General features: G+C 38.2%; 2 protein-coding genes and 2 pseudogenes across 4 annotated transcripts; 3 read left to right on the top strand and 1 right to left on the bottom strand.

Annotated features, from left to right (window-relative positions):
- Positions 1-3,454: 3,454 nt before the first annotated feature.
- LOC139450368 (uncharacterized) lies at positions 3,455-5,365 on the top strand (annotated as a pseudogene).
- Positions 5,366-18,749: 13,384 nt separating this feature from the next.
- LOC139449663 (uncharacterized) lies at positions 18,750-24,493 on the top strand (annotated as a pseudogene).
- Positions 24,494-34,685: 10,192 nt separating this feature from the next.
- Positions 34,686-44,328, bottom strand: LOC139449870 (ubiquitin-conjugating enzyme E2 K-like). The gene is made up of 6 exons (XM_071231437.1): positions 44,183-44,328; positions 40,928-41,080; positions 39,584-39,666; positions 38,533-38,696; positions 37,878-37,942; positions 34,686-36,569 (listed from the first exon to the last, which is right to left on the bottom strand). Exons 1-6 carry the CDS (start codon positions 44,249-44,251, stop codon positions 36,489-36,491), a joined length of 615 nt encoding a protein of 204 aa, XP_071087538.1. The 5' UTR covers positions 44,252-44,328; the 3' UTR covers positions 34,686-36,488.
- Positions 44,329-48,797: 4,469 nt separating this feature from the next.
- LOC139450764 (ribose-phosphate pyrophosphokinase 1) lies at positions 48,798-71,817 on the top strand. Of its 3 annotated transcripts, XM_071232592.1 has the most exons (8): positions 48,798-48,980; positions 54,759-54,942; positions 56,283-56,381; positions 58,002-58,126; positions 58,939-59,112; positions 60,281-60,440; positions 66,615-66,739; positions 69,931-70,018. In XM_071232592.1, exons 1-7 carry the CDS (start codon positions 48,808-48,810, stop codon positions 66,705-66,707), a joined length of 1,008 nt encoding a protein of 335 aa, XP_071088693.1. In that variant the 5' UTR covers positions 48,798-48,807; the 3' UTR covers positions 66,708-66,739; positions 69,931-70,018. The 3 variants fall into 3 exon arrangements, with proteins under 3 accessions (XP_071088693.1, XP_071088694.1, XP_071088692.1); XM_071232593.1 differs by lacking the exon at positions 66,615-66,739 and having other exon boundaries at positions 69,931-71,817; XM_071232591.1 differs by having other exon boundaries at positions 66,615-70,013.
- The last annotated feature ends 272 nt before the right edge of the window (positions 71,818-72,089 follow it).

Genomic DNA, 72,089 nt, shown 5'->3' with positions numbered 1-72,089 from the left:
GAATTTTGATATTTAACGCTGAGTGCGCAAAGTCAAAACTATAACCATCATCACCCCAATCATCTTAGCTTTAACATCGTGTAACTCATACTTTATACAATGCTACGTATTGCGAAATATGGCGAGATTAGTAAAGTGGCTACCGCTCTTCTCGGCCTTTTTCTGCCATGTTTGAACACCAAGCGAATGACAGCGAATTTTGATTATGCACCCATGTCACATACACGTAAATATTTTTAGACAAAATCCTTGTTCATAAGAGAAAATATGACCTGAGTGGTCAGAAAGACATATTTTTTCCAAACTGTATACTTATTCAAGTAAATACAATTCTGTTCACTCCTTTATGAACAAGTTTATTTACACGTTTTGTATATTTTTATCGACTATCGGTAATGGCGGAATGGTCGGTACACATGAGAAAACGACAGTGTATATTTCCATTACATTTATGACGTACATTGAATGAATTTATAACCATCATCACCCTAATCATCTCAACGTTAATATCGTGTAACTCATATTTTATGCAGTGCTACGGATTGCGAAAATATGGCGAGATTAGTAATGTGGTTACCGCGCTTCTCGATCTTTTTCTGCCTTGTTGAACTTCATGCGAATGAAGGCAATTTTTTATTATGCACCCATGTCACATACACGTAACTATTATTATATCAGACAGCCAATTTGAAAAAGAAATCTGATCGCACTGGTCAGAAAGATTTACTAGTCCCCACTGTTCAGTTATTGGCGTAAGAGTACTAACGTTTAGTCGGCCACAGAAGTTTTTTGTTCAATTATTGCATATGTTTATGGACTGTGTGTCATGGCGATTTAGCACGGCGCTACATACCAACCGACAGTGCAGATTGTCTTTTTGTTTATGATGCTGATTTACAGAAAATATTCAAATCAAAGATATGGAAAGATAGCTATAATCGTTAATATTAAGTTGGTATAGTGTATATTTATGGGCAGGAGGTTCATGATCAAAACCTAAACATTGAATGGCCAAGCCAGAAGTGATCTACAGGGCACGTTCGCATCATATCTGCGCCGCGATTTCTTGTTTACCGGTTGTCCTACATACTCGCCCGTTCAGACAAATAACTGCTACTTTTTTCTTATGAAATGACTAAGAGTCATGTGTGATTGCTCAAACTAGCTGACCGTGTGAGTGACTTGCCCTAACTGTTTCACATTTTGTCGCAAATGGAGATTTTTAAAAGTGTGGCCACGACATCTAACGTGAGTCGACGCCATATTGTAAACAAATTGTGTCAAGGTCGGTTCCACATGTGGTAGCTCGGGCCCCGTTTCTGTCGATGGTACACGCGATACAAACATAATGCAACTACTGAAAACATCAACATAACTTCTACAATGATGCCAGCAATACCTTTTTGTATTTGGATTAACCGCTTATGGATACGCTGTGCTGTTAAGTTCGATTTGGATTTGTTTTTCCTTTCATTGAAACTGTGATAATGGCGCTGTGATTGGTTTGCTGAAATAGTATTTTTCATGAGTCTAATGTACATGGTACATGCTGTGATTGTAGAAGATAATTGATAACCAATTGCGTATGCATATATATCATCAAATACACATTACTAATGTCTTCAGAAAATAGAATATATTATAGCTTGTTTTCAAACATTCTGCCATGGATATTAGATTTACAAATTATTTATGTACACTGACTCTCGATTAACGTATGATAATCTATTGCAAGTCTTCAACTCTTATTTGATATGTCATCGGAAATGTCAGCAATGAGTAAAATTAATTTTATATCGTTACAATCTGCAATTTTATTCAAATAGGCTAATAGACGGTCGGTGATTTCCCGCCGCTGTGAATTTGTCGTCTGGACGGGTGCGCGTGATTTGACCTCGCGTGTTGTGACGTGGATGACGTCACATGAAACAGCTGATCTAATGTTGTGGTAGTATAACGGATACACGTGGTTTCATTTTCCAAATAACAATATTCTCTTTGACTGAACTAGAAAGCATATCTAGTACATCACGATTGGAAAATGTCTACGGCGACCGACGAGTGAATGAGACCGCTTATCATTTGACTAACAGTGTTAGAATATTTGGCGCAGTTTTCTAATTTTGGTATGTTGACATGTGCTTTTCATATCTGTTTGAAGGCTTGATATTCCAAAAATATAATGTGCATTTATTTGAGTACAGTGAGTAGGCTGTCAAAATGGATCCAATATTAAACAACCTAGATTTTTAATATTTTAGCTTCATCTATTGGAATCTCGAATGGTTCAATTTATAACATAAACAGTAAAAGTAATTAGATCTACTCACAATATATAGATAATCAATTTATGAAAGACAAACAGTTTTTTCAGTATAAATGTGATTTCGTTTTAATGTTTTATATAGTAATATTTATGTCTTTTTTCACTTTGCATTATCTGAATTACAAAATACTTCGACCAGTGACATAGTAGTAATCAGATTCTACTTTGTTTTGTATCCTAAGTATGAAATAGATTTTTATAAAATAAATATTTGTCTAAGAGCAAAATCAATGCATTCTTGTGGGTTTTTTTTCACCATTTTAATTTGTATATCTTCCCTCCAAGCTGTAGTTTAGCTAGGCCAAATTAAATTAAGAAAAAAAAGGAAAGACATAATAAACCATTTTTATTAAAGATTTTGCTGGTTAAATTTTCGAAGTTCAATACCAAGAATATATTTTTCCTTTTATGACAAATAATTCCATAACTTTCATAGACCTACGATCATTATCTATTTCAAACTTTTCCTTTAGTAGAATGGGATGGAATGTGAAACTAGTGGAAATAAACTATCACGTATGTCCTTAAATAGACATGTAAATACACTTCTAAAGTCGTATTTATAAATCAAATGAATAAATGAAACTTAGTGGTATTTCATGGACTAGCCATACAAGTATATTTTGAGCAAAGGTCTAAGTTAGGCAGCCAAGTGCGAAATACGAGCTGATAAGAGGATGTATGTTTTCTAGTGGTCATAGTGAAACAATGACATGTTTCAGGTATCGTCTGCTAAGTTAACCATGTTTGTAAACAATATATATGACGTGACTGACGTCATCAGATGCCGCGGAGTTAAAAAAAATATGGAAACGTTTTCGAGACATCTCTTATACTATTTTACCATTCGTTCCAATGGTTCTAAGATACTTCTTTATGTTCTTTCAGACCAGTACGACCATTCGTGGTCATTATAGATCCAATTACAGCATTGATGACCTGGATAATGCCTATTGTTACCGAAGAAAATGTATCTGCACAGAGGGCTGCTGCTATAGATGGGGTGTTCCAGTTTCAACACTTAAAGACCGTCTTCTCGGAAATGTCAGCCTCGACAAAGTCAAGTCGGGACCGATGCCGTTATTTACAGCAACACAGGAATCATTCTTGGCCAGTCACATTCGGGTTATGGCGGAGATTGGCTATGGTTACACTCGTCAGGAGACAATCAACCTTGCGAGTGACTATGCTGTCCACTTGGGATATCGGGATCGTTCTCATCCATTGAGTTAACGGTGGTTGTACAACTTCATTGATAGATGGCCAGAACGTAAAGTCCAGAAACCACGCAAACTGGAGGCTGCAAGGGCGAGATCGGCGACCAAGGAGAACATTGCGAGGTATTTTGAAGAGCTATCACAGGTCATAAAAGAACACAGCTTGGACAATCATCCTCATGCTACCTTCAACATCGACGAGAAAGGCCTCTCTACCGACGTTACTCCCCCGGACATTGTTGCCGGTGTTGCAAGGCACAGACCGTGACATCGGGGAAGTCTAGAACACTCGCGATGATTGCAGCTGTCAGTGCAGTTGGCGGGAATGTTCCACCTTATTTTGTATTTTCTGGTCAACGGATGAGAGAAGAACTGCTATCTGAAGCAACAACTGGAGCTTCTGGCACTGTGTCTGAGGCAGGATGGTCGAATACGGATGTATTCAGTACCTACATGAAGGGTCACTTGGCGAAATACCTCCCAGCTCGTGACGCAGATTCACCCGTTCATATATTATATGACGGCCACAAGAGTCACGTGTTTAATTCCACTTTGACGCCTATTAACATTGTATCTTCCTTCAGAAAATCTGGAATCCACCCGTTCAACTCAGAGGTTGTTGATGACTTAACGGTTGTTACCAATACTGATTGTGCAGCACGAGATTTTCTGGAATGTCGGGGTGGCGTAACAAGGTTTGATCAAACTTATAGACATCGTTGTATTTTTACCAACTCCCACATCCATAATATTAGTGTGTGGAGTGTATAGTTTACTTCCCAGTTGTAGCTGATATATCAAGTGCACTACATCAGTTCCACTATGGAAACAATAGACAGACAAAAACATCAATAATGCAATAAGCTTTAGTGAAAAATAACAATACAAATATCAATAGATGGATAGTAATAATCACAATGTGTAACAAAAGTACTACGTTGTAGATCACATGCATCATATTGTAAAGAAGACATGCACACATTATTTATGAATTATGAGGTGGAAATATTTAGCTAAACAGCATTACAAATATATACATGTACATTAATAGCTTATGTGGGAAGCTCTTTTTTTTAAACTATCAATATATTGCCTTATAAATATAAATCAATAATAAACATGCATAAGAATAGAATATAGATCACACGTATGATATTTTTAAAAACATAACATATTTTTACAATAAGATGTTTAGTATTGATGAGGTAAAGCTGTTTTAAAAAAACTGCATATACATATCTTATCACATATTTTGTAGGAAGCTTTTTTTAAAAAGTATCAATATATTAATCAACAACTGCATAATAAACATGCATAACAATAGTACTATTTATAGATCACATGTATGATATTTTCAAGAACATATGAATATCTATTTTATAATAAGATTTCTGGTATAATTCATGAGGTAAAATTGTTCTGATAAATTGCATATACATATACAAATATACATTTACATGTTACGTAGGAAGTTCTTATTGAAAGATATAAAAATATATAAATTTATAGTAATATAATTTATATAAATTTATAGTAATAATAACAATGTGTAACAATAACACTACATATAGCTCACATAATGCTATTTCTGTTCAACAGCAAATACATATAATCCTATATTCATATGTATTTACAGTTAATGAGGAATGTATTGGAAACAAGTGGTATCTATACCTGGTAAACTCAATCATAATGTATAGATATTTATATAAAGTATGTAAAACTGACTAATGATAATGGCATATCATTTTTTAATAGTAATGTTCCAAATCATCTTTCTATTAATAACTTCAGTTACTCCACCACCACCCCCATCAAATGACCAGACACAACTCTCAATAACATGTATACATTCTTTGAAGCACAAGTCCATCATTTCCCTCAAAGATGATCTATAGAGATACAATCGTATACCTATGAAGATCATCTATGCACTCAAGGCAGGGTCAAGGTCGGTCCTTTACACAGGCAAGGTCCATCTGTGCCGACCCGCCTTGCGCTTGAGTTATGAAGGTGAACTTCAGTGCCCTGTCTTCAGGATGTGGCTCAGATTCATGGTACCAAACGTGCCGCTCAAATTCTTCTAACTTTGAGGCTGAAGAGAGGAAATACCATCAGGTGTGTACCTGAAGAAATTACAACTTGAGGTGTTAGAAATGTTAACTAAACTAAAGTGATATGTTAACACAGTGTTTTGAATAGTTGAATATGTCTTTAAGATGATTATAAACATTTGGTAACGCCGGAAGCATGCATTAAGATTCAGTCGTCAAGAATTCAGAAATATGTTTTCTTACCTTGGCAAAGATGCTGAACTGCCATTGTCCCATTGCAGGTGCTGTGTCCATGTCGTTGTTCTGAAAAACACAAACATGTAAACATTATGATACGATCCATGTGTCTCCTGTCACAAACACCACCTTTCCCACTGCCAGATTGTATAGAAAAAGTACCAATGAAAACATAAAGTTACATACCGAAAATAACCTTAACTGGCTGTGCTGAACTGGTTTGGTGTCCATTAGAACACGTGTATCACAAGAAAAGCCTCCCTCCCATGCGCTTATCTTGATACATGACAAAGCAATAAGGCACCCTTTATGCATGATATTTGCGCATAATAAGAAAATACCCCCTGCAAGGAAGCTATGCTTGTCGTTGGAGGCGACAGTACCGATCGAATGGCCAGGCCGCGCTTGATTGTCATTGCCATAGTGCTGGTGGATCGTTGATCAGATTATCAATTGTTACTTTGTCTAATCCAGCCTCAATTATGTACAGGCTGCCGCAAGAAAGCTGGAATATTGTGCGGCGTTAAACAACATGTAAACAGGCTAACAAGCTAACCCTAATGGGATGATAAAAATAAACCAAATTTTATTATTAATATAGTTCATCCTTCTCGATGGACACCTTAATATAACCGCCCAAAATAAAACGCTCACGACAGTGACGAATATAAAGAAATCTTACCCCGAAGATGCTGAACTGACTTGGTCCAAAAGCAGGCAGCGTATCCATTGCTTCAAAAAACTGTTATAAAGTAGACACAAAGACATACAATGAAAAAACATATGATAAATATTGGTTGGTTTGTTTGTTGTTTAACGCCGCACTCGGCCATATTTCAGGTATATGACGGTGGTCTGTAAATAATCGAGTCTGGACCAGACAATCCAGTGAATTATATCATGAGCATGGATCCACGCAATCTGGATCGATGACATGCATCAACCAAGTCAGCGAGCCTGACCACCCGATCCCGTGAGTCGTCTCTTACGACAAGCATAGTCGCCTTTTAAGGCAAGTATGGGTTGCTGAAGATCTTTTCTACCCTGGATCTTCACGGGTCCTTATAATAAATTAGAAATATTTAACCATTAAATATTTCTAAGAAACTTGTTTACTTCAAACATGACCCCTCCGTGCGTGTACTACACTTTGCGTGTTTCATGTGATGAATTTACTGTCTTGTACAAAGACCAACAGACGTAAAACTATTACCTGTTGGGCGGCATGTCCGGCGATGGTAGAAGGTAGTCTCCGTACCCCAGTGCCTAATGTCGACAGGTACTTCAACATGTCCACTTCTTCAAGGTGGTATATGTTTAGTGGTGTAGAGTATTTGAAAGAAATTACAACTTGAGGTATTAGAAATGTAAACTAAAGAAGTGATATGTTAACACAGTGTTTTGAATAGCTGATTATAAACATTTGGTAACGCCAGAAGCATGCATTAAGATTCAGTCGTTATCCAGAATTCAGAAATATGTTTTCCTACCTTGGCAAAGATGCTGAACTGCCAATGTCCCATTGCAGGGACTGTGTCCATGTCATTGTTCTGAAAAACACAAACATGTAAACATTATGATACGATCCATGTGTCTCCTGTTACAAACACCACCTTTCCCACTGCCAGATTGTATAGAAAATGTACCAATGAAAACATAAAGTTACATACCGAAAATATACTGAACTGGCTGTGCCATGTGGAAGGTTAGGTGTCCATTGCCTCTTCCTGAAATTAGAACACGTGTATCACAAGAACAGCCTCCCTCCCATGCGCCGATCTTTTGGAAATACAAGAGAAAGCAATAGTTGTATATGTGCATGATGAGTTTATGCATGTAACACATGCTTAGTCTTGAACTCGATTATTTACAGGCTGCCGTCATATATCTGGAATACTGTGCGGCGTTAAACAACATGTAAACAGGGTAACAAACTAATCCTAATGGGATGATGATATAAATGTTATCATAAATATAGTTAATCCTTCTCGATACAATATCGTCTTAACAGAACCCCAAATGTAATAGACAACAGCGATATAGATATCAGGAAATCTTACCCCGTAGATGCTGAACTGACTCGGTCCAAAAGCATGCAGCGTATCCATTGCTTCAAACAACTGTTATAAAGTAGACACAAAGACACACAATGAGCAAATTCTAATATATATATCAAATGTTTAAGCGCGTACGGGAGTTAAATTGTTTCATCACCGCCTTCTTGTTCAATTACTGTCGTCTTATTGAATCTCTGCCTTCTTATTTCTTAAGAAATGTGTTTCCCTTAAATACCACCCCTTAAATTCGTATCTGACCTATTATTTTGCGTGTTTTATTGGTGATAAATTTACTTACTTTTGTGAAGAAGAACAAGCATAGATATAACAGTTACCACCTGTCAGGCGTTATGTCCGGCGACGGTCGAAGGGAGTCTCCGTACCCCAGTGCCTGATGTCGACAGGTAGGCGGCAAGACCAAGTTTAAGGGCTGCCGGTGGAATGGAATAAATACATTAACGACAGGTCAGACATGAAATGATAAATAATAAATTGCAAGATCTGCTTGATATTTCAAACGTGTTCTTCACTGAAATGCATGATTACTTTTTCCAAGTAGATCTACTCCAATATGATGGTCATATAAACTTTGACGGCGCTTAAGGACTGGGTTCGATTCCAAGTAAATTCCGTTTGGTATTAACTTACTTAATGAAGAATATACAGAATACGTGACAACATCAATTAACACTATGTGTGTGCCATATTTCTTAAGGTAAACGTAAACTCATTCATAACAATCAAGAATGTGAGAAAGTATTATATAAAATCATACCATTCACGTTCTCACTGAAAACAAATTGATATCAGTTTCAAATTATCACCTACCAGACATAATCTTCTGTTTGGAAAGAGTTTGGGAAGTCCGGGAGATGTATAAGACAATGTATTGGCAACAAAAGCAGAGACGATCTTCTTTACGTGTGCACATTAAGCGAATGTGGATGACGAATGAAAACGCTACCATAGTGACGTTGTCTGTTCAAAGGGACGCTACTCTGCAAGCTACGAGGCGTCATTATTCCGTGGCAGCTATGCCGCCATTGCCCATTTGAAATAGTTTTCTGAAAAATATATGAGACTTGTGGGATAATTGAAATGTGGCCTTATGGGTAATTGAATAGAAAGTACATGTAGTTCTATATTTTAAACAATTGCTTCCAACAATAAAATTCTCGACGTTTTGTTTGTTGTTAAGTGTTTATTTATATAAGTGGGTTTTTTTAAAACCTGAAATGCATGACATTTGTCGCAATAATTAGAGAGAGACACAGTTTATAACATGCCATATCTGGTCTTCTAGTTCTTAAATGTCTCTTTATATTGTTGTTTGTTCAGTTATATTTTTATTTAAACTCTGAAAGGCATGACATTTATTTACCGCATTAATGAGAGAGACAGTGCCAACTTGTGTGTTCATCTCAAGCAGAATGCACTTTGACCTAGTTACGACCTGAACCGGCTACCGCCTCATTTACAGTGGAGAGACACTGTTTATCAATTTCAGTATTTATTGTAAATTTAATCTGATGAAACAGAGTTTGCCGCCGTGTTCATGTAACGCATCAAAGGTTTTCTTGTCTTTTTTAGTAATAAACTCATGGGAAAAAACAAATCTCTGGCAATCATTTCATATTCTTTGATTCTACATGAATTAAATGTCTACATTAAATGCTTTTAAACAACAAATAAGTCTGAATTACGTTGGAATTGAAGTGGATAATACTTATTCATATACTGCTTATCAAACTTACGAAATATCGGCGTGAACACTGAGTTTTGGGACAGCGGGCGTCTCTCGCGCAACGGAAGAATCCATTTCTATTGAACAGGGGGCTGTGGTGCAGTGTGACGCGGTGCACGTGGAGTTCATGCTAGTGTGTTCGTCTGAGATCATCATCCAACGTGGAAGATGCAAATGGCGTAATTCCGTGAGGGGATTCCGGATTAGTGAGTGAGTGAGTATGGTTTTACGCCGCTTTTAGCAATATTCCAGCAATAGTACGGCGGGGGACACCAGAAATGGGCTTCACACATTGTACCCATGTCGGGAATCGAACCCGGGTCTTCGGCGTGGCGAGCGAACGCTTTAACCACTAGGCTACCCGACCGCCACGATTCCGGATAAGAAGTTGTCCAAAACAACCTATGCTTGTATACAGGGCGACTACATGGATGGAGTGCTCGGTGATCTGCGTGGGTGATTGTGTGTCATCGTACTCCGGCGGCGTGATCGTTGTTCATAATGAAAGTGAGGCGACACACAAAAGGAAATTACGTGAAGGGAAAACATATAAGACCTAATCGTGTTGATGCCGTAACAGACAACATATGTCTTTATCACCGACTCTACAGCCAGCTGGGTCGGATAGGACTTAGATATGGTTGGAACATTTATCAATGCCGTCAGGGTATTCAGTAGCACAAAGCTACCCAAACTAGTGAATTGGGTTTTACGCCGTTTTGAACAGTATTCCAGTTATAATCTTTATAAATAATCGAGTCCGGGACAGCAAATATGAGGAAAACTGGGAAAGCGGAAAGCTTGTGCGACGATCCACACCATCGGGGCACGAAGACAGATCCGATCAATTGTAGTCTAATGACAAGCATAACTAGGTTACTGCAGAGACCAAATATTGAATTACTTCTGACGTCACAGAAATGTGGGATCAGCTACATGGGGTGGTAGCCCAGTGGTTGAAGCTCTCGCGTCATGCCGGTTCGATTCCCAACATAGATACAATGTGTGAGGCCTAGGTGTGGATTGTTGGTCAAGCTATGACCAAGAAATCAGGATGACACGCACCATCACGATCAGCCATGACAGCCCTGAGCACCCGATCAGTTTTAGTCGACTCTTACAACGCGCATAGGTTACTGGAGGGACCGATTCTACCACGGAATTTCTGTAACACAGGTTACAACAGGGACCAATTCTACCACAAAATTTCCGTAACATAGGTTACTGCAGGCACCAATTCTACCACGGCATATCTGTACCATGCAATTCGGATACAATGACATGCATCAACCATGTCTGTGAGCGTGATCACCCGATCCCGTAAGTCGCCTCTTACGACAAGCATGGGTTGCTGAAGATAATACCTGGATCGTCTCGTGTCGGGTCCGATTAAAATAGCGTACTTCACTCGTCACCGAGATCTCCATAGGGGCGCAGTGGACAACAGTACGTCCCAGTCACTATATATGCACAGCAGAAGACCGAAAGAGTCACAAGGTTTGTTCAAGCTTGTAACATTGGTTGTATTTTTCCCAACATCTATAATAGCAGAGTGTGGAGTGTAAGGGTTACAGTTGTAGCTGACACTGAGCGAGTGCACCACAACAGTTCCACTGTGGAAACAATAGACAGACAAAAACATCAACAACGCAATAAACTTTATTGAAAAATAACAATACAAATACCAATAGATGTATAGTAATAATTACAATGTGTAACACTAGTACTACATTGTAGATCTCATGCATCATATTGTAAAGAATCCACGCACACAAAAAAACATCAACAATGCAAAAACCTTTTTGGAAAAATAACAATACAGAAAACAACTTATGCATAGTAATAATTACAATGTGTAACAATAGTACCAGTACACATACATAATATTATGAAGAATTCATGCACACATTATTCATGAATTATGAGTTGAGTGAGTGAGTGAGTTAGCATTTAAAGTCACATCGGCAATATTTCAGCCATATCGTGACTATTAAGGGTTAAACATATAAATACATAGGGACTTACATAAAAACCTGCCAACAAGGGACAGTAAAATAACTAGATTTGTCACAGAAGTTTATTTAAAACTAGTATGTAATATAAAACTAATAGCACTATACATAACATTACATTATAAAAACGGGCCAGAGATCGCCAGCAACTGAAGGTAGATCACCATACTAGGGACCAAGGGGACTTACAGTACCTTTGCTACCTGCATGGACCCTAGCAGGATTTACATCATCCCTTCAGTCGCTGGCGATTGTACATAATTGTAGCCACAATTTAAATGACAGATATTCTACGTTTAAAGGCGTAGTAAATGTAAATATTCTTTGAGTGGCAGGGACTTACGATACCCTCTCAGGGGGACAATAATTTTACAGTACTTTAACCCCCTTCGAGGGTACTGCCACTAACAATCTCAGATATAAATGCATTCTACTAATTCTAAAAAAGCTATTAATTTATGCAAACCATATTAACAAAACTCATGATACAATTCTATTTCTTTAAAAAAAACAATAATTAAATAAGAACTTATCGTATTAAAAAGATCCTTCATAGATGTAAACTTGAAATATTTATCCCTTGTGATGGAAAAATCAACACAGTCAAGACGTGCTTGACGGTGATTCTCTCATCACAAGGGATGCAGCACGGAGGAAACTCACCTTTCAATAAATATTCATTTGTGTAACGACAATGGCCAATACGACATCGTCGTAAAAGAATTATGAGTTGGAAATGTTCTTCTAAACAGCATTATAAATATGAAAACTCATAGATTATGTAGGAAGCATACGATGACATGCATCAAGCAAATCAGCAAGTCGGACCACCCAACAGGCATGGGTTGCTGAAGATATAACCAGGATCGTCACGTGTCGGGTCGTATTAGAATAGCGTACTTCACTCATCACCAAGATTCTCCATTTGGGCACAGTGTGTCAGCAATATTTTGCTATATCCGTCGTAACATGGCTGGGATATTGATGAAAGTTGGTTTGTTAACTGTTGTATCAGAAATATTTTGCTATCTCCGTCGTAACATGGCTGAGATATTGATGAAAGCTGGTTTGTTAACTGTTGTGTCAGCAATACTCATGCAAAATGACGTTTACCTGTAAATAATCAAGTCTGGATCAAACAAACCAGTGATTGATATTATGATCCATTCCGTTGGGGTACGATGCCACACAATCAAGTCACCGAGCCTGCCCACCGGATCTAGTATGTCGCCTCTTGCGGACAGCAAAGGTTGCAGGGGACCGCTTCTAACCCGGAACCACGTTTGAGGTCTAGCTAAAACCGGCTCACATACCCACTCGCTTCTCAACTTCAGATAAACATTGCTTTTTGTCTCTTCTTTTATAAATAATTGTTCGCGAATTTGCTGATCCATCTTTGTATCATATGATCATGTTAAAAGTTGTAAGTATCGGTCTCTAAATGTACATAACCATTGACAAGTTTAGCCATTCGGCGGAGTTTAAAGGTGCATCATTTCAGGACCATATGACAGATGTTAGAACACTTCTGCGTATTAACGTTTGAAAATAGAATTGAAATAGTAACTTTAAAAAATGCAGCTGTACAAAATGAAGTTCAACAGGAAGTCTCAATTTCTTTATTACATCTCGAGTCAAAATTAATCATTAAAAAAACAAAGGTCACCATCTCTGTTCTAAATTTGACTGGTTAAGACTTGCAGCACTCATATCATTACAACCACAACCGCAAACTTCCGGTTATGATATACATGTATACCGTCGGACCATAGTTTAAAGCAAGAAAACATAACAAGAGCAGCCCTCGATTACCCAGTGGCTGATTTTTCCAATCTAACATGGTAGATGTCATAGAATATATATATATATATATATATATATATATATATATATATATATATATATATATATATATACACACTGGATAATCGAGGCTGAAACCCTGTTAGTCTTCATTGGCCAATCCCCAGTGACATAATCCGGTTTAACGAATCATTGGACAACAGTATGTCGCAGTCACTATATACACACATTCCCAACAGCAGGAGACCGAAAGGAAGACAAGGTTTATTCAGGATTATAGACATTGTTTGTTTTTTTACCAACTCCCACATCCATAATATTAGTGTGTGGAGTGTATAGTTTACTTCACAGTTGTAGCTGATAGTTAGCAAGTGCACTACATTAGTTCCACGGTGGAAACAATAGGCAGACAAAAATATCAATAATGCAATAAGCTTTATTGAAAATTAACAATACAAATATCAATAGATGTATAGTAATAATCACAATGTGTAACAAAGGTACTTAAAGGTAGTATAAAAAACATACCATACACGTTTTCACTGAAAACAATTTATATACGTTTCAAATTATCACGAACCGACATACTCTTCTGTTTGGGAAGAGTTTGAGAAGTCCGTGAGATGTGTAAGACAATGTATTAGCAACAAAAACAGAGACGATGTATTTTGTATGTGCACATTCATCGATCAGCGATGCCGAACGAAAACGTCTCAAAGTGACGACGTCTGTTCAAAGGGACGCCACTCTGCAAGCTACGAAGCGCCACAATTCAAACAAAAGACATCCGTTCGCCAAACAAAAAAGCAGTTTCTGTTGCGAAAATGTTTTTAAACGTTATTCAAGTAAACCCGCCTAACAAATGCATTTTCTCCAATTATGATGTATATCGAGCAGTATTATGTAGATTTTATATTATGGCAATACCTGTGTTTAGTCTGTATTCACACAGGTAAAGGTATTCAACTTATCAACTCATAACCGAATTCTCAGTGGATCGTGGGTTGGTTTTAATATCGTTTTCCCCCAATGTATTTTAAACAAGAAAACAGCGTCATCACTATACCCCGCAATTGGGCACATTAAATGCACTAAGTAACATGTAGTATGGATCAGTCACTGTAAAAACATAATTTACAGCACCAATACTATACATGTAATTTTATTAGTCTTGACACGTATCTCTCAGATAAGCATGCAAACTGTCATGCATGTGAGTGAGTGAGTATGTTTTTATGCCGCTTTTAGCAATATTCCAGCAATATCACGGCGGGGGACACCAGAAATGAACTTCACACATTGTACCTATGTCGGGAATCGAAACCGGGTCCTCGGCGTGACGAGCGAACGCTTTAACCATTAGGCTACCCGACCGCCCAGTCATGCATGTAACTACAATAGTTTATATTTAGATAAACGTGTCCCCATTTCACGCAGTATGCACCAGTGCGTGCGTAAAAAAATGGAATATATTATTTATGATAACAGGACAGAGTGTTAGATCTAATATTGATATTATATTTACAAATATGATAAGACAATATAATGTACAAATATAATAAGACAATCTTATGTACACACAGTTGAGCAAGTTAATTGAATGTTTAACCGTGAGAACGCTGGCAAAATGAATAATAAATCAAACAGCCTTCTTAATATTTTGGCCACACATATTAATCTCGAATGGTTCAAATAATAACATGAATAGTTATAGTAATTACACACAATATAGACCATTGGTTTCTGAATAGCAAAGTGTTTTCTTTGTAAATGTGCTTTTGTTTTGAACTTATAAACAGTTTTCGTTATATTCCTTTTTACCCTATATTGTCTCAATTACTTTCATATGTATTTAGTAGTGAGTGAGTTGGGTTTAACGCCGCTTTATACAATATTCCAGTTATATCGCGGCGTGTCAGCTTAACGTGGGAGAAAAGCCCGAAGTGATGCAGGTCTGAGACGTTTACCACTTCGGTGAAACCCACGAGCACGGGTATGGTGCTGACAAACCTAGAAACATAATCGGGGCGAACGGGGATTCGAACCCACAATCATAGGTTTCTGACGTGCCCAAGGGACGCAACTCTGCAGAGCGAATCGCGGCGCCTTAGACGACTGGGCCACCCGTGCCCCCATGTATTTAGTAATATATACTGTATTTTGAATCATTTATGAATAATAGAATTTGTAAAAAATAAATCTTGTATTCATTCAGATGTGTTTTTTTCACAATCTTAAATTATATTTCCCTCTGTGCTCTAGTTTAGCTTGGCCAAAAGAAAAAGAAAGACAGATGCAATTCCTTAAAATAAATATATATATTGCTCGCCTTTTTTCGTACTTCAAATCTAAAAACCTATTAATATTCTGGGTTTTCCTTTATGACAAATAATTCCATTAGTTTCATTAATCTACGATCATTATCAAACATTTCGTTTTGTAGAATGGAGTGAAATGGGAACCTTTCTTGAAATAAACTATCACGTATACGTGTCTTCAAAATTTATGTAAAACAAAAATATTTCCTTTCACCCGCGCAAGTTGTACTATGAATAGCCTAAGATTTAAACCATTAACAACACATCATAACACCCGAAGTATAAATAAGCGGTCTGCGTGATTCAGCCACCTGATTCATGAAGTTGCCTCGAGCGACGGAAGTTGCTGGGGACCTGTTCTATCCTGAAATCCTCACGGGTGTGTTCCCGATGTCTCTGAATTGATGTGAGATTGCGACACCTTTTCTAAATACTCAAGAAAGCATTACACTGTGATAGATATGAGTTCATATTTTCGGCTCTTCCAGTGTTGCCGAAACTTGAAAGAAAGATGCGATTCAATAAACAATGTTATTATTCTGTCATGTCTTTATGGAAATTGCTCACGAGAACGCCAACATTCCACGTAATACTACCATTTATTGCAGTTTTGCCCTACAACACGTGTCTTAAAACAGAACCCGCAAATTATATTAATAATTCAGCCCCCTTAGAGTCAACGGGATTGGCTTTAGCAAGTATTCGCGTCCCCGGTGTTTTATAACTGGGGCTTTATCAAACAGGCGGGTGCGCCTGTCACGCAGTTCACGTTATTCTCGTGCAGCACGTGCAAATGGTACTGTGAGTTTTATCAGGTGGTGAGTTGCGTCGTGCTGGTTTGAACAGAAACGATGACCAATGTTGAGTTGGTGAGATCACTTTATCATTTGGGGTGACGCCATTTGTGTAAGTTGCGTTATCAGGTTCCAAATATGAAATGACTTGTCAGTTTTAAAGTTTGTCAAACGTTTTTTGTGTGTCTCGGGAGAAGCAATGAAACGCTCAATCATTAACTCTGGATTTACTCCTAATGATACTAACAGCAAAACGTAACAGTTACTTACGTTATATTATGAAACTGTTATTTTTTTGTCATGCTGTAATAACATGTTATTGGTACATGATTAAAGAGTCATGGTTAATTGAAGGAATAAACGATGCTGTGTTTAGTGTGGGTGACGTGGACGTGAAATATATTCAGATTATAAATAAAACACATTTCTTAATTTTCTAATTGACATTCCTGCTGTTACTTTGGTTTTGCATAGACAGTTATTCATTATGTCTGATTTTATGTCAGTTGCAGCTAATACTGTAAATTATTTAAGGAAGCTTGAAGGGAGACAATTAATGGTTAGATTTCAGTTCCCATTAACAATGGTTAAGACTGTCCAGTTGGATTATTGCCCATTCTTTAAAGTCAGTAGTTAATATCATGTTTTTAATAAAACAATTACTAAGTTGAACACATTTAATTTTTCTATTATTGTGTATATATATCTATGACATGGATCATATTAAAACAGAAAGAGAGCTTAGAGAGGTTATATATGTTTGCATAATATAAACAATTTGTTTATTTCATTTGTTATTTAATGCAGCACTCAGAATATTCAACATTTATGACAGCAGTTTGCAAATTCTTGAGTTTGGACCAAATACCCCATTGACTGATATCATGGAATATTGTTGAAAGAGGTGTTAAACTCAACTCACTCACTCACTCACTCACTCACTCACTCATGTGGCCTACTGTGAGCTGGGACCACATGCTTAAATGCTTCTTGATCTCAGTGGCTTTAGACATGTGGCAGACATTTCCAAATTTGAGGTATCAATGATGATAATTTACTTTTACCATATTGTTCAGGTGAATAATTGACTTGCCTTTGCATGAGTTTGTGATGGGTGTGACCAATGAGGCAGCATAAGGGATGTTCAACGTTTAACGAACACCTGGTATCACTTTTTGATAGTGATTCTTAACACATACTCATGATTTAGTCAGAATTATACAATCCACTCTGTTTTTAGCAGGGATTTGCTATGATTATGCAAAGAATTTTGTCACTCTTATGTTAGAGGAGGTCATAGATGATGTATTACAAGATTCAAGGTTTCAAAATACACCAAAATCAAGCTATACATTTGTATATTGAGTACATTTGTATATTAATATGCTTAGAGGGGCACAGGTGGCGCTGGTTGTTAAAGGCACTGCCAGTCACCTTGCAGAGATACATGTGTTAGGATGTTTCCATATTAACCTCGACCCGTGAAGATTCCGCGGTAGAATAGGTCTTCAGCAACCCATGCTTGCCGTGAGCAGTGACTAGGCTTGTCGTAAAATGTTTGTAAACGGGATCGGGTGGTCAGGCTCGCTGACTTAGTTGATGCCTGTCATCAATTGCGTGGATCGATGCTCGTGATATCAATCACTGGATTGTCTGGTCCAGACTCTATTATTTACAGAATGCCGTCATATAGCTGGAATATTGCTCAGTGCAGCGTTAAACAACATACCAGCCAACCAACCTTATTTACCTCAAATCTAATGTGAGAAATGGTTGAATAACAGAGTTAAAGAGTATTTAAACCTGGCTGTAGTGGTGGCCATATTTAAAATATGAAATACTCACAATGCATGCTTCGTGACAATGGGAGGGGCAGTGGGGTAGTCAAGTATACGCTCGTCATGCCGAAGACCTGGGTTTGATTCCCCACATGGGCAAAATGTGTGAAACCCATCTCTGGTGGCCCCTACTGTAATATTGCGAAAAGTGTTGTAAAACCAAACTCATTCACTTCTTGACAATGGTTAAAATGTGATATTAGATTGTTCAGTGTGTTTGAAAGTAAAGATACAAACAAAACCATCAAGTTTGTCAAATTTCACAGTCATCAATGCAAAAATAGCTGAATGAGTGAGGCTATTTTCAGTGTTGGTGCCATGATGGCCTTGTGTGGAATTCCTTCACCAAATGTCATCACCCATCAAAGCAAAGTTTCATCTCAGGCCTTGTGATTTCAGAGGTAAGATGAGTTAAAATAAAAATATTAAGGGAGACCATATTTCAAGAGAGCCCACTGGTACACAAGAATAAGGACATACCTCTATTTTGTATTATTTTTAACATCTTTGACTTGGGATGCCACTCAAACATAAATTATTTTTGTTATAATTTCAAATGAATAGTCAATATGGAAATTAAGATCAAGGTCCATGTCAAATTAAGGCCAAACATTTTTTACTTTTCATTTCATGAGCCAGCCATACCAACTGAAAAGCAGCTGGAAAAGAATTAAATCAAACATAAAAGTGTTTATTATTATAAGTCTCCCACTAGTCATATAGACCCTCTTATACAATATAAAATGTCATGTATAAATACCATGTCTACATGCAGTTTTAGACCCGTGAAGAACCGGGGTAGAATAGGTCCCCAGCAACCCATGCTTGCCATAAAAGGCGACTATGCTTGTCGTAAAAGGCAAGTTACGGGATTGGGTGGTCAGGCTCGCTAACTTGGTTGATGCATGTCATCGTATCCCAATTGCATGGATCGATGCTCATGATGTCAATCACTGGATTGTCTGGTCCAGACTTGATAATTTACAGACCATCGTCATATGGCTGTAATATTGCTCAGTGCGGCTTTAAACAATAGACAGACATGCAGTTTTAACTCCATGGAAGAAGACTTTCTTATAAATAAATGAATAAATGATTGACATAGCTATTTATTTTTATTTCAACTGACTTTGTGTGGATAAGCTGGAATAAATCCATTAAACATAAAATTAAAGAAGTTTGACCTTTTATAGCCCTGATCCCCCCAGGTTACAAACCAAAGCGACACAGCTGTAATATTTCTGGGAACTGCCTAAACAATGAATGGGGGTGGTCGGATAGCCTAGTGGTTAAAGCGTTTGCTCGTCACGCCGAAGACCTGTGTTCGATTCCCGACATGGGTATAATGTGTGAAGCCCATTTGTGGTGTCCCCCGCCGTGATATTGCTGGAATATTGCTAAAAGCGGCATAAAACCATACTCACTCACTCACTAAACAATAAATGAAGAAGTTGAGGAATTCTCACCCCACATCTAAAATCATACAATCAGTGATCATTAATTATCCCCCGCCCTAACGAAGTTGGCGGGGGATATAGAAATATGTTCCGTGCGTGCGTGCATGCGTGCGTGCCGAAATCGTTTCTGGAGCATAACTCAGAAACCGTTAAATATTTCTCTTCGAAAATTTGCATGTCTACCAGACTCATGCTGAACTGGTGCCATTTGCTATTTAGAAATTTTATAAATTTTTCAATTTTTTTTGTTTCCATGGCAACAAGTTGGACTTCTATAAGGGTGCTGTTCGTTTCCGGAGTGTAACTCAAAAACCGTTAAATAATTTCTTACAAAACTTTGCATGTTTACCAGACACATACTGAACTGGTGCCTTTTGCTATTTAGGAGTTTTATCAATTTTTATTTTTCACGTTTCCATGGCAATAAGTTGTACTTAGGTTCTACAGGGGTGGTGTTCGTTTCCAGAGTGTAACTCAAAAAACGTTAAATACTTTCTTACAAAACTTTGCATGTCTACCAGGCACATACTGAACTGGTGCCTTTTGATAAATAGCACTTTTAGAAATTTTTATTGTTTATGTTTCCATGACAACAAGTTTGATTTAAGTTTTAATATAGGATTGGTTTACTTAAGTAGTATAACAAATAAACTGTTAAATATTTCCTTGCCAAACATTGCATGTCTATATGTAAAGCGCATACTGAACTAGTGCCATTTGATATTAAGGAGAATTAGAAATGTTTATTTTAGAATTTCCATTGCAGCTATTTTGACACGGGCTAAGAGAAATGTTGGTTACCTGGTTTGGGACCATAACATGTTAAAATGGGCGAGGGATATAGATGACTTGTTCCTATTCATATTGTCATTGTTTGTAGCTGATTATTGTGGGTTCTTTTTTTTTCAGAAACCGTCCCAAAAGGTTACCATAGTCACATCTTCCCAAGTGCTCCAGAATGGCTAGTCACTCAGCTAAGCATAAATTAGACAGCTTTAAAAAAGTACGAATGAACTGTAGAAAGAAAATGACAATGAAGAAACGAACATTCACATGTCATAAATGTAAGGCTCATTTCAGAATAGAAACATATCTCATTAAACACATGAAGGAATGTCCAGGGTCACAGCAGGAGATGGTGATTTGCCATCTGTGTGGGAAAGCTTTCCCTGACCGAGCAGGCATTGAGAAGCACCTGCGAGCCCACACGAAGAGCCCTTGCTGCTTTTGCACAATGTGCAACAAAACGTTTGCTGAGTTCGAAGACCTTGAGGCTCACATCAATGTCTGCAAAGTCCTGAGATTACGAAGAAAGGAGATGAGGAAAGCATTCATCAGAAAGCATCAAATTTTTAAAAGGTTAGAACAAATTGAGATTATGTCTGAACATGAAACATCGAATCAAATCATTGTTTCACATGATAAAACTGTGGATGTTGCTGGTGGGTATGCAGGAGATGTGATCAAAGAAAAAGAGAATGTTGATATGAACAGCACCATCAGCATGAACTGCCAGCATTTGGACGACAACAGCACCATCAGCATGAACTGCCAGCATTTGGATGACAACAACACCGTCAGCATGAACTGCCAGCATTTGGACAACAACAACACCGTCAGCATGAACTGCCAGCATTTGGACAACAACAACGCCGTCAGCATGAACTGCCAGCATTTGGACGACAACAACGCCGTCAGCATGAACTGCCAGCATTTGGACGACAACAACACCGTCAGCATGAACTACCAGCATTTGGACAACAACAACACCGTCAGCATGAACTACCAGCATTTGGACGACAACAACACCGTCAGCATGAACTGCCAGCATTTGGACAACAACAACACCGTCAGTATGAATATCATTGAGTTGAATGAGAACAGCACTGTCAGCATGAATGACCATCAGTTGGACAAGAACCCCATCATCATGAATGGCCAACAGTTTGACAAAAAGAACACCATCAGCATGCCTGACAAGCAGTTGAATGAAAGCAGCACCGTCAACATGCCTGACAAGCAGTTGGATGAAAACAGCACCGTCGACATGAATGACAAGCAGTCGGATGAGGTCATCATCAACATGAACGACCATCAGTTGGATGAAATGGATCTGAAATCACATGACAACCTGGATGCTGATCTAGATTTTCTGTGTGAAAATTGTGGACTTCAGTTTGAAAGATGTTCAAGTTTGTTAGAGCACTACCAGGTTCATAAGGCCCCCAAATTGGCAAGTGAAGATGACTATAGACATGTGGAAGAATTTGATTACAGTCTGTTCTTTGGTGATGGGGATCTCAAAGAAGTTTCTGAATTGAAATCAGGGCCAAGGTTGTGTGTTGATGACATAATGGATTTATTGAATGAAAGATCTGTTGTACCCACTGGGGGAAGGAACACCATGTCATCAGAAACTGGATTGTTCCATGAAGGAAACGGTGGTCAAGACCATACAGACATGCTTGAAGATCAAATGGTTACAGAGAATCTATGGGCAAAGGATCAAGTTGAGTGTTTCAGGCCTAATCAAGTTAAGCAGCAGAAAGTGTTTGAGGTGTCCGAGGTTTATGCTCTGGATTGCGCATATCATGAATGTGGGGGTTGGAAGTTCACAAAGTTGTTGAAGGCTGACGACCAGTGTGAAACCAAAACCGCTGACGTTGCTGTCCCTTGGAATGCTGACAATGATTGGACATCCATCTCGGATCCCAAAGGACATGATGCAACCATCCCTGTTCCCAATGAATGTGATCAGACCATCTCTGATCCCAGTGAATATGGTCAAACCATCCAAGATCAAAATGGATATGATGCAACCATCACACATCCAAAAGGATATGATCAAAATATCCCAGATTCAAAAGGATATGTTGTTACCATGCCAGACCCTAAATTGCATGAAAGAACCTCCAAGGATCATGCAGGATGTGACAAAATCTTCTCACATCCTGAAGGATATGTTGTTACAATCCCAGATTGCAAAGGGTATGATGAAAACAATCCTGATTGCAAAGGATATGACAGCATGTTTGATCCTACAGGATATGACAATACAATCAAAGATACCAAGGGAATTGATAATACCAACCAAAATTCTAGTGGATATGTTGTTACCACCCCAGACCACAAAGGATATGTTAATCATGATGCTGAATTTGAACTCATCATCACCTGGAACTCTGACAGTTCATCTGTGTATTCAGAAAATGTCAATATGGACAAAGTCTGCAGTGAAGAAAGACTTGATGCAGATGGACATTATTTCTCAAATGAAGCACTGTCCTTTGATGTGTGTAGTCATGATTTGAAACCAATGAAGGATTATAATTTCGAGGATGTTTTTGAAAAGTTTGTTTCTGACAGAAATTCCAAAAAGAGTGTTGAAATTGATGAGTTCACTGATACCATATTCGTTTGCAGTTACTGTAGAGAATGGTTTGTAACAGATCCTGACCTTAAAGACCACTTACTGCAGCATTGGGACAATCCAAGCTTGAGCAGTATTGGTAAGGAGCATGGTCATTCAAGCATAAGTAGTATTGGTAAGGAGCATGGTCATTCAAGCATAAGCAGTATTGGTAAGGAGCATGGTCATTCAAGCATAAGCAGTATTGGTAAGGAGCATGGTCATTCAAGCATAAGCAGTATTGGTAAGGAGCATGGTCATTCAAGCATAAGCAGTATTGGTAAGGAGCATGGTCATTCAAGCTTAAGCAGTGTTGACTCAGTTTTAAGCGTGATCCCAAATGGATCTTTTGACACAAATGTGGACCTTCTTCAATCCTCTCAGTTCAACTCATTTGAAGAATTTTGGATTTCTGATTCATCTACCCAAGTTCTGACTGAGCAATCAGAACAACCGGCTCAGGAGAATCCAAGGGAAACTGAGCAGGTAGAGCCAGTCGATTTACGTAGACACTTCAACACCATAGAACAGAACACTGATTGTCACAGTCAGTTGAAGGTTGATCAGATCACTTACTTAGAGACCTTGGACAACATAAAAATCACATGCCATCAGTGCAGCAGATCTTTCAAGGAGGATCACCTATTCTGCCACGACCCATGCTTTACCAATAAAAACAAGGACCTGGATGATTGTGGGATTTGTCATCGTAAGTTTTCTTCCTATAAAAGTGTTCTAACACACATGAGAGCCCACAGTGAACTGGCAAAACCCAACAGATGTGCCCTGTGCCCAAGAACCTACATGAATAAGGCTGTGTTGGATGTGCACTGTGCGGTCCATGCCTTGGAGAACCAAGAGTGTCACATCTGTGGTAAGCTGGTGAACCCCGCCCTGTTGAAATGCCATGTAAAGCTTCACGATAGGGACGAAGGGCAGCAGAGGTCGCTGCAGTGTGTTGTGTGTGAACAGGACTTTCAGAGCATGGCCTCTTTGGCCTCCCATCAGTACTCGGAACATGACATGCAGGATGATTCTGTCACTGATATCATCTCGTGCTACAAGTGCCCCCACTGCAAGGAGGAAATGCAGCACAAGCCGTTATTCATAGCTCATGTCGCTAGTCACACCGGTGTCTTCCCATTCGAGTGTAGCCAGTGCATGGAAGGCTTCTTCTACAAGACTCTGCTCAATGTGCATTCAATTAAATATCATTCTGTGCCTTGAAAAATTGTTAAGTATTTTGAACATTTTTGCATGGAAACAAAATTTGCAGTTAGAATTTGGGTTATCAATTTGGTGAAAAGGACTTAACTGTTCTCATTTGGCTTCAACTAAATTGCTGCAAGAACAAATTAATGCGACAATACAATTCTCTCTTTTTTGTCCCTTTATGGTTTACAGAATACAAATAAAGTTTCATTTGTGATGAAAACCAAAGTACTGAAATGTGTTCAAGTGATCCTTCATTAAAAGAAGAGACCTAAAGATATAACCTGACCTATCAGGATGGATAAAAAGATTGTTTTTGGCTTGAAATTTGAAAACTTAGAGGATTTTGTTGCCCATACATAGGACATTATCTAATTTTAATCCATTGTATTTGATACATATTAGGCCTGATTCACTTGATTATTAGATCACCACCAAACACCCTGCCTAACATTATTTTATTGTTCCTCCATTCTATAAGTACCAATACCTTTACTTCATGAAAGACATGACATACCTAGCCCTACCAACCATTCTTGATACATAGGAATCATGTGTCAAATATCCACAGATGCCTTGATCAGTTAGCTTACAGTAAAATATTTTAATATGGGAGCTAGTGTATTCTGTAATCGACTTATCATGTTCCTAAGTTACTTTCAAGTTCATAAATTTTGCCGTTTTCATTTTCATTCCAAGGAATATTCAGTTAATCTATATTGTGTAGGGGTCTCTGAGTACATCCCTGATTTTGAGCTATTAGTTCTATCAAATGTTATTTTGTTGTCCTCTGGTCATTAATGATACTGTTTATCTTCACATTTGTTATTCATTGGTATGTGGGGACACAAGTGGCCCAGTCCTCTAAGGCGCCGCGATTCGCTGTGCAGAGTTGCGTCCCTTGAACACGCCAGAAACCTATGATTGTGGGTTCGAATCCCGATTCGCCCCAATTATGTTTCTAGGTTTGTCAGCACCATACCCGTGCTCATGGGTTTCACCAAAATGGTAAACGTCCGAGACCTGCATCACTTCGGGCTTTCCTCCCACATTAAGCTGACACAGCGTGATATAACTGGAATAATGGTAAAAACGGTGTTAAACCCAATTCACTCACTCACTCATTGGTATGTATCAAATACCTCCCTGTCAGTCTGTATAAGGAGCTCAGATGTGTAATAAATTGTCACAATAAAATATTTGTGTATATTTATGGAGAAGTAAAACATAAAAAATTAAATGCCTCTCAAATTAATTTGTGGCATTCCTCATGTTCATTATTGTATGTATGGAAAAGACTCAACTCAAACACAAATGTAGGTGTTATGATGGTTATATAACAAGCATTTTAACACCAGGCTGATTTGGTAGGTAAATACATTTCCAAAGAAAGTGTTGTTTTATTTTACATGTATTTTATTGAACAGCTGTGATCAGTACCAAAAGTCAAATCAAAGGACTTTAAATGACATTACATATTTTTGTTATGGCTCATTTGTAATGAGGACTGTTACCCTGTTATCTGTTACTTGTGACCAGCTCTGTGGTCTAGTTGATAGAGCGTCTGCCCGGTGAGCAGGTCCGTGGTTCAAACCCCAGTCTGAGGACTGTCCAAATGGGGCATCCATATTAAACTGCAGCATGGTATTTCAGTGGTCTAGCACTATAAAAACGGCATTAGTCCTGTCAAGTACAAGCAGCTACACACAGACACACGTGCACGTCTGTCTGTTTAATACATTGTTAAACCTCACCTGTTAATAGTAAACAAACCCAAACTTCCCCTGTGGCATTTGTTGAGGTAAAAGCAAGATGCAGATATCATTGTTTGGACATTTCAAAATTGAAACCAGTGTATTCTGTAGTCATCTTATCTTATTTGCAAGTATTGAATATGTTGTTTCTTTCAAGTTCATCAGTTTTGCTGTTTTCATTTTAATTCCAAAGAATATTCAGTTAATCTGTATTGTGTTATGGTTTCAGTAAATCCCTGTTTGCTTGTTGTGATGGTACTGGTTATCTTCACGTTTGTTATTATCTTGTTATGAAGTTAATACATACGAGCGAATCTCTCCCACCCAGTCTGTATAAGAAGCTCAGATTGTGAAATAAATTGTCATAGTATGTTGTGTTGTCATCATTTTGCTTGAACTGATTAGTTAGTGAGTTAGTGAGTGAGTATGATTTTACGCCGCTTTTAGCAATATTCCAGCAATATCACGGCGGGGGACACCACAAATGGGCTTCACACATTGTACCCATGTCGGGAATCGAACCCGGGTCTTCGGCATGACGAGCGAACGCTTTAACCACTAGGCTACCCGACCGCCCCCTTGAACTGATTAAAGCTGTGTAGCACATGTGGTGTTTGCCTGGGGCAGGGGTGGCCCAGTCGTCGCAGGCTGTGCAGAGTTGTGTCCCTTGGGAAACCTATGACGGGCTTTCTTCCTCCATTATAAACCGGCATGCTGTAATATAACTGGAATGCTGTTCAAATGTGGTGTTAAACCCAACTCATCCACTCCATGGGCATGTGACTTTGTTCAAAATATGCCTCTGTTCTCACATTCTCACATCAGTGAGTGGGTACCCAGTAGGATGAAGGACGGTTAACCTTCTAGCACCCAACAGGCAAATTATGATGTACACCCTGTAGTGTATGATATTGTCTCGGGGGGAGGAGGGGGCACGGGTGGCCCAGTCGTCTAAGGCGCCGCGATTTGCTGTGCAGAGTTGCGTCCCTTGGTAACGCCAGAAACCTATGATTATGTTTCTAGGTTTGTCAGCACCATACTCGTGCTCGTGGGTTTCACCGAAGTGGTAAACGTCCGAGACCTGCATCACTTCGGGCTTTCCTCCCACATTAAGCTGACCCTCTGTGATATAACTGGAATACTGTTAAAAGCGGAGTTAAACCCAACTCACTCATTCTGGGGAGGCTGGAAATGATCTGGAAACAGAATGCCAAGATGGCCTCTGTGGTTAAGTGAATAGAGCATCTTCCTGGAGAGGATGTCGGTGGTGAAGGATTGGTCGGTTCGAAGTCTGAGTGAGCATCATGCTGCACTGGCATTTTATCGTCCCAATAAGTGAAATCATATTGAAGGTGACATTAAACCCCTTTTCACTTCACCTTTGTCACTTGACAGTATTTCAGTTATATCACTGCATGTCAGCTTAATGTGGGAGGAAACCCCAAAGTGATGCAGATCTTGGACACTTCCACTTAAATGAAACCCATGTATTGTGCAGCCAAACCAATGATCATACTCAAGTCATATTTTTGATTCAAGCCAAGATCCTGGCATGTCCATGGGAAGCAACTCCGCATAACAAATTGCAGTACCTCCGCAGCTGGTAAAAAGGAATGTGTCCAATTAATTTGAACTACACATGGACTCGTATTGAAGTCAATTTCTTGCTTAATGTCTACACTGGTCTCCAATGAAATGCACACAACGCTGAAAAGGATCAAATCAATTTTATTGAAAAACATATTTTGCAATATTTTACATAATGATGAAGGTTATCAGAAGCAAATAAAACATATACACTTACAGTGTATTACAAGATAAGGCTTGTGTCTCCCAGAAACTGTAATCAAAATATCTTCTTTGTACTTAATAATTACACTCACATTCATATAATCCAGAGCTAGCAGTATGCTTTGAAACATAGAATATCTACACGAAATATTTACAAGCAAGTTCTATTACAATCAAGTGCGGTTCAATTTACAAAATTCAGCTGAAGACTTTTCATGGTGTCAAGATAATTTTTATTTCCATTTTGGGCTAAAGATGACTTACAGCCTTGTTTTACTTTACGTTGTGCAGTGTGTGGGTTATGCTTGGGAGATGTTCAAATTGCTTCTTGGTGTGTTGTTTGATCCCTAAGACTAGAAACTGATTTGAAAGTAGAGAGAGTACTTCTCACTGACCGATGTATACTACTCAAAATAGGCTTATCTTCCCGAGGTGAGGGAATTACTTACAATAGAAGTCCAGTTTCCACTCTTGCCAAATTAGGCTGGACATCCCGAGTTTCAATGCATAGTCTAATCAAAATCAATTAATGGACTAGACATCCAGTTTGTAAACATGGATTTCAAAATACAGATCTCCGTCAACTGCAGGTTTTGCTAAGCATGTGTACAACTGGGTGTCAACAGATGTTTTCCAAATCTTTTCATGTTTCTTATCAAGGTGCTCACATGATTTGATGCACTTCGCGAGGTAAGACCTGTTTTATTACAAAAGAGATCTTGCCATTTCGTTTGAATGAATTGCATGTGCCATAAAGGTGGAATCTGATTGGTCAATAGGAGGGACATAACTCTTAATAGCCACGATTGGGCCACGAAATTCAAGCCTAGTTCAACAAGGGTGGAAACTGGACTTTAATTGTCAGTTAACGCCCCTGGCCCAAGGAAGATGAAGACACTAAACCACACCCAATTTTTGTCCATATACCTATAGTTCATCTATCAGGGCTGGTGGGCATTGCAACACACAGCCCTCCAACCGTGGGTGTTCTTTCACTTCTTTTGAGTAGTATAGATTAGATATTACTTGTGAGAATTCATCCAGTGAAGCCGTGTTAGCGTGGAGTCATGGGTACAAAGATCAGTACCACTGAAAATCTGCAAATGATATTCAGCAAATATTGTCAATAATATTGTTTTTCTCATCAAGTGAGGATCACAATGAGTACCATTGAAAATATGTAGGGAAGATTTGGCAAACCTTGTTGAATAACATGTTTATCACGTCAGGTGACCTAACAAAGTTCTATTCAACGGCAAAGATACGAAAGAAATGGCAATATTGTCCGAGACAAATATGTTACTTGACAAGGAAAGCCATATATTGTTCATACACTATGTATTTTCTTAGTCTGAATCACAGTGTCAATGAGGCCAACTGAAATAAGTTCTGACAAAGTGTTCTTTCACTTAGCTGTGTAATAATAATTCACTCCAGTAGAATATCAATATAATTTCAGATAAACATAGTATTTCAACACTACATAATAAATCAAGCTATCCATAGTTCAGGACAAGCAGAGTGATGATAATAAACAAAGTGCAGAAAACAATTTGTCCAAAACTGATCACAAACTTACATCTGGTTTGAGCACAGCCATAAAGGAGATTCATTACTTGGGTCAGATGTGTACAATGTTATCCCAACAATGTTCTCCAACCTGACACTTTATGAAACAGTGCACTTGACCTGCATGTACAATCATGGACTACAAGGGCACCTTGTCCGTGGGTTCCCCTTGCGCCAGCTGTTGACAATATATGCTGATATGGTATTTGTGGAAGTGAGTTTTTGGCTGAACTCTAAAACAGACAGAGGAATTGTGACAGTAAAATCAGTGTTCCCGTTTACCAGTAATTACCAGTTTTTAACCGTTAAAATTAGGCTTGGACCGGTAATTCATGTGACTGCCAGTCCCTGTGGACCAGCAAATAAAGTACCTTATACATCTTTGTTGTTGAACAAAACATTGGTGATATTCAGATAAGTATATTTTTCGAACAAAGTCAGCTTGTCTGTTACCATCAGGGTTTCCCGTTGTCTATTTTTTGTGCAAGGAAATATCATTTCGCTTTGCTTTGAGGTTAAATATATATTTGTAGTGACTTAGTCTCGAAATACAAAAAAAAACACGAGAAAATTGTGACTGAACTTTCTGTGAATGACGTGTAGATCTAACTAATTTACTTCAGAGATGACTTCACTGCATTTATTTGTTGAAAGTTGGGACTTACAAAAATTAGAGGGGACTGGTGTTGCCAGTCCACCAGGACCGACAGTTTCAAAACCCAACGGGAACACTGAAAATATGGAAAGCTGCAAGAGCTGTAACTGAATATCACAATACAGTTCTGTCAAATGTCCTGAATTACTTACAAGAGTTCCTGTTAACAAGGTTTCACAGAAGTTTGGCTATTTAATGATACAGCCGAGAACTGAAGAGAGTACAGTTAATTATGCGCTGTCATTAGATGCATGTACATGCACAAAAGTCTTAACTCGGTAATATACTCCACAAAAGTAATAGATAAATCAGTTTTAACATTACAACATTTAATAGCACTATCAACCTGGAAACAGCTCACATAAATATTTTGGCGGAAAGGATAATCAGTAATAAGTTAAGCGTTCAACCATCTAACTTGGCACGATTATTTCTGGCTAAACAAGGTACAATATTTTGGCTGTTGACAACTGTTAGATAGACTCCCAACTAAGTATCAATGTAGCACCCTGAAAAAACACTCTCCCTGCGATTCCAACCATGTAACCTGTCACTCAAAATACCTCATGCAGGTCATTAGAAATGATAGTGTGGCGAAATTAATACCCCTCGTTTGGTTTAAACTACAAACATGGCCTAATAATCATGACACCACCCTTCTCAACTGTCCACCCTGTTGTCTAAACATCTAACGCCATCCCATGGAAAATAAAACTGAAATCTATATTGTGTAAGCTGAGATATATGTATGTTATATTTATGGATTGGCTTCCAATATAGCATTGTGGGTTAAATGGCCATTATGAAGGTAATAATTTACAGTAGTTGGTTAATTGGTCAATGGTAAGATAATGTCCATTACAATTTGGCCAATTTTGGCCATTTGTTGTAACTAAAAACTTGATTCAGCTAATATTTTACTAAATTACATACCCTTTATCATGTTTATTGAAAAGAATTTTGTACAATCAATAAAAAGTTACATGGAGCATACTGTACTGAAAGATTGAGGGAGCAGACAATTTTATCCCCTCGGGATTTTTGCCTGAAAGGACAGCGTACCAGTATTGTATATCGCAGGCTGAGTTGACATTGCAGTGGTAGGAAATAGTCAAGCAGAGCATGTTGTCCTGCACATGTATCAATACCCGAGTGATAGGTGTTTCCGCATGCCCCAGTGAGGGAGTTGTATCACCAATTTGAACAGTATTTCAGTGATATCATGTCTCAGCTTAAGGTGGGAGGAAAGCCTGAAGTGATGCAGGTCTTAGATGTGTACCACTCTGGTTAAATCCAGGAATGCTGGTATGGCGCTGACAAACCTAGAAACATAATCAATGAGAATCAGGGATTCAAACCCATGATCATAACTTTGGGGCAGGCCTAAGGGACACAACTCTGTGAAGTAAATGGTGGTGCCATAGGCAACAGAGCCATCATGCCGAGTTTTGTGGGGTATACTTGCCACAATCGCAAATCATTCTCACATCTTTCCGGATTGGTCAATGTTTTAAGTGTCCCCTAAATTCTTTTGGCTGGCATAATATACTACTCAAAAGAAGTTAAGAACCACTCGATTCTTTAATTTACTATAGTTAATCTGTTATGGCCATGAACATATGAAAAATGGGGAGGTCCTTAACTTGGTTTAAGTAGTTTTCATCACCATAATACACTTAACATACCTCAATCAGTCTGCCATAAATCAGCTTGTTCTTTAGTAACTGCTTATGGCTTGTTGATATTCATATGCAATATCACAAACAGGAATCATAAATTTTACATTAAATTCAAATACAAGCATTACAAAACAGAATTAATCAATTACTAGATTTTTGCCCAAATTTTCTTTAAAAGTCTTGTTTGTTTGTTTGTTTGTTTGTTTGTTTGTTTGTTTGTTGTGTAACGCCCACTCAGTAATATTCCAGCTATATGACTGCTGGAAACATTTGAGTCTGGACCAGATGATCTAGTGATTGATATCATGAGCATCAATCTATGCAATTGGGATACAGTGACTTGTACGAACCAAGTCAGCGAGCATGACAACCCAAATCCGTTTGTCTTCTCTTACAAGTAAAGTCGAGGCATATTTTGAAAACAATTGTTGAACTAAATCCCATTCTCCTAGGACTAGCCATCTTGCTGTTTAGGAAAGTAATGAAAAATATTCACTTAAAATACAACTGACGAAAAGGTATTGATACCAAATGGGCAGGGAAGAAAATCTTTCCATCAATTTATCATGGACCATAATATTTGAAACGAGAAAAAGAAGATGGATTTTGAAACTTTCAAATGCAAATTCACAATGATCCTAATTGGTAATTTTCTGTTAGTACAACAGTAACACATGAGCTTCTATGGAAATTAATACGTTTAGATCGAATCTGGTTTTCTACCATTACCCTAACTAGAGCGCTTAACGGGCGAGTTCACTTGAAAAATACATCAGAACAATGCAAATACCTACTAACAGCAGTCATGATTGATGTTTGCAAGCTTAGTACTGGGTACCCTGGAAATCACCATCAAATATCCAGTGTATTATCTCCATGCTATCATTATAAATACCCTCAACCCATTCGGCACCAAAGTTTGCTTCAGAAGTGACCATACCTCCGAGTATGGATCAAAATGAAGAGATGGTAGTAAACAGGGCCTCATTCCAAAATGCCATCTTAGCTTAGGCAATTGTAATTCCCCTACTTTAACATAGGCTTACGACAGTCATAGGCTAAGATCGCTTTATGAAACAGGGCCCTGGGTATTTTTTCAAACGTATTATAATCTAGATCAATCTCATTAAAATCAGATCTTAGTTTTCGCTACCGCTAAACAAAGACCTGAGGACATCCCATTAGTGTTCATGTCAGAACGACCTTTCGCAAACTTTGACCGATCAATGAAATGACTAACAAGAAATCGACATTAGCCAATCAGAAGGCACCTTTCTCGAGCTTTACGACACTAGTTTCAAACTGGCGACTACGCTTCGAAACATATTTTGACGTATTCTCAATTAAAATTTTTAAAACTGATAAAAAGAACATTCTGGAATGGCTTATAGATGGCCTTTATTGTATGGATATAATCATAAAATCCGTAACTGTCGTTCGGAATACCCTCTGTTAAATATTTCGAGGTTGCATGATTGGAAAACACATTCCTTGTGTCACTTTCTTGATCTGGTAAGCGCCGCTCTGATTGGTTGGATGAAAGGTCGTTCTGACGTGACCCGTAATGGGATGTCCTCAGATCTTTGTTTAGAAATTGGGAGAACTAAGATCTGATTTTAATGAGATTGAATCTAGATAATCACGGATGGTAGGAAACAAAATGTAGAGATAATTGTACCTCTGAACCTGTCCAAACCTTTGCAGGATATGTATTACATTTTATTTTAAGGTCATGGAAATTTTTCAATAACGATTCTCATCTTCAAGGTGTGAATTTATTTTGAGGGTGATCAGTATGTTTTTTCTGACCTGTATACAATATCTACTTTAACCACTATTTTTTCCCAACATAGTAGTCTGAATAATTTCATGCCAAATAAAACATATCTTAAGCTATAACATGTACAAGAGCTTCTTTTTATTTATCTTTTATTCATTTCTATTTGTAAACCATATCAACAGATGGCCTTGGTACTGACTAGAGATGTCTTGGTTGTAACAATAAAAATAGTAAATATAATTTTTTGTAACAGATTTCAAGTTAATAAAGATTTTATAATAGATTAAGATTAATATTTGTGAAATATGAGTTGCTTGATTGCTTTGAGAATATATTCCTAGGGTTATAGTAGTGACATTTTATTAAGTAATATGAGCACATCTTTTAGAAACCACCAACATAGAATTAGAATGTATCCATAGTGTATAAACTATATGTATCAATATTGGGTTTACCCGTTAAATCACTTGAAGTGTCATCTGTTAGTTTATTCTGAAAATCCTGTCGATAGTTTGTTATTTAGTTTTTCAAAGTATCTAAATCCAAAGAAGCAAAGTCTTTTTGAAACATTCGAAACATGTAGAATTTGAAAACTGCTGTATCATGAAATGCATGCCCCACTGCTTCATCGTAACGCTGAAGAGAGAAAACAATATAGAGAAACATCTTTCAGCGGACTATGTCATCAGTAGACAAATACAGGTGCAGAATATATGCAGTTGAACTTAGAACATCACACAATGTATATACAAGTATTTATATGGGTCCTGTTCTCTATTATCTCAAACCTGGCCTATTCATCTGTTTACCATCAAACCCCTTCGTGTGATTAGTATACCAGTAGTGAGTGATGAATTTAGCATCTCAATTACAACATGGCTTGGCAGCTTCATGCGAGTGGACAGCCCAAAACGATGCACGTCGCACGCACTTACCACTTTGACGAGACCCATGGGTACGATGACCAAGGGTTGTTGGAATTCAAATCATGCTCACTGGATCCTGACATGTCAAAGGGACATAACTCTAATAGGTAAGTTTCTACTATAGGGTCATACATCATTAACAGTAAAACATGGTGGTGGGCACCATGAATGAGTTTGTCTGCCAATGCTGATAACTGAAGCTAGTCTTCTGTAACATGATCAATCACTTACTTTCGAAAGAATCCAGCCATACTGAGTCAAGAACACCAACATGGTGCTTTAGACATTGTACCAACATGGGGATCTGAGCCCTTGTTGTCACTGTGACAACTGATCCACCAGAACGCTCCTTATTACATCATTAAGAGGGCTGATGCATCACCAAGTTGAATACATAAATTAATCAAATCTGTGCTGCTTGGAACACTTCGCAGCACCATGTCACACCATCTGAATGAGTGTTTGTATCAAACTGTCAAAATTGCTCCGAATCCCAAGGTCATTTTAAAAACCGTGAAGTTTTGTCCTTTTACTCTAATTTCTTGTTTAACCCTTCAGTGAAAATAGATCTAAATGTACAACACAAAGAGACATCATTTTATACTTATATGTACCTTCAATGTTTGACCGACTGACCTATCCAGGCACCTGAGGTCAGTGCCACAGTAATGACATCCTTCACTCCAAACAACTGCTGCTTTCCCACAGAATAACTAGCTTCCTGATGTCATGAACGAGAATATGGACGATTCAACCAGCTTCAATATAAATATCACTCTCTCACCGACAACTTCCAGAGGCACAAAAACACTATATACTCCCATGATATCAGAAACACTCTTTCAATTCCATAATGATCTCCTACGTTTACAGTAAATCTTCAATCCAGCAACACACAAGGTCAAACATGTCGAACAGAAGACATCATCAATACTTCAGAGCTTTGTATACACTACGTTCATCCATCCCCTGTGACACATTCAGCCACCTTGCGGTATAATGGTGATGTGTATAAATAAGTCAAACAAAGACGTGCCGTGTATCACTCATGGATGACAAATGAGCCCTACTCTGTGCATGAATTCTGTTAGAGTGAGTGAGTATGGTTTAACACCACTTTTAGCAATATTCTAGCAATATAACGGCGGGGGACACCAGAAATGGGCTTTACACATTGTACCCATGTCGGGAATTGAACCCTGGTCTTTGTCGTGACGAGCAAACACTTTAACCACTAGGCTACCCGACCGCCCAAATTCTGTTAGAACAGTGTCATTTCCTGATAATAAAGAAATGTCGTGTAGATGTTACACGAGAAAATGTTAATGTAATTTAAGCAGTGGTCGGACCACTGTGATTTCCCTCTCACTGGACCCAGACCACAGTTTGAAGTATCAGTTCAAACATGGCGACTACACTGGAAAGCAGCCATTCACAGGTTACGGCAGAACATAGTGAATACAAACGCATGAGGTATTAAAGACGACATTTAGTCAGTAAAAAGGAAAAGCAGTCTTGTGCCATGTCCTCCCTGCTTGATCATGTGACTAGTGCCTCTTTCACATTTCATTAGGCACCCAGCCTAATTGGTACAAGGGAAACCCCCTTTAAATCAAGCATTGTATACATACATTTTTGTAAGAGAGGCATTCATTGTCTCATGATGAGATGTCAGAAAGTTGCCAGTTCCTACTGTTACCATTGTTACATTTCAAGGATTCCAGTTGGACTATCAGTATATAATCACACTCCATATAGAACACCAATACTCTCTAAGACCCTTCTCTGTGTCCCTGTCTTTCAACCATAGTTATGTGTAATAGATGCATGGAGATATAACTACTAAAAACATTGCATTAGGACTGCTGATCTATGAGATACTCTGTTGCCCTTTCGATATCCCAGTTCCGTGTTGATAAAGCTCGCCTCGCTTCCTCCTGAAATAGGCAATGTTTGCATCAGGTTCATCATCGGAATGTACTTTTACGTTTTGTGACAAATAAGAAAAGAAATGAAATGTAGGGTGTGACCTGTTTAACGCCTCAGTCAGCAATATTCCATAACAGAATGAAGATATCACACACTTATAATCACGTATGCGTCAGCATTCAATAAGCCAGGTCACATATTGTAACTATAAGCATTAGAGTTATTTAAATCCCTCGTCAGCTCTTCCTACAAGATAATTTGGGATGCATTCTTCTCCGAATCCCCATGGAGAAGAGCTTTGTCTGACAGAATAACATCATCATAAATATATTTTAATACCTATAATTAACAAGAGTCATCAAAAATGACAAATCCTCCTGGCCCCTACAAATTCGAAAGAAAAAACTATTTGCCTGTTACGCCCACTTGATGAAGAATTTCTATCTGATCTGTCTGACAAGAGTAGTTATTGAGCTATCAAAACAATACCATGGAAATGGGATTCGGAAATTTGTATTTCTATGTCAGGTACACACCAACATGAACAGTCAAAGTCAAACTTGTTGCCAGGGAAACGGAAAAAATATAAATTCTAACAATCCCTAAATAGCAAAAGGCAACAGATGACAAACTGGTCATATGTGTGCATAGTTTCAAGGAAGAATACCTATTAGTTTTAAAGATGTAGTCAAAGTCAAACATCTTGCCAAGGAAACGGGGAAAAAAATATCTCAATTCCTAAATAGCAAAAGGCACCACTTCAACCCCCGAATAATACATGTTCTAAGTTTGATTCAACACTGTTGAACAGTGTTTTAGTGCCACTCCAGAAAAGGTTCCTACCTCCATTTCAGCAAAGTCAAACTTGTATACACAGAAAAATGAAATTTTTAAACATTCCCAAATGTTTAAAAAATAAAAAATTTAAAAATTACAAAATAGCAAAAGGCACCACTTCAGCATGTGACTGATACATCTTTCAAGTTTCGATCAAATATGCTGAATGGTTTTCGAATTCTGTTCCGGAAATGAACACCATCCCCAATGGAGTCCCTGTCCAACTTATTTCCATAACATCTTTTAAAAATAAAAATTTAAAAAATCCCAAAATATCAAAAGGTACCACTTCAGTATGTGACTGATAGATTTGCCAAGTTTCGATCAAATACACTGAGTGGTTTTCGAGTTCTAACCCAGAAAAGGTAAAGATTACAGACAGACAGATAGATAGACGAACGGAAGGATGGACAGACAGACAGACTGGCTGATCGCTATATCCTCGCCTGCATATATGCCGGGGGATAAAAAGTACTTACCTCTACAAATCCCATGTTGACAATCTCAATAACCTTTTTTTCTAATTCTTCTTCTTTCTTTGGTCCTGAAAGCGTAAACAAACACTTACTACAGAATACCCCAACATCAGATACCAGGAGGTAAACAATCTCACCTATTTAGAGGTGTGGTGGCATGAGGTGAAATGGGGATTAACAACATGTTTAAGATGATTTCACTTACACTGAGATGTGCAGGCACTTGTGTATGGATGCTTACTTACTTAGGAGATTTAACGTGCGCTTTCCGACTGATGCGTATTTCGCACACGGGATGTTTGTACTAGTCTTGTTTTATAGTACTAACCCACTTTTTTTAATACCACAAGGGGTTGAAAGGGGGATAACTCCAAATGGTATGTCCTTATTTTGTCACCATGGGGCATCAAATTGTGCTAAGTGCACTATATTGTCCATAATGATATGATAAAACAGTGATAGTAATTGGCACCAGAAATTCAGACCAATAACCCGTGCCAAAATTTCTAAAAGTTCAGGTACCATAATGACTAGTGTATATTTGCCATATTTAAGGGTTTTGCAATGTTATCATTCATTGTAAGGACTAGAAGGCTTAAAATGTCAGATTCTATTGCTGAATAATGTATTGACCAAACATGCTGAAAGTGTACTGCACCTCCGGCATACACTGATGTCCAGTGCCTTGCTGTCCTGGCAAATATCTCCGGTACTTCCTTGTATTGCTGGGCTACGACTGCATCTTGAGGATCATCTGGCTCCGCAGCTGCCAGCAGCGCTTGCAACGACAACAACACCGTCCGTAACGTCATGGCAGCAGCCCTGACAATACACAACACTCAGGTGTAGTTTCTTTCATATATGGCACGATCAATCAGTCTATTTTAATTCTTCTGAAACATGATTCAAAATATTTTTAGTACTTCAGTACAGTCATCATGTTCAGTGAAGCTATTTGCATGGTTCATACAAATCTCAACACGTTTTCAAGACTACAAAATATCTTTTCAAGGACATTTCAACTTTAGACACACTTATACTTAGTGGGCCAACCATGGCTAAATACAGCCTTGCTTTTGGCATAATTGACAGTTACCATATTCGATGTAATAAGCGCCCCGCTCTAATAAACGCCTATGGCGACATTTGCTAAGATAATGGCTAGTAAACAATCCCAATTAGCACCCCTTCCGATTGATCAATGTACACAAGACTTATTTATTCGCATATAATGCTATGGGCATTTAATTCTTGAAAAACATGTGTCATACATAAACATTTCAGGCTGTCAGCATAAACCACAAATTTATCTTTCAACTCTGTTTTTTTCACCAAAATAACATTTTAATAAGAGGCCCTTATTTCGAATTTTGAGAGCGCCCTGGGCGCTTATTACGTCAATTACGGTAGTTCATTTCCATGACAACCAGTGTTCCAGCTACTGTCAAAAGGCCTGCAAATAATAATACTCCAAACAATCAAGTGACTGATACGAGCAACAATCCACACTATTGCCATTCATTGACACCATCAACTAAGTCAGTGAGTCTGACCGCCAGATCTATTGTTGCCTCTTACAACTAGCACTGAGAACATTTCTCTGAAATATAACATGCTATCAACATGATCAATATTTGAAACATAAATGCTGAAAAACTGCATGTATCCTAATTGCGGTTATACATGACCTGAAAGGCTTTCAAACTTACCACTGATCTTTTAATATATCCAAGCATATGGCACCTGTGACTGAGCTGATGTTTGGATGCCATATTTTGGTGACGAACTTCACCTGTAAGTGTAAAGAAATCTCATCACTTATCCGGTGCATCCAGTTTGTAAATATTGTACTGGGTCGGGCTGGAAATCATCCTTGATACAGTAAATCTGGAAAGTGTTGCGCATTGACCTTTTTGCTAGTTTGATTTATATGACGATGTGCATGCATGTGCGTGTTCGATTACCCACATGGGTACAATGTGTGAAGTCCACTTCTGGTGTCCCCCCGCCGTGATATTGATATTTGATTGAGTATGGTTTTATGCTGCTTTCATCAAAATTCCAGCAATATCATGGCAGCAATATTCACACATTGTACCCATGTGGGGAATCAAACTTAGGCCTCAGCATGACCAAGCAAACTCTTTAACCATCAGCAGCATTAGAAATTGGCCCAATAGTTAAGGTATCATAAGGACTAGTAGAAATTTGCCATTTTCAGGGGTTTTGCTACATGTTATCATTATAAGGACTAGTGGAATGAAACTGTTAGTTTCTAACGCTGATCAGGCTACCCCACCACTCCAAAATGGCTTTAAGGTTTAGACTTGGCAAGCAAAAATGGTACTTGAAAGCTATGTTCATTTTCTCCTACATTATTTTACAATGCCAAAGATGGGGTCTTATTTGTCCAAAATGCTGGGACTACCTTGTTACATCAGTTTTCTTTGATAGCAGTGAACATGGTGAAGTGATGGGGTTATTAAATTTGTTGTTCGGGTATTTGAATCTGGGGACCCTCATTAACATCTAACATGATAAGGACAGCTTGACTATCATGCTTAATTTCTAACCCTGATACATTTCCGGCTTAGCTTACGAGAAAATGCACACGGTAACCTTAATCTCTGTATGTAGAAGAATGCCTTGGAGAGCAGGAAATACAATTTAAATGGTAAATTACCATGTATAGTGATGTTTTATATCAAATTTCATATTTTTATTGACCAAGTTTGTTATAGCTGTTCATTCACATGAATTCGCTGAAGGGATACCATACGTTTTGTTGAAAGTGTATAACACTCGATAAATCTTTTTTTTACATTATGAATCACAAACAACTACTATTCTAATCTTTTCGTATACTCTGAAACATGCAGCGTAGATTGTGTCAGGTAGGCAGAGCATGTATACTGTTCTGTGGTTCATCTACCCCCTACAATTCCACCTCGGTTAAACCGCTGATCGTCTATAACACTCATCAATTATTTGGAACCCAAAGGTAGTGTTGCAGCGAGGGATCACTGTATACGAAAAAGTAACCAAGTACCAACCTTGGGAGGGTTAAAGGGATAGGTTTCTGGTACTTTGATATCCAGTTTGAATGTGCCTCCTTCATAGGGTGTGTCAGGAGGCCCCGCTATCTCGCCTCTCAGGTCATTGTACTGGTCATCAACCAGTTCCACCTTGATGTCACACTTCGCGATCTGAAGAAAAAAAAAGGTCGCAGCATGTTGATCAGAGTGAACAACCAAAACAAACAAATATGTGGTGTTCCATCAAGTGTTGCTTCTTAGGGTAAGCAGAATGAGTGGTAAGCAGTAGAGGGCGTAACGTGTACGCGAGACGACTCTCCCGTCTCGCTTACAAGTGACCACCTGAGAGGGGTCACTCGTATGCGTGACGGTCTGTCGGTGGACCATGGATTTCTGCATGTTGCACAAAAATGTCTCTACAAGCGTTATTTGTGAAAATAATAAAACAAAATTAAGTACAGTTATTGATCCTTCTACTAGTTATCAAAAGACATGAAAAAAATGTCATTAGAAAAATAATAAACGGTCAAATTGGGAGAAAAATGTGGAAAAATCGAGCAATATACATAGTATTTTCTAAAAGCTTATTTATCGTAGAGTTACAAAATATATAAATTATCTCACGCACACCAACGCACACCCATTTTCCATCGCGTTGAAACGTTGGTAAGTATGGTTTTACGAAGCTTTTAGCAATATTCATGCAATATCAAAGCTAGGGAAACCAGAAGTGGGCTTCACAAATTGTTACCGTGTTTGGCATCAAGCCTGGGTCATCGGCGTGACAAGTCAATGATTTAACCACATGACTACCCAGCTGCCCCTAGGTAACATGAGGTAAGGGGAGGGGTTTGCAAGGGGGCATCGTCATGGTCATTCATCAAACATTTCAGTATGACATATCAACATGATCAACAGAAACATACCTCTAAAATGTTGATACATTAACAGGGTTTTACGCAACACAGAAATGTGCATCCAGTAGGCACAAATGTATAGAACTGATGCAGGACGAAAAATATAGTGTCCCGAGAGATGCACTATCATTATTTATTGTACAAAATTCTTGACAAGATATATAAAGATCCTGTAATTAAAGTAATTATCAAATCTTACAGTACAGTAAACTACATTATTTCATAACTTTACAGGACCCTTGTAAGGACCTTTAACATGTTTACAGACCCTTGACATTAGTAATTGGGGGTACTCTGGACCATTAGTTTTGTAGGTCAATGTAAAACCCTGCATTAATGTACTACAGCTAATCATCCCACTGAGGCTTACACACTTCCTTCATCTAGATAAGCAAGCACCATTGATTGTTAATAATGTTTGATCTATATCTTCACAAAGACTTTCTTTTACCATCAGTTTTCAATATGGTACCTCTTAAGACATACTTATTATGTTTGCTATGTCACTGGTAAGCAAGGAAAGGCGGTATTCTGACACTGCCTAAGGGCTAGTACAGCAGAAGAATTTCAAATATGATTGGAAATGTTCCTAACGTCATCACTATTCAAGCTAGTAGACTGCCTTGGTTAGTTTTTATCCCTGAACCTGACAAGGCTTTCTTTTACAGCACAACCCCAGGTCTCCCAGTCTGGATATTGGGAAATGTCATTCTGAACAGATAGAATACTCTCACGTGTTCTTATTTCAACTGGTGTTTTGTCTGGTACAGTTTAACTTGTGGATTGGTCTAATGTTATGACAGCTGAAAGAGCGTAAATAGCATTGTAGGCGGTCAGTTTCAGTAAGTGTTACTTGAAAACTGTGTAGGCACCAGGCTTTTAGGGTTCATTTCTGGAACCATAACTGATTGTCATCCAATAGTCCCAATTTATTTTTCCAAATATGGTATTGACAAGAATTGAGTGAGTAAAAATATAAAGTCACATCGGCAGTATTTCGGCAGAATGTCCTAACAAAAGTACTAATGCCAAAATTACCGACGCACTCACCGCTCACAGTTCTATCTTATGCGCTATCATTAAATATTAGTTGCTGGACAATACACAGATGCATTGGTGGATCATGATTTTACACTTCTCGATACAAGTCTTGATCACAGCCACACACTAACTAAAGAATATTGATTCTTATTTCAAATGTTTGCTTTAATAACTGTTAGACCAAACACATATTTGAAGTGAAAAGTTAAATATTTTTTCTTAAATTGCGCAAAACTTGACACTACCAATGATAAATCGTCAGCGTGCCAGGCCATTTGGCCATCCTGTTTGTGAAAAAGATGGCTTACAAGTATCGTGATACATATTGGATCACACAGTCGGTGTATTGACCCAGCCCTATCAAATAGATTTGAAGTTTGCATGTTGTGTTGCTACATTTACAAGCCTTAAAGAACACAGACTATACATATATACATATGCCTTCCTAGCATGACAAGTTATTTTATTTTCATGTTTGTGTATGTGATGGAAACTGTAAACATGGTAAACATAACGCTGTTATGTTAGATACCGAGTGTGAAATTCTACTTGTCTGCCACTTATTTCCGGCTACAATATAAAAAAACAGATTTGGGGACAAAACAACAAATCATATGTTCATACTAATCCCTGTGCAGGGCCATACATGAACTAACTAACCTGGAAGGTTTTTTGTTTAAAGCCAAAACTGCAACGTACCCATAATTCTTAGAAGTTGACTTTGGGAGTAATGGACATATTGTTTTATGTAAAAAGAACAGTGATACATGGCCATACCCTCAATAAATAACCCAAGCACAGAAACGGATGTTCCGGACCCAAGTATTTTATAGAGGGACCATATATGAAGGTGAACTATTATTGAACAGGTCAAAGAGGTTGTCCTGTAACAAGTGTAAGATGAAAAACAGAACAGCAGAGCTATTACTGAGACACTGCTGCACTAGGTAGAGTGTATTTGGGCCTTTGATACTTTTCACTCAGTGAGTAGTCACTGTGTAACACGTATGCAGAATAAATCCATGATTTAGGTTATTGTTGCACAAGTGGTGTGACAAAATCTTTTCCTTGCAATCCACCATGTTTATTATTTCATCTGTAGGCGGAAGCTCCTAACTTTTCCGCACGGAGCCTGGCACATGCTAACGTAGAAGGGAAACAGAACGTTTTTTGAAGTCACCACAATTCGGTATGAGGAACATCATACAATAAGTATCACATCTAAAGCTTCCAGAAGATGTGATTTTACGTTCGCCAACTCATGACGAGGTTTCATTTGATTTTCAGTAACTAAAAATACATAAAAAATAAATACCTCATCACTTTTGATTACTTCTTTGAATTCCCTCTTTATTCTGTTAATGGCGATCGGGATGGTAGCCATTATAAAAAGGGACAATAGTTTTTGTTTGGCTTATTTCTGAAGACAACACTGTATTCCAACTCTAAATGTAACTTCCGGTTAACCCCGAACATGCGCATACAATTTCTACCAAAAACCTATGTCGTTAATTTTTCAAAGATTATTTTATGGTTTCTGTATCATTGGGCGAAAATGCAACGGCAAATTGTTTTGTGTTTTCTGTATTTTTTTCGGCACCCGAAAGCTGAAATGAAAATTTAGTTCCCTGACAAATCTGAAGATGTTATGTTACAAAAGACAAACCATAGCATATCTGAAATGTGAATCTGGTAAGGTTAACCTACCTTAATTCGCGTGTTCGCATTTAATATCTGTCGTTTACTTATAAGTCACCAAAAGCCAATCAATACTATTATGTCATGTTATTAGATGGCCATCGATATTAAAACAAGAAATAAGAGAAAACAGAGACATGCAAATGGGGGGATTTGGGTGATTTTACAACCAGAGGCACAAATCAGGTTGAACAAGTGTCAATTTCTAAAACCCTTTTATTTCTAAAACCCTTTCATTTCTAAAACCCTTTCATTATGTTTTCTGCTTAGAGAATTGATAGAGTGAGGTGTTATATTGCAAAAAGCACAACGGACACTTCTAACTTTGTATTTTTGTTGACTAGTGATAAAATACACCTTCGGATATGTTGTTTATATTATCATTACTATCACATAATAATAATAATCATAATAATAATAAAAATAATAATCCCATGAGAATGCGTGTAAATCACATAGAAACATATTCATTTACTTGAACAAAAAGACTTTGTTTGTTTGTTGTTTAACGCTGCACTCAGCAATATTCCAGCTATATGACGGCGGTCTGTACATAATCGAGTCTGGACCAGACAATCCAGTGATTGACATCATGAGCATCGATCCACTTAGATCCTTATTGGTCCATTCTTCTTTACAATAATGAACATACTTGCATATCTGTTCATTTGAAAATGTCATTATACCTATTTATATAAGCATAGTGTTAACAGTTGTGTCTTGTTTACGTGATATTATTACTTAATAATTGTAAAAAATAATGTTTTTTGCAGCAGTGACAAGTGACGGTAGTGTCTATATACCTGTGACGGAATGACAACTGTTCACTCATTTTTCACTGGTCACAATATCGGCCATTACCATCGCATGCATGTAGGCCTATTGTGACACGTGACGGTACCTAATGACGTACATTAGGCATACTCATTTATTTTTCATTATTCATTTTATATTCAAAATGGTTTACTATAATTTATTTGGAGGGCGTGGATTTGGTACACTTCATGAATCTGCCATAACTGAAGACTTTTTTGTGGATTTCATGTCAAATACTAACCTCAAACATAAATCTTTCACATCGCAACCAACAGTCAACTTTCTGATGAGAGTGATCTTCCTTGGAGCAAGAACTTACCATGATAATATAGTAGTACTGTGGCGGTTATGAAAAAAAATCCTGGGACATACATATTTCCTTTTTAAAAATGTAACTTTACCGATATTTTAGTTTTTCAGTCAAATATTTCATGAAAATTTATTTCATGTTTGCGAATAAGCTAATAATCTAGACCTTTTAAGGATTAAATTGCAAACTACAATGGGACAAACAAATGTCATTCACGTGTGGGACATGGGAGAATTTACAACATACACACATTAATAAATAACTGTCTTTCTATATATTAACATTTTTCATGAACTGAAATATTATGTTGATGAATTAAATTACCCTAAACTGATTCATCGAACTTGGATTTTATATTTGAAATACTGTTTCATTTTAATATAAAATCTATGTTCCGGACACCTGTTGTGCCCCCAGTTGTAAAATCACCCAGATATGAATCGATTCCATTTAAGTGCCTTAAAATACGAAATATCAAATTCTCCTTCATATATGTTACCAACACATAACTTACAAAATAAAATGGGATACGTAGACAACAGTATATGGCTACTGTAATGACGAAATTGAAACTGTTCATCATTTTTCAGGTATTGTAACAATGTGAGCTCCCTTTTGACGCAGTTCGAAAATTAGTTAAAAATAAGACACAGGCTACAGTTTAACTAGATAAAAAGGGTGTACTCAAAGGAGCCATAATACCAAATTCTGAACCTGTTGACCTGTTAATACATATGTGCAAAAGTGTAATATTCAAACGCAAAACATTCAGAAAAACACTTGAATTCGATAACATACAGAAGTAGCTCACAAATACTACTTTATGTCCAAGTACACAGCAAATGTTTTTGGGTAAAACAATCACTTCACCAATTATGTTTTGGACAACTTGTCATCACCCCTTTATAAAGCAATGTACTGTACAAACTGTGTAAATAGCAAAAGCAGAAAAAAATATCTTCGCGCATTACTTCAAATTCGCCTAGAATTACAGAACATTTTCTATTTTTGAATCGCAGTGCATTATTAGTAATAGTAGCTTTTTTAAAAGATGTACGACATTGATTCCTTATCGAGACCTCATGATACCAGTATGTGGTTGTTGTTGATTTTTTGCTTGATTTTTTGTGTTGCCTGGAAGTATTTTCGCATTCATCGATGCAAACTGTACAACGCCCATCCAAGCATTGTTTACTTCAGTATATTTCAAAGACATTAATTTGTCAGATTTAAAGACAACCAAATTACCGAAAGTTTAATTAGTTTAGTTTACACCAGAAATATTTGGTTTGAATGAGTTGGGTTTAACGCCGCTTCGAACAGTATTTAGTATCCAGTTTTATCACGGCACGACAGCTTGATGTGGACGAAAGCTCGAACTGATGCAGGCCTTAGACGTTTACCATTTGGACGAAATCCACGAGTTATTCTGGTGCTGACAATCGGACGAAACATGTTCATGTGAATCTGTCATGAGAGACCAGAATCTGACATCTTAAGCATTTGGTATATGAGAATCTGGCTATATTAGCGTTCTGTGGAAACTGTAAAGAAGAACAGCCCAGACATTTAATACCTGTGACAATTTGTCCTGCCAACTTGGTCACCTGTCTTGTATAATGAGTGACCTATTAAAACAATGATGAACGAATACTCATAATTCACTGTTTACATGTACATATAACTAGAATAATGCACGCTATGGAACTACAGTAAACTACGGTTAAAGCGCACCCAAAGGGACAGACAATGTTAGTTCGTTATAACCGTAGTTCGTTATAAGCATATATACAGCAAATGACCGGGACCAAAAAATAAATTCGATATGTCCGTCAGTTCGTTTAAAGCGTGTTCGTTATAACCGTAGTTTACTGTACATGCAAGCTTCAAGCAACACGAGGTCGGGATATCTGACTGAGACAGTAACATATGGTTAAAGAAATCCAATCGTGTGCTAAAATGATAAGATATGACTCAGTTTGACCCACTAGAAATGTCAAATTCTAAACATACGGAGAACTGTCATGATATTTTTAGAGATTTATCAGACATGTTCAATTGGTTGACAACACGCTTTTCGCATTTACATTTTTAAATTATTTCATTCTGACATCTTAAAGTATAAATTAAAATGGCTAAATAAGCGAAAAAGGCTTCAAGATACAAAAAGTAGCTTTTGGCCGGTCCGTGACCAAAGAGGATTTTATGCCCCATATGTGTGTTTATGTCTTTATCTACATCGCCTAGGAAAATCAGCTTGGTTCAAAGACATGCTCATGTTCAATAATAAAAAAAACAGGTTCTGAAAACCTCTATAATCAGACTTTTTGAGATATTGCTTAATGTAAACATTTAGTGTGAACAAAGTATAGTTATTCATATAACATACCTGATAACTTTCATAACAATTTTTAAAGTTTTTGCTAATTTCTGTAAGAATACAGATCCTGTTGGACCAAAAGGGCCTAATCACACCTTGTCTTTTGTTCAATATATTCGTAGTTCTTTACTAGCGGAACTTATCCTCCATTTTGTTTGTTTGTTTGTTTTTGAGTGAGTGAGCCATCGAGTGTGCGACCGACTGACGGCAATATTTCAGCCACATAGCGACAAGAACTAATGGTACATTCACATGAAATATCAAGAAACATATCCCAGATATATGAATATGTACATGTCAAACAATTTAGACAAATTTAAACACACCAGTACAGTTATGGGGATTGCTTTAGGATAAGTGATTGAGTGAACATGGTTTCGCGATGCTTTCCAACAGTATCACGTAGGGGTACATTAAACACAGGAGATCAACGGATCAACGCCGTGCGCGAAATTAATAGAGGAAATACGGTATGAACCCGGAAACACCAATCCCTATGGTGGCCTTAATCTTAATGTATGTATAATTTGCAGTAAGATATTGGGACAGATCTCAGTGTTTTGAAAAATATGTTGGTTTTATTGTGAAATAAAAACATAATAACATGTATATATGTGTGTGTTGCAACTGAGTGATGTAATAATACATCTGTGTAAAGCGAAGCCATTTTGAATCCGTTTCCATATCCAAACTGCATTCCAACTTTTCAACTAAACTTCGTCTGCCGCGAACCTTAATGCAACAGATACGACCGCAATCTTCGGGTCCGCTGAAGGATATTGGAAGGATGCCAAATATCAAGGTGTTTAGCGGTACCTCACATCCCGATTTGGCTCAGAAAATATGTGACAGACTTGGTATTGAGCGTGGCAAGGTCGTCACCAAGAAATTCAGCAATGGAGAGTGTTGGTAAGCACATGGTGTGGGGCATTGTTTGGCCTAGGCCTAGACCAAGTCTTGTCACATGTGTTTTCAGTGCATAATCACCGAAATCACAAGTCACGAGTATCGTCAAGTCAATAACCTTTCTGTTTTCAGTATGAGGTTCACTATGACACAACATAAGTTAAAAATCAATTACTCGGTTTTATAATATATGGAACGAATCATTGGTCAGTTCGATTAGTGGCGATATAGAAAACGTCACTTTTTCACATGGGGCCCATTTAGGGTTTTGCGTTCTCCTTCAAGCAGTGGGGCTTGTAATGTAATAATAATATTACTGTTACATCTTGAAAATAATCAAATTAAATCTGTATCCAGAAGTTGAATGTATCTTCACCATGTTCTCAGAAATTCCTATGTCTTTTACATATCCTCAGTTGATTATGGGAAAGGAATATGTCAAATTGTCCAACAGCGTTATTTAAGATATCTGTTGTATTTAAGATATCTGTTGAAATTTATATTCTGACCAACAAGGACTGGTCGGCTCGGAGTCCGTATACTGTGTCTGAGTGGGGTATTCATGTTAAACTGCGGCATGGTATCTCTTTGGGCTAGCACTATAAATCGGCATCAGTCCGGACTAGTACAAGCAGCCACACCCACACCCACATGCCTGCACGTCGCTATATAAATGCAATAATCTTGGACGAGACGTTACACCCCATTTCACTTCACTACTTCACTTATATTTGATATTGTGTTCATATTAAGTACCACAACATTGTGTGTGAAGTGAGTAAAGTTATGAATAATTTCGCACATATTAACTGAATCGTATAAATATACTATACCATTCCATCATGTAATTTGTAAGGCATTTATCAGGGCTCTCTGAGAGGCCGCTGTTTGACTCTGCAGCAAATGTTGATGGAAATTTGCTATTGCACATACAAGGATTAACCTTGACTGTTTTACCCATGATAGAAAATCCCCCTGGTATAAAACCAGTGAGATTTTTTGCGGTGATGAGATTTCGCAAATTTTCAGAGACATTTTGTCTTCCCACAGTGGAAACTGTATTTGATTATCAATTATGTTGCAAAAAATGTTACTAGATAATATAGACAATGCAATAGATACATCTTCCGATATTTTCGAACATTAATTATTGCACTGTGAATATTTAAATATATTAGCACTAGTATCAACAAATATATGCATTAGTATTTATATTTCTGTTTATTGTCTACTTTAGGAGAAAATACATTAATATTTATGTATTAGGAGGAATTATTTGCGAGAATAATTATCATGATTATAGATAGGCATGTTTACTACCATCAGCTGTTCAATTCGTTGGCATGCGTGGGATCAAACAATTTATAGGTCTTCGACAATGTCTGTTAGGATAGTAATTTAATATATTTAAAGCGATGACATGAAACAGTTGTAAATGGTGTTACAGTTTGTTGGCAAAAAATATATAATTAACATTCCAATTCGTTCGTCAATTTCACTGTCTTCTAGTGTCTCCAGTGTGTACTGTATCAAAGACCAGGTGTCTGACTGTAGCCAATGAAATCTTATCAATATGGGCTTTTTTTAATTATTTAAAAGGTGACAGTTCATTATACATTGATTTTTGCTCCAGGTTCACCCTTTTGTTTAAATAAGCAACAATTAAGTCATTTATTTTCTGCAGAAGGCAGCATGTTTGCCATGTGCAGCAGCCAGAAAATGTTTATAAGTAACCTGAAGTTGAAAAGACTGTTGACATTCGTGATGTTTGAGTTACATTTGAATGATTAAGTCAGTTTTCAATAAATATGGACAAATCTGGAAGCAGACATATCGTAGCATATTCTAAAAAAATCTCCATCTTGCTGTTTGGCCACTAGAAATAGTTCAAAATTCGTACGTAATTCATGCACGTTGGCCATTTTCAAGAGGGTATACGTTCATGAAAACCAGTGCTGTCTTATCTAAAGTCTAGACAAATCTCATAAAAAATGTGATCGTTTGTGATCTGCAATTTGTATATTCTTTAGGAGAAAGAGTTGTAGGTATATTCATTTAGGTTTGGTTTAGTCATTCCAAATTCCAAATTTGCTTGTGTTTTGAAACTTTACCCGTGATTTCTTTTTCTCTCTTGATTTCTGCACGGATGCACATACATGTACGTCTTTGATTTCTGCTAGGATTTAAGTGACAAAAAATACGGCTAATGACTTGTTGTAGATCACCGAATACAACTTGACAATCAGGAATACAAAAAATGTAGTGCAAAGCTCCACGCAGTGCTATAGGAATCATTAATGCACAGTAAGAGATGGCATGCAGTGTTACGAGTGTGCAAATCACTGTTTCGATTGACAACTTTGAAGATTGAAGAAACTATCAAGTATTTTTTTGTTGACATTTTTAGATACAGTAGATCAGGGTCCACACAAGGAATTTTCTGACATGGGCCTTCCATGTGAAAATTTCAAATATTCCCGAGATATGCCCATACAGCACAATGTTAAAATGCCTCATTGTATTTGAAAATGTGGGCCTAGAATTATCCCTGGTAGATAATTTTACGCCTTTTTTATGCTTGTAGATGAAAATGAGAGTGTCAATGAGGATAAAACTATTGAAAGATGTTCGCTATTTTCAATCGCACTGAATTAATGTTCATGCGATATCTCTGACAACTATGAGGGAATATCACGGAATCACGGCCTAAGTCAATCCCTGCACATATAATACTTATGATCAAATGTTATGGCATTGCAGAGGTGACTTGTATTCCACTGAGGACAGGTGAAGAGAGAATATTTCATGTTAAGATTTACATTATTGGATTCAACAATGTCATGTTAGATTCTAACACAGAATACCCCTGATTTAAAAAAATCAAAACTTTTAAACAAAATTCCACCTTTTGTAGAGAATGCTTTTCCCCAATTGCCTCCTACAGTCATTTCAAAAGTCAGAATTTTTTATCGTGTTTATCTTTGTTCACCCTTAATACAATAACGCTCCTGAACAAGAATAGGAAGAGTTAAGGACGAGTGACATTTCCTTGTAGACTACCACTTTTACCATAATGTAGATGGCTCCAGTAGATAATTTTTGCCGATGAGTAAATGCATTTCTAATCCTGTTGAGATAAGTCCCTGCGTATTTCACACAGCTCATTGCTACAATCACAGAACATGTTCATTAATCTGTAAACTGAAGATGAAAATGAAATGATAAGGGCACCTGTTGAAAGTTTGTGAGAAAAATGGGTCATCAGTTAGTCAATACAGGTTTACAGCTTGACCATCTGACCTTTTGTATCTGGTTAAACGTACAATGATAAGGCCACTTGCCATGCTCCTGGAAGCCTGTTATTTAATGTTTGTGTATACTACAGTCATGACTGGCCACACATGATGGAGCATGGTCAACACACGGAGTAGTGGGTGATGACTCTTACATAATGGTATCCATGGTGTCAGGGTAAAATAATCCACTTTTCTAGCATTTTAAACTTTCAGTTTGACATTCATTTGGAGTTTCTTTGATGTATAAATGTTCATCCAGTGGGAGGGGCGGTCGGGTAGCCTAGTGGTTAAAGCGTTCGCTCGTCATGCCGAAGACCCGGGTTTGATTCCCAACATGGGTACATTGTGTGAAGCCCATTTCTGGTATCCCCCGCCTTGATGTTGCTGGAATATTGCTAAAAGCGGCGTAAAACAATACTCTCACTCACTCATCCAGTGGGCACAAATGTTTAAATATCAACTGCATCCAGAAGAAATAAAAAATATGAAACATTTAAGGTGAAATATATTAATTAATTCGTAGATTTATCTAGGTTTGCTAAGAGCATGAAGAGGCCGATATCAGGCCCCAAGTCTGCAGCAAATGTCAGTTAATATTACCAAATTGGAATTTGTGTCCTAATTTTTGTTAAAACGTAATTAACTACATGTATTACAGTCTATGCCAAACACTTTAGAGTATACTATCCTGAACTTGGCTCTTAGCCTTATTTTCAGTACATTTTAGTGTTATGAGTTTGTGCTTTATTAGCTGATCTTAATTGACTGAACAAAATATTATTTGAGTCAGACTTTGGACGAGCGACTAAAGTTGCAGTCTGCTATTGTTATGGATTGGACAGGTGACTTCTATATATCACTGACCGTATTGAGCAAAACAATGATTCCTTTCAAACTTCCCTGCCAAGGGCACTTAGTTTGGAATCCTGCATAAATCATTATCTGTTTTTATAGTTAGTTTCTGAATAAGCACTTTGTTTTTTTATCATCATGCAGGTTTCGGAATTCCTTGTCTAAGAGTGTCTATGGCATTGTAAAAATTGTAATTGTACCTCAACATGCTCAAGGATAATTTTGTAATGCCTGTATTGCATACTCTGAAATAATATGAAGCAACTTTTGCAATATTTTGACATGGGAAATGAGACCTGGGAACAAAGGTATTGCACAACATGAGCATGGTGAGTGCGATAAACCCTGTCATGTGGAAATTGAAAAGGGTAATATTAATCTCAAAACGAAAAGGTCACACCTTTTTAACTTACACCCACATTGGGGGGCAAGGGTGGCCCAGTCGTTTAAGGCACCGCGATTCGCTGTGCAGAGTTGCGTCCCTTAGGCATGCCAGAAACCTATGATTGTGGGTCCGAATCCCGGTTCGCCCCAATTATGTTTCTAGGTTTGTCAGCACCGTACCTGTGTTCGTGGGTTTCACTGAAGTGGTAAATGTCCGAGACCTGCATCACTTTGGGCTTTCCTCCCCCATTAAGCTGACACGCCGTGATATAACTGGAATACTGTTAAAAGCGGCGTTAAACCCAACTTACTCACTCACTCACTCACTACACCCACTCTCGGATTCCAGGTTATAATAGGTCTTCAGCAACCGATGCTGGCCATAAGAGGTGACCAAATAGATCTGATGGTCTGGTTCGTTGTGATTGATGCGTGGCCTCATACCCTAACATTGTGAATCTTTGCGCACATTATCCTCTACTTCCCCATGAAGATATGGGTTAGAATAGGTCTTCAGCAACCCATGCTTGCCGCAAGAGGTGACTAATAGGATTGGGTTGTCTGGCTCGCTTACTTGGTAGATGGATGTCATTGTATCCCAATTGCGTGGATCGATTCTTGTTATGTCAATCACTGGATCGTCTGGTCCAGATTTGTTTATTTACAGACCTCCGTCATATAGTTGGAATATTGTTGAGTGCAGCATTAAACAACAAACAAAACATTGTTTACTGGATTGTCTGGTCCAGACTTGATTTATTTTTGAGTGCGCTGTTAAATACCAAACAAATCCTAACTTACAACTTCTCATGGGTCTAAAGATGGGCCTCAGCTATTGGTTCTGGATGACAACTAGTAATTTTATGAAAGCTATCAGTTGAAACTGTCTTTTTAATATTCATCGATTTGTGTAAATTTGTAATTCTCTGTTAACTGCAGTGACGTGACTGACAGAAGATCATGATGATGCAACATCGTTGAATGATTGTTTTTATGTTATTATGTTTTAGACGGATCATCCCAAAAGTTAATTTCAAAAGCAATTAATGTTAGAATTAAAACTAAACGACTTAAACTTCTATGTTATTTGAATCAAGGGACCACCTCAATATATTCAACTCTTAACATTTAGGCTGTGGCCATGCTGACAAAGACCCCTTGACTTTCATGTTTAAGTTCGAGTACAGGTAATGATTATAATGAACATTTTGGTCCTGCTGCAAGTTGATTCTTCCGTGCCTGTCCGCAGTGTTGAGATTGGGGAGTCCGTGCGTGGAGAAGATGTGTACATCATCCAGACCGGGTGCTCCGAGGTGAACGACATGTTGATGGAGCTGCTCATCATGATCAACGCCTGCAAGATCGCGTCAGCGTGTCGGGTCACTGCTGTCATACCCTGCTTCCCGTATGCAAGACAGGATAAGAAAGACAAGGTAGAGTTAAATGTGTTTTAACTTCTCGACCCACATGGCCCAACCATACAGAACGTGTCCCATGGTGTTCATCTGGCTTTGAAGGGAATAGCGTTTCTGCTGGTGCAGATGGTTGCCTGGTATAGAGGCACATTGCAATGATGGAACATTTTTAGATGTTTGGTACGTTTGATTACTGGTGCAGATGGCGAGTGCAAAACTTATTTCAGAAGTCCTCAGAATGTGTAGCTAGTTTTGCAAGACTGATTTGTAATAAGCTGAAGTCGTGGTGAACTGGTCCAGAATTATGTCCTTCAAAGGTCTACCATCATTAACATGATTAAATTTTGAGCTATTCTCAGCATTCAGTTTTGTAATCTAGGGTTAGTGGTCTATCATGAATTCGGGGTGGTTGGGTAGCCTAGTAGTTAAAGCATTAGCTCCTCACACCGAAGACCCAGGTTCGATTCCCAATATGGGTACAATGTGTGAAGCCCACGTTCGGTGTCCCCCGCCGTGATATTGTTATTCTTATAAGAGCGGCATAAAGCCATACTCACTCACTCACTCACTCACTCACTAGTATGAATTCCTAAAAAAAAGTCCTTATAAAATCCAAATCGTCAATGACAGGTAAACATTTGCTCCTTTTAAGTTGGGCCCTTGAGGATCAGGGGTAGAATAGGTCTTCAGCAACCCATGTTTGCCGTAAAAGGCGACTATGTTTTGTTGTAAGAGGCGACTAACAGGATCTGGTGGTCAGGCTCACTGACTTGGTAGATGTTTGTCATTGTAACCCAATTGTGTGGATCGATGCTCATGATGTCAATCACTGGATTGTCTGGTCCAGACGCGATTATTTACAGAATGCTGTCATTATATTGGAATTATTGCCGAGTGCGGCGTTCAACAACAAACAACAAAACATGTAAAATAGTCCCAGCACTAAGATTGTTCTGTGCAGGTAGGGCATGGTCTGTGTTTTGGGGGCTTTTCATCCCATATACTCTGACATGCTGTAAGTTTAATGAATACTATTCAAAGTGGACTTAAAGCGAATTCACTCACTCATTGATAGTCCAGGGATCTTCAGTACAGAATCAACCCCATGGGTATCTTGAGATGCTATAGGTCCACAGCAACCTCTAGTGGTCACAAGAGACGTGGTCGTTAACGGCATGGGTCATTGCGCACAAAATCAATCACCAGATTTTGATGGCTGGAATATTGCAAGAAGCGGTGATTAAGCGAACAAAAAGAAGCCTCAGTCTTGTCAAAAGGTTAGTGATGGGAATACATCTGGTGAAGTTTGGCTTGAATGCTGAGTATGTAAAAGGTAAATTGGTTGTCTTGTGTTCCAGAGTCGTGCTCCCATATCTGCCAAGCTTGTCGCCAACATGCTGTCCACGGCCGGCGCAGATCATATCATCACCATGGATCTTCACGCCTCACAGATTCAGGTCAGTGGTTTCGATAGTGGAAGTTTGTGATGTACAGTAAACTTGTCTGATATATCTGTGCTTTTTAGAAATAAGGAATGTGTGCACAGTCAGAAAGAAATGCGAACATTAGTGACTTGTAGTGTTACCATAGAGTTCCAGATAATTTTTGTCATTAAATAAATATATCACGTGTCTAACCACGGGTCCGGGTAGTCCTGTGGGTACCCGGGTCCTACTCAGTACCCACCCGACCCGGGTATCCGAGTTACCCGTCCCAGCCCTAGTTGGTACAGTGGTACAAGGCCTGGGACCCCAATTATGTATTTTCGAGAGCCTGGAAGATTCACAAATATGCTCACTCAAAAGAAGTTTAAGTTTCAAATGACTACACTTTATCTGTGATGGTTAGTGGGTATTGCAACACACAGCCTTTCAATTGTGGTTCTTTATGAGTAGTATATATTTTACCTGTGCTAATTCCATTTGCATGCTCTCAGGGCATACAAATACTGCAGTCTGCAACTTAAGGTGCTGGTTTGAAGCCAGGGTCAAAACGTTTGGTACCAGTGAAGATCCGGGTTATAATAGGTCTTCAGCAACCCATGCTTGTCGTAAGAGGCGACTAACTTCATGCATGTCATCGTATCCCAATTATGTAGATCAACGCCCATGATGTCAATCACTGGATTGTCTGGTTTGGACTTGATTATTTACAGACAACCATGATATAGCTGGAATATTTCAATGTGTGGCTTTAAACAACAAACACAAAAAACATTTGGGCTAGTTTGTGTAGCATACATTTTACTAAAATCCAATGGAGATGATGTCAGGTGACAAGTTTGGTGAAATAGAATTAAAGGTTTTCGGCAGAGACTGTTACCATAGTTACTGGCTTGGTGATGGATAAGTGGACATTCAGTTTACATTCACAGCTCACTGAGGATCATAACTGAAGCTGTCTATTGTATTGTGAGAAGAAACAGATAAAGATTAGGAAATAGCAGGCTGAACATTCATTTGGTTTGGTGGAAGGGTTTCGTTAACATATCGATACATTTGGCACAGTGTATCAAGACAACATGATTGTCAGTTGACCTATTTGTATTCCCCATCAGTGGATGTAATTTCTCGTGCAGGTGTTAGCCGATAATGGGTGACACTCTATAAATTCAACAATCATAATCTTGCTTTGTCCGTCGTTCGTCCTACTCAGAAAACTCCTGGTCCCATGAAGCTGACTTTTCACCTACCTGTTCCCACCAATTTTGGATGTTGTTAATTTGTTGCATGTGTAGTTACTAGTGGGGCTCAACTAGTGTTCCATTTTTCGTGGTATTTTAGAGTTTGACCTTGATTTGACCTTTGAACTTCAACCACATTCAAAGCTTGGTTGACGCACGTCATTGTATCCCAATTGTGTGGATTGTGCTCAAGATGTCAATCACTGCATTGTCTGGCCCAGACTCGATTATTTACCGCTGAAATATTCCTAAGTGCTGCAATTTACAACAAACTAAAGAAGAAACAAACAAATCTTTTTCTATTCTTGATTATGCTTTTAGTTGTAGACAATTTGTGAAGTATCACAATGTTATGTCTCCTGTTGATTCTATGTTTCCTTTAATCTTGTGGCAGGGTTTCTTTGACATTCCTGTTGACAACCTCTATGCGGAGCCTGCCGTCCTGAAGTGGATTCGTGACAACATCACTGACTGGAGGAATTGTTGCATTGTCTCCCCTGATGCTGGCGGTGCCAAGAGGTTAGTTGGAATTATGAAGCACATGTTTCACATCATGGTTGGAAAGAAAAATAGTAACAAATAAAGTAATTTAAAATATCACAGTAACAATAAAAATGGTGAAAACTGGTGAGTGCCTGTGGCCATTCTGGATTTAAAAAGGTCTCCAACAACCAGCGATGCTTATTTGTGGCAATTTTGTGGATTTGGTCACTCTTGGTCACCTGGCTGATTACGTGTCACTGTACTGTGATGGCATGGATTGTGTCTCATTATATAAGCTGATGGATTGTCTGGTCCAGGCTAAGTGATATACGATCCGTGAAGATTCCGGGGTAGAATAGGTCTTCAGCAACCCATGCTTGCCGTAAAAGGCGACTATGCTTGTCATAAAAAGCAACTAACGGGATAGGTTGGTCAGGCTCGCTGACTTGGTTGATGCATGTCATTGATCCCAATTGCGTGGATCGATGCTCATGATGTTAATCACTGGATTGTCGAGTCCAGACTCAATTATTTACAGACCGCCGTCATATAGCTGGAATATTGCTGAGTGCGGCGTTAAACAACAAACCAACCAACCAACAGACTACAGGCCAACAAGTAAACAAGTAGTGGTGACACCATCATTCCATTTTGAAATCCCCAAGGAGATCTATGTTTTGATCTAGTTCATCTAGAGTACAATTCAATACAGAGCTCATGTCATGACAGATTAACTGTAATAACACGAAATAATCAGGTGGTCCTTAATTTGTTTTGGTAGTATATATTGGCCCAGGTAAATCCCTAATAAACTAAGCTTCTTTTCAGTTTCCAGTGCTATGTTTCAGGGTGACGTCCATCGCTGACCGTCTAAACGTGGACTTCGCGTTGATCCACAAGGAGAGAAAGAAGGCCAATGAGGTGGCTTCGATGGTGCTGGTGGGAGACGTGAAGGACAGAATTGCCATCCTGGTGGACGATATGGCCGACACGTGTGGAACTGTATGCCATGCTGCTGAAAAGTGAGTGTGTGTTATGTTGTGTGTGTGCGTGTTAGGGAGGACTACATACTGGAGACTGAAAGGCCGTCATGGGGATGACGCATGCTGTTGTCCAACCAGAACTGACGAGTACTGAAGTGCAGTACTGGTTGTTTGTAGACTTGAGGACAACTGGTATGATAAAATAGTAATATATGCATTGTAATTTAATGTATTCTAATGTATTCTTTACCTGTCCGGGGGCGGACGGGTGGCCTAGTGGTTGAAGCACTAGCTCGTCATGCCGAGGACCAGGGTTCGATTCCCAATATGGGTACAATGTGTGAAGCCCATTTCTGGTGTCTCCTGTTGTAATATTGCTGGAATATTGCTAAAAGCGGCGTAAAACCATACTTACTCATTCTACCTGAACTGGCCACCAGAACATTGGTTATCAGGTTGTTCAAAATTTGTGTTACTATTTGTTGACCATTTCTAAATGAATTTGTAGGCCTAATTGGTTGGAAAATATTCCTCCACACAAGTTGCATCATTTTAAGGAAACCACGTATAGTTCTCTTTCAATTAGAATATTTTCAAGGTTATGACATGCGGTGGGGTAGCCTAGTGGTTAAAGCTCTTGCTCGTCATGCTGAAGGGCTGGGGTTTGATTCCCCAGATGGGTACATGGTGTGAATCCCATTCAAATGGTGTAGTGTAGTATATATGTTTTGAAAATTACTTTAGAGTGTGGAATTAAGCAATGATCATGTGGACAGAGGTCATGCTTGATATATGATCTGTTTGTTTGTTGTTAACGCCACTCTCAGCAATATTCCAGCTATATGATGGCGATCTGTAAATAATCGAGTCTGGACCAGACAATCCAGTGATTGACATCATGAACATCGATCCACGCAATTGGGATCGATGACAATCATCAACTAAGTCAGCGAATCTGATGACCCGATCCCGTTAGTCGCCTCCTATGACCAGCATAGTCACCTTTTACGACAAGCATAGGTTGCTGAGAAACAACAGATACCCATAACTGCTTTTGATCCTCTGTAGGTACAATGAATATTATTGCGCGTCCTTTGGGATGCCATATATTTTTTTCTGTGTCCATTCTCTTCTTTTGTGCATACTGGACGCACATTTGTGAGTTGCATAAAACCCTGAGGTTATGACGAGCCCTGTCTTCTTTCAGACTGTTAGAAGCTGGTGCAGTGAAAGTATTTGCCATCTGTACACACGGTATATTCTCGGGCCCCGCCATCTCCCGCATCAACAACTCCATGTTCGAAGCAGTCGTCGTCACCAACTCCGTTCCACAGGAGGAAAGGATGAAGATGGCCCAGAAAATAAAGGTATGTTACCATGGCGATAAGGTATGGTGAGGAAACTGAGATGTGCTAAGATGGACAAAATCTTTGAGTTGCCGAGGAGATCAAAGTGGTCATGTAGGAAGTTTAGCTGTTTCACATTATGTAGACCTGGTCTGTAATAGGTGTGAATTAAGTGTCATTGATTTTAAGAAAAATAACTTCAAGCTGGAGTACACAAGGTGCCTGTCTAGATTTTACGCAAATGTGATCTTTTTGGTTTGTTGTTGGTGTAACTGATTTGCAGAGTATTATGAAAGGACTATGAAAAATGGCTGATAACAAACTGTGTATTCATCATGGATGGCTAGATTCAAACTGCAAAAGCTTCATATAGCGCAGAATTTTTTTTTCATTCTATTTTTGAGTTTCATCATGTTTATGGGGCCAGGTTAGTGGGGCAGTATGGAAGAACAGTGGTGGAGCAAGTTCAGTCAGTTGGGCCTTTAGTCAGTAACCATGGTAACAGTAAACCTGGAATTGTTCCTACCAGGAAGTTGACAGTATCTGAAGTCCTACAGATGTATCCTCTCTCGTTATTTCTTGTGACAACTTTTCCATTAAGTGTTGATGTTAGTCTTGCCATAGGAACTAGATGTTTGGATGTGAGGTTTCCTCTTTGGAGCAGTGGTGTTGCTGTTTACAGTTCAAGCAAGTTGGCAGCGCTCGATGATCTTGGATACCTATCTGTATCTTGATGTAACAGAAAAGTAGCCACTCTCTTGATCTTGCAGGAAGCACGGGTGGCCCAGTCTGAAGCACCGCATTATGCTGTGCAGAGTTGCGTCCTTATGATAGTAGGGGTGAATCCTGGTTCGCCCGGAATATGTGTTTAGGTTTGTCGGCACCATACCCGTGCTAGTGGGTTTCACATGTGCGACCTGCATCACTTCAGGAGGGAATAGTGTTCTAAGCCAGGTTTGTGGTGTGAAGTACTTACCACATTAGGTGGTCAGTGACTTCGTCATGTCAGAAGTGATAAACATACAAGCGTAAGAAAGAAAAAATCCTAGATGGCAGTCCTCCATCTTCCCGAGGCAAGAGTATCCTCTAGCCTTTTTATCAAAGTTTTTTTTCCATCCTTGCCACATCATACTTTCCTGTGCTAAAGATGATTGGACTATCGCACATATCGATAGTCCAAGCAGAGAAAGTTTCACAAAATCAACATCCACTACTGGAACACATTCGTAGGAAAGTGATTTACCACTGTCTGTCTTTGTTGACATAAATATGTCTATTTCATCTTTGAGATCCCCCAACAATATCCTATGATTTTGTGTCAGGGATGAAATTGCGAATATTTTCGTAATCTGTCGTCGCCTATTGTGGTCGCCATCTTTGTGAAACTATACAAGGTTGGTGCCAGGGTCGAGCCAAGAAAAGTGGCCTTGATGTGGCAAGGATAGAAACTAGGCTTTGGTATTGGCTAGTGGACACCCTTGCCTCGGGTCCAATACTTTTCATGACATTTCATGAGTTTCCTGTAACCTTGATATTTAATGTTTCCTGTGGGCCAACAAGGGTTCTTGTCACACCTTGCAGGGGCAGTCAGGTAGCCTAGTGGTAAAAGTGTTCGCTTGTCACGCCGAAGACCCGGGTTCGATTCCCGACATGGGTACCAAGTGTGAAGCTCATTTCTGGTGTCCCCTGCCGTGATATTGCTGAAATATTGCTAAAAGCGGCGTAAAACCATACTCACTGTCACACCTTGCAGACATTCTTCATGGACCTATTGCTGTGTTGTCAAGTTTCAATTTTTGAGGGTTGATTTGCCTGTCAACTGGCTATTTTTGGAACTGCAGAAGTCGAGAGTTTTTATATTAAAATGGGCCTTGAGGATTTCCTTCCACTTTGTATCCTTGCGCTTGTACGTAACAGATTGGCGTCGACTTCACGCAGGAATGATAATGGGCCTGAGTCCACGTTATGGCAGTAGACGCAGAGTATTGGTAGTACTGTGTTGGTTGACAGTGCTGGAAGACAGTGATGTGGCTGATGCCTTCCCATTATGGGGATTCTATGGCATGGTTGGTCCACTGTACCTCCTGTTGTAAGAGCTGACGACCGAGGTCATTGTACACTGCTGGATCCCTGTTTGAGTGATGCCGAGCTGGTTTGCCTGATGGGATATTTACAGCTCACAGTGTTGTAGCTTGAATATTGCTGACTGAGGTGTACAGCAATATTAACTCACTAGTGTTTCACAAAGGTGTGGGGGACGGCTTTTATTGGGCTAATGGTCTGCCTGCTCTATACCTGGCGTATATTGGCAGGCTGTTGTAATGTAATAAAACTTGGTGTAAGGTATCTCTCATTTTTTCAATGCCTATCACATCTACATGTCTACCCTCCAACCCCACCCCTCAACCATTCTCCACCCTACAACCCCACCCCTTTGTCCATTCTCCATCCTCCAGCCCCACGCCTTCGTCCATTCTCCACCCTATAGCCCCACCCCTTGTTTAAGGGGGTAAGGATCCCCTCCTCAAATCAATACCCTGCATCCCCCTTATCTAAACTCCCCCACTCCATCTCCACAAGTCCTCCAATCTTCTTTAGACCCCCACCCTCTGATCTCCCACCTCCCACCCTCAGATCCAGGGCTCAATTGAAGGAACTTGATTTAACCTGCCCCAGGCACATGTTGACATGAAAAACTAGTTGCACAAGACAAAACCAGGTTGCACACTTGTTCCATAATTTTATCAAAGTCAAAACATGCACATAATCTTGAAGTACCCACAGCTGGATGTCAAGCCCCAATCAGCGTTAGAAACGAACAGTTTCAGTCCACTAGTCCTTATAATGATAGCATATAGCAAAACCTTTAAAAATGTCAAAATTCTACTAGTCCTTAGGATACCTTTACTATTGGGCAGTTTGGCAAGGACTTTAGGACTAGTGCCAATTTCTAACCCTGACAATGCAGGGATTATTGATGAAGTATGGCAAACAAAGCTAAGAGATATTGAGGAACATGTGTGGACTAGTAAGGCTTAGACACAAATTTGAAAGATTTTGATATGCATTTACTGCACAGACATGATTATTAGGTTTCATTTTTCAATAATAGGTTGCACTGGTGTATGTCTTGTACAGCTAAATCAAGCCCTGAGATTCCCCCACCCAATATTCTCAACTCTCTTGTGTACACTTTTGTAGTCATGTAAAATGTCCTGTCAGCCTTTGTGTGTCTTCGATGTTTAAACTCCACATCTTAATCCTATTGTGCTTCTAGTTGAGTATGCTGTAGATAGTGTCTTCACAGTGGGAAGAAATATAGGAAATGATAATGTAATGACAATTAGTAATAAGATATAATATCAATTTAGTGAAGACTGAAAAAAGGAACCAACTTGTGGTTCTGTGACATTCTGCAGAAATTGTAAAACGGAATATATTTTCTTCATTGCAATCCTTTATATGTTTCTTTTATGCGCACTTGATTTATTTTTCTGTCCTTTGTCTCGTATTGGTGCTATTATTTTTTGATGATCACTTTCTTTATTTATATCTGTATTTGCACAGCATTGAAGAGATTAAAGTTTATGTTTAAATAACATTATACAGTGTGGTGTCAAAACTTTGTAGGGTGAGGTGAGCCTTACGACTGTATGGGGAAACAACAACAATGTGGGTTCAAATCCCAGATGGGACTCCGCCTTTAAAAAAAGTGACTAGTGGCTAGAATTTGTGCTTGACTAAGAAAGTGTAATCCCAAACATGACATGTTATGTTACAGCTGTACAATGTATAAGTCTTAATTTATGGGATGTGGCAAATCTAACGTCAAAATATGTTGTCAAAAATCTATATTAAGAACTGATTTCTTCTTAATACTATTCTCACGCAGGATATTATATTGGACACATAAAATATTACTTTTGCTGATTTAGCACATTTCATATCTTGGAATGTTTTTTTCATTTTGTTATAAAGTAGATAGTGTAACTACAGTTCACACATAATTTATCTATTTTAGACTGTCCTTTCTTAGAAACTAAATAAATAGGTGAAATCTTGATATTTTAAAGCTTTAATTAGCTTTATAGTACTCCATGGAAAAGGCATACTCACCAATTAACTACCTGCAGATATCCGACCCGTGAAGATCCGGGGTAAAAAAGGTCTTCAGCAACTCATGCTTGCTGTAAAAGGTGACTGCTTGTTGTAAGAGGCGACTAACGGGATGGGGTGGTCAGACTTGCTGACTTGGTTGATGCATCATCGTATCTCAATCGCGTGAATCGATGCTCATGATGTCAATCACTGTATTGTGTGGTCCAGACTTCATTATTTAAATACCGCCGTCATATTGCTGGAATATTGCTGAGTGTGGTATTAAACAACAAACAAACATGCAGATATTCAGACAATCAGGTCGAATGTCACTCTGATGACTGATATCCATCATGGTTGCAGTGGCAGCATATTTTTCAAAACAATGCAATTGTGTTAAAAAAACAGGGAAAATAGGTGAATGAGGTGGTTTAGAACACAGAGTCGCAAGGTAATAAACATGTGTTTGTTTATCTGACATACACTTTTCCTCGGAAGTGATTAACCCGAAATATCTGTTTAATTTTCGAAACATGTTGAAAGTGTTGAGACTGTTAAAAATCAGAAAAGTAATCAATATTACATATCATTAATTGAACAGCTGTCTGAGGTGCCTCCCATGGGAATGGGTGGGGTGGGGTGAAGAAAAATAATTTGTTACCAAGCAAAACTAATTTCTTAAAAAAAACATGTCTCTTAACTGATTTGAACATACTACAGGATTGTTAGGAAACTTTGTTAATTTAAGGGACACTAGATGAAATGGAAGAAAAAGCTTTTTTTTGTTTCTGATCATTCTAAACTCTATCTGCAAACTCACATTTTGTCATTTATGTTGATCTGACAGTAGATTAAGTGAGGATAAGAACTTATGGATGATCAACTTCTATATTACAATTAAGAGTGACGTTTCGGTGTAGGTTCTAACACTGTTATCAAGCAAGTGATATACAGAGTGTGGTTGACAAGTATATATACAGGTAGGAGGCAATGTTTATACAGTAGAGTAGACATCAGATGTAGTTATACTGGAGAGGAGAAGCCTGTTATGTACACACAAGGGTAGAAAAGACAATCATCTGTGAAGTCAGTGACATAAACAAAGGATGAAGTCATTAATATAAACAACAGGAAAATGGCTGTTTGGGGTCTTTGATGAGTAGATGGTACGCGGGGGCGGGGTGTGTGTATGTAATAGCCTTGGTCACGGTTGATTGACGGTTGGAGTCTTTTAATGTTGATCGCTTCTTGTAGTTTTCTGATTTTGAAGTCTTTGAGGTTGGTTGTGACTTCAAAGCTTCCAAATGCCTATCAAAGAAGTGATTGTAAGGCTAGAACAAATAACGGCAGTGTTTCTTGGGCATTGGCTCATTACTTGTAATACTGTGCATCAGTCATTTGATTATTTTTCATATTTCTTTGTCATACAAAAGAGACTCTGTTTTGCTTGCTTGACGACTGACCTTGTATTTAAGATCCAAGTTCCATGTGTAGCCAGTTGGGTATGTTGGTACTCTTGGTTGGGAAAATATTAAAAGTGTCCCTTATTACTTGTTTTCAATAAAAAAAAAAGGTACTAATAGTCTCTATCCTCACTCTGTAGAAAAATGTTTTGTTTTTAAGCAAAACGGACCTAGTGCTATGTGTCTGTTTCACATTGAAATATTGAACTAATTACATTGAGTTAAAAATTTAGATAATTAATGTTAAAGCTTCTAACTAGGTAAATTTGATATAAACATACATTATCAATTTGATTTAACACGTTTAAAGATGTCATTTTCTTGAACACATATTTCAAATTGATTTAAACATACCAATTTATTCTACACTTATTTCTAATTGATTAAAATATGCTGTTTTCTTGAACACTTATTTCATATCCATCTAAATAGGCTGTTTTGTTGAACACATATTTTAAATCTTTTTTTAACATGACATTTTCTTGATACTTATTCCTAATCGACTTAAACATGCCACTTCAATGTTAGAAAATTGTTGGTTACATGGTGACATATTTTATGTGAGTTGTTGGGATTTGTGTTGGCCATGTGTATGTTGTAGAGCCTTCACCTCCCTCTTTCTCTTCTGCTTCAGCTGATTGACATTTCTTCCATTCTCGCTGAGGCTGTGCGAAGGACTCATAACGGAGAATCTGTCTCTTTCCTCTTTTCCCACGTCCCCTTGTAACCACGGAAACTGCCCGTTTTAGTTTTGCTCATGTGGGTGGTATTCAATCTTTGATATTCTTTGTAATCCTTACTTTACCACCCAGCCGATTTTGCAACCTTACGCCATTTTCTTGAACCCTTATTGTTATCTCATTTTCCCAACTTTTGTATTTAATCTTCAATACTTTCATTATGTGCTGCCTTTTTGTGTGACCGTACTTCTCCTATATTGTGTGCATGGTTCATTATCTTACCAAATCATATATATTAATTTGACATGTATGTGTACTCCGAACTCATCTGACTAAGCCATCAATCATATGTATTCGACAAGCCTGAAATAATTAATATAAGTAACAAACTGATTAGTATACTTATTGTGTGATATATATATTTAACACAGACCTGTATAAAAAAATGTTTTTGTTTATTATTTGATAAAAGGTGTAAAACGAGTAAAAGAATTTAAGAATAATTGCCACCTGTCAAATGATCTGTACAGATTATGTTGGTACTCGTTTATTGACAGGTTTATTGATATAGATTGAGTACATAAATTATTATCGTCAAAGATAGTGTTTATTTCGGTGTATGCACAATATATTCAATCTGTTATGCTACATTAACATAACTCTCTCCACTTACTGACTCTTTTGTGTGGCGCCTTTCCCCTCTCATGTCTTCTCAGCTAATGTAAACAGTTGGACATTTATTAAACTCTATGATGATAAATCTAAAGATGATATGTTCATAATTAACACTTAAATGTTAATGTTGTTAATAATTACCAGATAATTATGATAAAAGTAATGGCTAATTTGGATGAATGCAACATTTGTGGTTTTATCGTATTTGACATTATGTTTATGGTTGCTGCTTGTTTTTAGATTTTACCACTTGTACTTTTAACATGTAATGCATCTCCTAAAATCCAGGTGTAAATGTAAGTTGCTAAGTTAATTTTGACTTTTTTCACAAATATATTTGCACAAACACGGAAATACAAAAAGCACTAACTTATTTTAACTTTACACAATGTTTCAAGGGATGTAAGCTGTATCACCTTATCTTAAACCAGATGTGTAAATACCTCCTCACAATACAGCACCAACACTAGACAACATTTAATCTTCTAAGCACCTTTTCATATTATATCTGGTCTCCAGTTGTTTCCATGGGGAAGTGGTACATTGTCACTTTGATGCAAACTCTTCACAGACTCACCCAGCAGTGATGAATCAGGCACTGACTGTTGCTTGAATACCATGTTCCCAAAAGCACATTTTAACAGCTTACTATATTAACTTCTACCATGATTTTGAGCATATCAATTCTGATTTGCCTGTCAGAGGTTTCAAATCACAATATTATGCCTCTGATAAATGCTGCTGATTTGATGGCTGCGTCATCAAGGAAGTTTGAACTGTTAAACAGCTTGGTAAAATAACACAATAACCTTTGGGAACTTGGAAGGGGGGTTATCTAACCAAACCACCTTGCAATCACCAAATACACCAACCATAATCAAAACTTAATTGAACCACATGATTGATGCACATAAATCTTTTCCAAAATGTATCGGAAGGCAGTTTGAACGATGATGTCACTCTGCATCACAACACTACCATGAAGATCCGAGGTAGAATGGGTCTTCAGCAACCCATGCTTGCCATAAAAGGCGACTATGCTTGTCGTGAGAGGTGACTAACGAGATCGGGTGGTCAGACTCGCTGACTTGGTTGATGCATGTCATCGTATCCCAATTGCACGGATCGATGCTAATGATGTCGATCACTGGATTGTCTGGTCCAGATTCAATTATTTACAGACCGCTGTCATCTAGCTGGAATATTGCTGAGTGCGGCGTTAAACAACAAACAAACTTATTGCTGAGGCAGTGCAACTGACCACAGGTACACTAACATCTCAAATGTTTGATTATTTGATTGTTATGCTGAATTGGAATTGGCTTGGTTTCTTGAAGAGTGATGAAATTGAACCTGAAATGTCTACTTGCCCAAATAGCCCCAACAAATTTTATAAAATCCTTTTTAAAAACTTGAAATTCTAATAATCTAAAGGAAGATTTTCTGTGAAAATGGTATAATGCTATTTATAATGCTAAATGTTTTAGTAAGTAATAAATATTTTCTGAAATCTAGGTTCTTATGAATGAGCAAATTCCTCCTCACACAAACCTGACTGGAAAAGCACAAAAGAATGCTTGTGATGCACGAACTGAATCAGCAATCACACATGTTAACAAACTATTCACTGCCAATTAACAAAAATATTATCACAAGACCAGGATTACTGTAGCACTGAAAATATGAACTACCAATTTACTAAAATACTATTTCGATAACAAGATTATGTTACACTAAAGATTATACCCTAAGAATTAACTTGCTAAAGTCCTATTTATGAGCAGCTAACAATTTTAACAAACAAGCTCAATAACACTATTACTCTGTTTCCAACAGTAACATTTACCATGTATGTCCAGAACATGAGACTGTTTGAAGCCAGCCTACCAGGCTCAGAGACCTGAAAAGTTTGGCACTGTTGGCTACATTACTATCCTGGCCTGTTCCCATTTCAGCTGTTTGATCTTGCTGTTTGATCCTGCGCTCTAGGAGACTGGGTTATGACTGTCATTGCCTTGCAGATTGTTCCAGCACTCAAGTAGTCTCAGCATGGCTTTCTATCTCCCACCTTACATTTTAGCATTGCTCTCTTCTTAAATACTTTGAGCATAATTAAACATTTTGTCGCTAAGATGCTGCATTTAACATATTTTGAAACTATAGTTTTACCTTGATGAAAAATTGCATATTCATTGAGATAATTTTAACATTTGTTGTTAATTAAAATATTCTGTTTTTGTTTCTTCACATTTCTACGAAGATTTTTTTAGCAAAAAGCAATTGGCAAGATAGGGTGTATGCTTCCTCACTTTTTAGAAATAATGTTGTTATTTGTTTTCTCCACACAATACAGGCCTTGCTATGTGCTATGCGAAATATCCATTATGAACTTAATGCTTTCCAAATTAATGGCGCAAAATATGCAAATGGGTCAAGGTCATTTGAGCTCCAAGGTCATCTTCCAGTTATCCAGTTTGCCTGTGCTAATACTTGGTCTAAGGAGGGCTAGCAGGCTAAGATAGCTTTGTGCAAATGGGCTTAAACCTGAAATTGTTCCACTGTGCCACCCTGACACTTTGTTTATTTTCTTTGCAGTGTATTGATATATCCATGATATTGGCAGAGGCCATTAGAAGAACACACAATGGGGAATCTGTGTCCTATCTCTTCAGCAACGTTCCCATGTAAGAAGAAATAATTCCTCACATTGTTCCTATGAATCTGCCTCAAAGTTGACATTTTGTCGGTACAATTTTGAAAGAAAGAAAAACTGCCCATGAAACTAATGGTCTGCACCTTGATGCGCTGGCGTGGAGCCCTGTGTGTAGGTTTTCTGTTGTGATAAATGAAGCCGTATTGGCCTCATATGATGGAAAAGGGCTAAAAGTGCAAAAGGTTTTTGGTACAGACTGTTTTTATATCATACTTCGTGTCCCCTAACTGTCATAATCAATTCACTTTCCAGTCAGGCCCTGTCTTAGGTGGCGGTCTTGCGAAACCGGGGCCCATGGTCACGAAGTAGAACATGAAGCCATTATAACATATGTCCTCAGTTTATTATTCCCCAAATCTTGAATTTTGCCTATCGACCTCAGTTTGTCTGGTTGACCTCCACCTTAGACACAATGCCATTTACACCCATGAGGAACAAGTGAAAAAATGAATTCAAATTTCACAGACATGGAACATTTTGAAAATATATCCACTAAATCACATAGTATATCATAAAGTAAGTAATAATTTTTATTTTTTTTGTATAATGTACTTTAAGTGGGTGTGAACACAATGGCCTCCACCTTTGACATAAGGCACAATGAAAAATTACTTGTGTTTCCGGTAACCCGACCATCCATTGGTTTCACTGGCCATGAAACAATATATTTGTTTATATGTTATGTTCCCACAAATTATTTTTGACCTACAGATTTGAGATACTTTGCAACAAACATCAGTTCTAAAAATTAAAAAAATGACCCTACCTGCGGACCATGTATGTTACCATGGTGACCTGAAACACAAGTATTTGTTTTTGGCCTGAGGTTAATTCCTCTCAATGGATAAGAAATGATTCAGGAATGCTAAGGCCTCTATTGCAAGCAATGCTTTCTTGTACCAATGTTTGCAGTACAACAAAATACATCACCGATGCATCGTGTTTGTGTGTTGCATGTTGTTTGATGGGCATGGGTAAACATATATCGGTTTCCTAGAAGTGTAGCCATTTGTGTGAGGTATATATTGTAATACACAAAAATGGAATACACTGAAATCTTGTTCACTCAAGTTTAGCTGACTCAGTGCTGCGTTCATAGTGAAGTATGGTCAGGGCAGAGTCATCCTCCGCCCACTTGTTCGCTCCAATAGTGATGACAGATCAGGAAAGATCTCAGTGTCTCATTCTAGAATTGATCACAAGTAACCTATGCTGGTCATAAGAGGGACCATCCCGCGAAGATCCGGGTTAGAATAGGTCTTCATCAACACATGCTTAACGTAAAATGCGACTATGCTTGTGGTAAGAGGCGACTAACGGGATCGAGTGGTCAGGCTCGCTGACTTGGTTGATGCATGTCATCGGTCCCAATCACTGGGGTGTATGGTCCAGACTTGATTATTTTACAGACCGCCATCATATAGCTGGAATATTGCCGAGTGCAGGGATAATCAAGAAACAAACAAACCTCATTCTTGTCGTAAGCTGACTAGTGATGGGGTCGGATGGGTGTGGCTCAGATTTGAATATTTACTTGCCCATCATACAGCTGGAATATTTTAACTGAGGCATAAACAACACACAGCAACATAAACAATATGGATAACTCAATAGCTTTGACTGTCTCATGACTTGAGCCACCTGCTTTCACTGTATTAAGTTTTTGCTAGATATTCCTTCGATTATAATCTGTATGGTCATCCAAATGTGCATCCTTTTGCTTGACGCTCCTCGCTAATCACAAAAGAATAGCCAGTAGCCAGTAGCCAGTAGCCAGTAGCCCAGACAGTGTGGCATGGTTTCAAACCAACCAATAAATGTTTTCTTTTCAACCTGGAAGGCACATTACACAGGTACCGTTGTAACCAGTCCTACGGTAATCTTTGGACATAATTTCTCATCTTCAGCAGTTGATTCTTTAGTCGACAAAGTGAAATGAAATCCTTGTACATTGGATTCATCAATGAATTTATTCCTCCTGTAGAGATTTCATGGATATATATCATGTTGTGAACTGAAGAAAAAAGTTAGATATCTTTCA

This window comes from Haliotis cracherodii, unplaced genomic scaffold (genome assembly GCF_022045235.1).
Source record: "Haliotis cracherodii isolate W230 unplaced genomic scaffold, xgHalCrac1.p SCAF_8, whole genome shotgun sequence".
Taxonomy (NCBI): Eukaryota; Metazoa; Mollusca; class Gastropoda; order Lepetellida; family Haliotidae; genus Haliotis; species Haliotis cracherodii.
The sequence above is the reverse complement of the archived record's forward strand: the minus strand, read 5'-3'. Positions and strand labels throughout refer to the sequence as shown.

What these genes read in the sequence shown, in the direction of transcription:
- LOC139449870 (XM_071231437.1), bottom strand. Translation starts at nt 44,251, where the DNA reads ATGGCTACCATCCCGATCGCCATTAACAGAATAAAGAGGGAATTCAAA. An exon ending in ATCCCTTTAACCCTCCCAAG is followed by an intron (nt 39,667 to 40,927) that starts GTTGGTACTTGG and finishes TTACACTTACAG; the next exon opens with GTGAAGTTCGTCACCAAAAT. An exon ending in TCAACATGGGATTTGTAGAG is followed by an intron (nt 36,570 to 37,877) that starts GTAAGTACTTTT and finishes TGCCTATTTCAG; the next exon opens with GAGGAAGCGAGGCGAGCTTT.
- LOC139450764 (XM_071232593.1), top strand. Translation starts at nt 48,808, where the DNA reads ATGCAACAGATACGACCGCAATCTTCGGGTCCGCTGAAGGATATTGGA. An exon ending in GACAGGATAAGAAAGACAAG is followed by an intron (nt 54,943 to 56,282) that starts GTAGAGTTAAAT and finishes CTTGTGTTCCAG; the next exon opens with AGTCGTGCTCCCATATCTGC. An exon ending in GTATGCCATGCTGCTGAAAA is followed by an intron (nt 59,113 to 60,280) that starts GTGAGTGTGTGT and finishes GTCTTCTTTCAG; the next exon opens with ACTGTTAGAAGCTGGTGCAG.